We start from the raw sequence: 72,089 nt of genomic DNA on the forward strand, positions 1-72,089 counted from the left end.
TTTCGACAATTTTACATGTTTTCTGAGGTTTTGGTCGAGATGTTTTGCTGTGACGAGTTGAACAACTGAAATTCCATCAATTCCGACTTGTTCTAAAGGACGAGAATCACCCCGTTCCATCAGGACTTGCCGTTCTTGGCGGTTTTCCTTTGTTTAACCCGAATCTGGTTGTTTCATCGCTAGGAATCAGATCTTTGACCAACACGACACTAAGAATGAGTAGAAGGTCGGTTTAAGTTCCGATTCCACCGTTTTTGAATACTTTGAGAGTAAAAGAGTTGAAAGAAACTTGGAAAACCATCCTTCAACTTATTCGCGTTTATGTATAGATCTGATGTGAAAGCCTTGTTTATTCTTGTGGAAATCCCTTAGATCTGAGTTGTTCTTGGTGAAATGGGGCCAATACTTGAAGTTCATAAGAACTCCATGATGACATCACCCTAGAACACCTCAAATCCATTGATTTCACGGTTAAAAGTCGAAAATTGAAAGATAGAAAGGTGAAGGAATGCATATAGATCAAGGAAGTACAAGATTTGAGTTGTAAACTTACAAGAATCGCGAGAAATCGAGAGATAAAGGGGTTGGAACGTCTGGTCGAGCAGCAACAGTGATAACAAGTGTTTTTGGGGTGAATGGGGGGTATTTATAGGCAAGGAGGGAGGAAAGGAGGGCAAAGTGGCCTGGATCGGACGGCCCGCTCGATCGGCCAGCCCAGCCGATCGGCTGGCCTGTCCGATCGGCCGGCCCAGCCGTTCGGCTGGGCGGTCCGATCGGCCGGCCCAGCCGTTCGGCTGGGCGGTCCGATAGGCCGGCCCAGCCGTTCGGCTGGCCCGTCCGTACGGAGGCCTTTCGATCCTCGTTTTTGGTGCGTTGCGATAGTTTGGGCCACATTTTCATATATTTATATTATTATTTATTTATTTATTATAATTAATCACAAAAGGGTCGTATATACGTATCTATATATCCACTATTCGGTGCGATGGTCGAGTTACGCGTGCCTTCGAGTGCGTTCTTCGACATGATGTGCCACAATGATTATCGGGGTACTACTTGCTCGTATTGCCGTCATCGTCACGATGGCTGGAGACATGGTACTCTACCGATAGTCTTTGTTAGCGTTGTTTGTTTACGTTTTGACACCTCACGGTCATCGAGGAGGGATGATTAAGCCCTCACTCAACATCATCGTGAGTATTATGATTTATGAAAATAGCTTTGTAATAGCGATAGAATATGCGTAATTATTCGATTATACTTCAATTTAGTGATATATCTGATATAGTTACATTACGATCCGAATCTCTGGTGCTAGGCGTAACGAGTATAACGAGTAGTAACAACGCACAAAAGTGCAAGTTGTTACACAAACATATACCTAGCTAGCTCTCAGACTTAACAATACGATCCGCAATCTAGAGGAAACAAAATAAGCATGTGAAATAGGAAACAAAGTAGAGTAGATAAAAGAAGCAAGGAAAAGCATACCAATGGAACGCCGCGCGCAAGCAACCACTTGCTGTCAGCATTAGCTTCCTCTGCTATAATCTCAGAAGCCCGGAATACTGCAGATCTTCCCGTAACAAGCTGTTGCAATTTGGCGATCCGTTGGAGGTACTCGCTTTCTCTCTTCTGATGCGAAGCACACTCCTGCTCAGCCTCTTCGCTTATCTGAGTCTTCTCTCCTTCCAACTTATTTGGTAGATTTTTCAACACGGCTATGCACGGGTTTTTTAAAGATACGACGTTCTTAGTATTTAGTATACAAAATTACATTTATTTAATATGTGTAATACACATGGTTTTTAAAGATATAACTTTTTTATTATTTGATATATAAAATTTCATTTATTTAACCGTACAATATACGGGGTTCATAAATATATAACTTTTTATTATTTAATATATAAAATTATATTTATTCAACTCGTGTAATACACGAGGTTATAACCTAGTACTAACATAAAAGTAAACTGGATACTTTAAAAAATTAAAAAATAGAAATTGTATTACACATGCAACGGATTATTTTATTTTTAAATTGATTTTTTTCCTTTAAATTGGATTATTTTATAAAACTCAAATTAAACCTAAAGGTTTCCTATGTAAATTATACCTTGCTTGCGGTATGCACATATAATGTATATATGTGTGGGCATTCGGGGGGCAAAAGTGAAAGTGCATTAATCTTAACGTTATTTTACCAATTTCGTGAAAATAGCATTAAAAGAGAGGGATGGTTAATCATGCATCATGTGGTGTCGTTGATAGCCGAAAGACAAGGGGATACATGCACTAATCGGCAGTTTCTCAATTGTTGAGTGTTATGTGCCTTATATCCAAGGTTTGATGCAAAACTACTATCGAGTCGGGGGGTCTCATTGGAAGCAGGCAAGCAGTCTCTCTATTCCTACGGGGTAGAGTTAAGGTTATCTACATTTTACCTCTCTCGGACCCTATTTCAGCTTTGCTATGGGTAAGATTTACGGAGTATGATGATGATGTTTCCTATGTAAATTACTTTAATTATAGGGAGTGGGTACGAAACTTCTAATATTATACTAACTCGCCTCTCTTACACTTCATCTTCCACAACATTTTTTTCCATTAAAGCTACATCAAAGCTTTCCATGATTTCACAGCTATTCGATGGTTTATTCTAAGTCTTCATGGGTGGTTTCCTTTTATAAAGAAACTCATAACGCCCACGAAAACTTTATTTTCTTGGATTGGAATCAGTTCAACAGCGGATCACGAAATCTTTTTTTTAATTGCAAATTTTGTTGGAACGGCGTAAAATAGATTTTCGACGAAATGAAAAAGTTATCATTGAAATAAATATAAAAAAGGAGATGGCTCCAGAACCGAGACAACCCAAGCCCTTGCAGACGGATTTTATCATCAGATTTCCCCACCTCAGATGTGCTCCATTGCATCTCAAAACTTGGATAAATTCCATGTCATCTCGGACGAGATACAGATACACCGTTAAAGATAGTCTTATATAGGTACAATACTTATTATACCTGGACTCAAATACTTACCACATTGGAATTATATCCCAATACAAATACCATACTTTATATTTATCTAATAAATATATTATATATTACTTATCTAATAAATGAAACATATAATTATCTCATAATATTTTACTTATCTAATAAATAAAACATATATATTATTTATCCAATTAATAAATTCATTCAACTTTTATTTAACTATTTATTTAATTAAATAAACAACGAAATACTTAAGTAATTATTTCGTAAATAATTAATTCTCTAAACGTTTCACCAAACGTTTGAACCACATTATTATTAAATCTTGTACACTTATGAGCTATAATATTTATCTAATACATATTATTCCTTGTTTATTGTCCTAGGTGTAACTCCTTGGATCATACCTCATAAGTAACGTTAAATTAATCGTGACTTAGACATCTCATATTCCACAATGACATCTTTAGTTGTTCGTAAAACACTTGAAAGATGCATCAAAGAACTAATGTTAGTCATAAGTTGATTAAAAGAACTAGTAGTATGGAAGCATTGTTTCTTATTAGTTGTAATATTTAGTTGCAAGACCAGTGCAGTTAATCAATAGACTACTCATCCACAATTCATCGGTCTTTGCCTTGAGGCTTGACTTATTCGATCATTAGTTCTTTACCAGTTCTTGTTAATGCATATTTGTGTGGTTATTACTGTACGAATATGATATATCGAGTCTGTACTGTAGTGAATATGTGAATATGAGTGTGTTTGAAAGTATGGAACAGTCAAACGTATGAGAGACACGTTTGACTGAGAGCCAATCGATCAAATGTATCAAACGAATGAGCCATATGATTGAAACTCTCAATCGTATGGGTCATGGCCTATAAATAGAAGCGTCATGCGTTTGAACAGTGAAAGTTTAATTTGAGAGGACAAAACATACTTGTTCCGATCTAGTGCTTAACAATGTAAAGTCTTTCGGTATTGAATGCCATCTTATTTTTGGCATGTTTATCTAACGTTGCTGCCAAAATTCTTAACGAATTGAGTTAATCTATCAAAACTTCCATCTTGAACGTCATCAAACACTAATCGTTAGGTTTATCAAACCGTATCATGTACTTTTAATTAGCATCGGTCTTCGGTCTTCACTTCAACTTCTAGTTGGTTTCCAATCATTACCAGCGTGTATACCAAATTAAAAAAAAGGGTAAATTACACTTTTCGTCCTTTATGTTTGTATTGGATTTTGCAATGGATAACCTTTAACTTTAATAATTACAGTCGCAGCTCTTTATTTGTAAAACTCATTACACCTTACGTCCTTTAATACTAACCTGGTCAAAATTTTCAGTTAAATATGTCATGTGCCTTGCACATGAGGGTACGTTGGTAATTTTACTCTAAAACTAAATTAATTAAAAATATATATAAATGAATACACACATTCTCTCTCTCAACTCTCTTCTCTTTCTCTCTCACTTCCCATCTTTAGCTTTTCTCAACTACCAGTCCACCACCACCAGCCCACCGTCACCTCCCCAACCTCTGGTAACAATGAGAACCACTAGCATTAGAAACCACAAAACCCTAACCGTTAGAAACCTTAATCGTATAACCCCCCAATCCTTCCTGTATCTACTCTGCTTCTACAAATGTGTACACAGATCTGTAAAATCGCAACCATGGTAACCATTAGTGGGTTTCAAATTAAGTAGATCGTGGTTGTTGTGACAAGATTCAGAGGAAGACGATGATGGTAGAACGAGATGCCAGTTCTGATTCAATCTAGAACAATATAATCACCTCACTACAGATACAAAACACATAGATTAACCAAAATAAACCTACAATTATCGCTACCTGAATCAGAATCGCTGCGTGAAGAAGACGAACGCGAGTACAGCAGCTATACGGAATATTTCCGTTGTACGACGGTTATGAACCCGCAACTGCAACTGTGTGTGGGTTTGAGGAAGAAGAACGACAAAAGTATGGAAAACGTTATTGTTGTGTGGGCCCATTGGGGCTTTTGAATCCAATCATCCATGCATTTGTTTTTTTTTTTTTTTTTTGAAATTTTAATTAATTTAATTATAGAGTAAAATTACCAACTTACCCTCATGTGCAGACACTTGACATATTTAAGGTGGTGTTTGTTTTTTGGCCAGAAGCACTTCTGGCCACTTATGTCTGCGTCGCGCAGACGCGCGCAGACGTTTGAGTGTTGCAGCTTGTTTGTTTTCTCGCAGACCTTTCATTAAAAAAGGTCTGCGAGACCTCTTCTTGGCACAGACATTGACCCATGTCTTCTAAGGTCTGCTCACCTCTTCTCACCTTCTCCTCTTCTCCCTCCAGACACACCACCTCTACCTCCGCCGCCCACCTCCACTCCGCCACCACCTCCCACCCCTGCTCCGCCACCACCTCCAGAAATCAACAGAATCAACAGACAAAAAAGCTCGAACCGTCTGACCTGGAAATCATCAGCGGCAACCGACATCATCATCATCTCCATCACCGCCTAGCATCGTCGGACAGCCGAAGAATACCGCCGCCGTGAGCAGCGGCGGCGACGGGGTTCCTTCGCCGTTTCTCTCTCCTCACTCGTTCCCCAGTGTCTGCTGATGTGTGCCGCCACCACCAAGAGTGGTGGTGGCCGGTTGTTTTCTTCGTCGGAGCTAAAAGAGACGAGATGGTGAGGGGTGTTGCAGGTGGGTTTCGCCGGAAAGAGGGCCATCGGTCGTCGGCCGGTTCATTCACAGGTGTGGGTTATCGAGAACCCAAGAAGAAGGGGGGGTGGTTGTCGTCGGCTGGAACAATCGCCGTCGGCCGGTGTATCACCGGTCCGACATCAAGCAGGGAAAGGGGATGGGTGTTTGTGAGCATCTGATTGTGAAAATGAGGGTCTGTGTTGTTTTGTTTGTATGTAATCGAGAGAGTGAGGATGATGAAGGGCAGAGAGAGATCAAGGGAGGAGAGAGAGATCAGTGTGTGTGTGTTGTGTGTGTAAGAAGGGGTTTTGTAGAAGTAAAAAAACAAACTCTCTTCTCCTTGCAGACTGCAGACATTTGGTCCACCTCTTCTTCTGCAGATGCCTGCAGATGTGGTCCGCAGACTGCAGACCTTTTCCCACAGAAAAAACAAACAGCACCTAACTGAAAATTTTGACTAGGTTAGTACTAAAGAACGTAAGGTGTAATGAGTTTTACAAATAAAAGACTGTGACTGTAATTATTGAAGTTAGAGGTTATCCATTACAGTCCGATATAAACATAAAGACGAAAAGTGTAATTTACCCTTAAAAGAAATAACAACCTTTAAACTCTATTTACGTGATTTTTTTTTATAACTAAAATGGTTGTGAAATGATTTTCAAAAAGGAAAATACGTCACCGATCCGCGTAATAACCCAACCATCTGAACAATCACAACCGTCCATTCGAATGCCACGTCATCGATCTGCAAAACAACCCAATCATCCAATTAAAACACCTTCACCTCTCATATATAACCGATGCCCCTAACCTCTTTCAGTCACACACAATCGATCAAACACCCCCAAATTTCAAGCCCTAGAATTTTAATTTCGCTTTCACTCAAAAATTTCAATGGCACCAAAGGCAGAGAAGAAGCCCGCCGAGAAGAAGCCAGCAGAAGAGAAAGCACCGGCGGAGAAGAAGCCAAAGGCCGGAAAGAAACTGCCGAAAGAAGCCGGAGCCGCCGCCGCTGATAAGAAGAAGAAGAGATCGAAGAAGAGCGTGGAGACGTACAAGATCTATATCTTCAAGGTGTTGAAGCAGGTCCATCCTGACATCGGAATCTCCAGCAAGGCAATGGGAATCATGAATAGTTTCATTAACGATATCTTCGAGAAACTCGCTCAGGAGAGTTCCAGGCTTGCAAGGTACAACAAGAAGCCCACCATCACCTCACGGGAGATCCAGACTGCTGTGCGCCTTGTTCTTCCCGGTGAACTGGCCAAACATGCTGTTTCTGAAGGCACAAAGGCCGTCACAAAGTTTACCAGCTCTTAGGGGTTTCAAAATATTAGTTGTTTTAGGGTTCCGAGCCTTTAAATTTGTATTTGATTGAATCTGTTTGTTCAGTACAAAGTTAATGAAATATGATTTGTTTCCTGTTTCTAATAATTTTTTTAATTGATTTGGCTGTTCTTGATCTGTTGTTAATCTCAAGTCTAAAAACAAACAGGCCCCATTATATGTCAATATGTCATTAGTGTTCGGGATGGAACCAACAACAAAATTCATTATAGAAGTCAAAAGAAAGTATAGCAACATGAAATATCACCGTTCATACCGGTAGTTAACCAATTTTAACACACGAGATACTAAGACGATGTTATAACTAATATAATCGAAAGTTTAAAATTTAAATCTCCTTCATTTTAACTAACCAAAGGCCAATCACTTAGGGTGAAGGGGGTGCACACCTAATAGGTGAGTGCCCTCTCTTACGCCAAACCAATCCCCGTGTGTCACGTCAACTCCCCTCTTAAACTCCCCTAACACCCCCATTTGATGGCGCCACTCCCCTATTAGGTGAATTGGTTTTTTTTAAAAAAAAAAAAAAAAAAAAGAAAGAAAAGCTGTGATTGGTCCCCTCTCTCCTCTCTCCTCTCTCTCTCCTCCCCCCTCTTCGGCAGCCGCCCACCGTTGTATGCCCTCTCTCTCTTCACCGCTGGAGTTGGCGGTGCTTTGCCCGAGCGGGATTTGGTGTCACCGAAGGGGTTGCCCGAAGGCACCCCGTATGCCCTTAGTGGTTGTTTAACCGCCTTCATCTTAATTTTTTTTTTGGATAAATTACACTTTTCGTCCTTTATATTTGTATCGAATTGCAATGGATAAACTTTAACTTCAATAATTACAGACACAATTCTTTTTTTGTAAAACTCATTACATGTTACGTCCTTTAACACTAATTTGGTTAAAATTTTCAATTAAATCTCTTGCACATGAGGGTAAGTTCGTCATTTTAGTGTAAGAACATCTTGGCAAAAGGGGAAACAAACTGTAATCAAAATCCCCAATTTTACCAGCACAAACAATCACACAATTCAGCTTCAATTCTTACCTTTTTTAATCAAACCCAGTTAGTTAGTTGAAATCCAAATCTATCCCCCATGCTAGCAAAGAAAGACCCAAAATTCAGAATTGAAAAGCATGCCGCTGAAATTGGCTGGTTGTTCTGCTAGGCATATGATCGAACAGTTGGTGTTGGGTTCAACTGTTTGATCTGGAGAAGCAACGGATTGAAAGGGGGTGGGTGGGGTGGGGTGGACGTTGAGTGAAATATTGTTGATATAATAATTTGCATAAATATGTTTTTCCTTATAATCCATGCCCCCCCCCTCTCTCTCTAAAATATCTCTGCGACTCTCCCCCTCTCTCTCCCATCTACAACCACTGCCCACCTCCAGCTCCCTTCCCCACCACCACAATTTCCGACTCCTCTCTGTTCTAGAGAACCCCCACCACCTTATCTCATTACTTCGAAATCATGACAACCGGAAAACCGAGCCATCCACCGTAGACGGCGGATTTTCTACTCCGCCGTCACCGTCCTCCTCCTCTCCGCCGCTCTCTTCCTCCTCTGGCCATCCGATCCGTACCTGCAAGTCATCAACCTTCGTCTCGATCGCCTCAAAGTTGAGAGATGTGGTGGTGAGGGTGGCAAGATGTGGTAATTAGGGTTTAATTGGGGAAGATGGAGTGGATATGTAATTTTTTGGTTTTATTTATTAAACATTTAGATAAAAACATGAATTGATCAAAATACCCTTAATGAATAAACTTAACTGAAATTTTTAATCTGGTTAGTGTTAAAGGACGTAACGTGTAATGAGTTTTACAAAAAAAAAAAAAAAACGACCGTGCCTGTAATTATTAAAGTTAAAGGTCATCCATTGCAATCTGATACAAACATAAAGGACGAAAAGTGTAATTTACCCTAATTTTTTTTTTGAACTTTATTTAAATTTTATGATTGTGGTGAAATTGATCATTACGTCGCATCACGGCGGGTTCCCTAATATATTCGTGACGGAAAAATTGTAATTTTAAGGTATAAATTAAGATGCCTGGAATTTAGACGCGTTAATGGTCCGGAATTGGAGACCCTTTCGGATTTAAGACGCCGGAATTTCATTCATGGAATCATGTTTTTTTTAAACGGTCAATAGAATCAATCCCGAGCACTCTTAGGGCAAAGTGGACCAAACGGAGGACTCTGAGAGTAACCCGATTACACCACTAATTCCGGGGAAAACCCGGTAACCTGCCCGCGTAGGTTCAACGGTCAATCTACCGGTAAAACCCGTTTGACTAAATGATCGAATCCAAGTTTATATGGGTATTCTATCATTGACCACGAGTGCAGGACTCTACACCAAGTGAGAGTTGAACTTCCAACTCCGAAGAGAAATGCAAACATTCCACCACTTGATCTAGAGATCATTGACATGGAATCATGTATTGATGTCGTCGTTTTGATTCCCTCCTCTCTATGAATCGCCATCCCATTATTATGTAATCAATTCAGAGTTGATAAATCACATACAAATTTGCTATAACTAGAAATATCAGACATATATAAACATGTTAACAAAGTGTGTTTTTTCACATTTTAACCTGTTTTTACTTTCTAAAAGTCCACTTTTGACTTTTAAGTGTCTTAAGTGTTACAACTGAATTTCAAATATAATGCTTTATGCTTATGCCATTATACAGAAAGTTTTGTAGCAATCTTTGTATCCTAACTTACATGGCACCAATATAACTTGATATATCTTTTTTCTATCCCGATTTTAATTGTCTAAAACCAAGAATCAGATGAACCATTGTGGGTACCCTTAGTATCATTATGAAGGATTTTGTGTTGGACCATAATAATTCAACAATATTTGCAACGAAAAGAAAGTAATCTAACCAGATAGATTATAATCATAAAATAAGATCATAATATTAATCTAGTTATTCATATGTTCAATGACATGGAACTAACTTGCAAGAATCCCCTTACTTACATTCAATTTTGACGAGGTTTAACGTTTATTTTGTATTAATCATGTCATTGATAAAGTTGGCTATATCGTATCAATAGTAAAAGTACAGGTCACAAGTTTATGTTAAAAATATTCTATATATTCAATTTTAACGTTTTCTAATATTTTATCTTGTTTCCTTTTGAGGTGTGATCTCTTGATGGTGGGCTGCTTGTTACCGTTGGTAACATGTGCTGGGCCTGTGTTCGTGTTTGATGCTGGGCTGCTCCTTATATTGGGCTAAGGGTTTCATGTCTTTCTCATATATAAAAGAGGGGGCTGTCTCGGGATGATGTGCACCGACTCTCTTTTGTCTTCTCCTTCTCAAACCCTAAATCATCTTTTTGATTCCTCACACGTACATTCGTGAGGAATCCTTTGTTCTTGTTTTAATCATTTGATTCATTTAGAAAGCCTGTCAATCTGTGATGACTGGCTAGTGTTCTTGTATTGTGATTCTGAGAAGTTCATCAATAAAGTTGCATTATATTTTGTATTGGGGTTTAATCTTTGAAGTTCTGACATGGTATCAGAGCTCCAAGGTTAATTTGGTGCTCTGGTGATCTTCCGTTGCACTTTCCGTTGCTTGTTTCTCCGGAGGTTTCTATCCAAGGGTTTTAAATTAAAGGTTGATTCTTGTGGTGGTTTCTTGGCATATCTGTGGTCCGCCGTGTCCTTCCTGGATCCTTGTTGATCGTGGTTGTTGTGCCACTGTTGGATATACGAAACCCTAATTTTTAGGGTTTTCTCGTTGGATTGCTTGAAGTACTTCCTGTTGGTCCCGTTTAGGGCAAACCAACAGTTTTTTTGGTCTTCTGTCTTCTGATCAAGCTCTTGTAACCCTAAGTGAAGGTTACAAGTCTTGATCCCTTGGACTTCATCCGCACCCACTGTGAGATCTTTCCTTTTTTTCTTTGTTTAGTTTTGCATCATCCTTTATTTTTTGTGTCTAGGCATATTGATACCGGGTTTTTTGGTGAGACCGGCTTGATTTGGGATACAGAGAGGGTCCACTCTGTTGCATTTGTTTGTGTCTTTTAGCTCCCTGAATATTGTCTGCGGAGGCACCTTTTGAGTGATGAACCTCTGATCGGACCTCTGTTCAGGCTTCGCTTCATCCCTGACCTCTTGTCCCTTATTTTTGTTGTTTCTCTGGTGTGCTGTTCCGATTCGGTGTTTATCTGTTCTCACTGTGACTGTGTGACTGCTTTCCTTGTTGTTACTGCTTCTCTGTGACTGTGTGTTACTATGCCTGATACAGAAAATCAAGGGGAATCCTCTGTCACCTTGATTAGTAAATTAGATGCAAGTGACCCGTTATACCTACATGCTAGTGACTCTAGTAGTCTTACTATTGTTAATATTAAGTTGAAAGGAACTGAGAATTATGTGGTATGGTCAAATGCTATGAAACTTGCTTTAACTGCAAAAAATAAGCTAGGATTTATTAATGGTACCTGTACCAAATCAACTAAAGATGATGTTCTTGCAAGTCAATGGGATAGATGCAATTCTGTTGTTTTAACCTGGATTCTCAATTTTGTTTCTGAAGAATTTTATGTTGGTCAAGTTTATTCTAGGCTTGCTAGTGAAGTTTGGAGTGATTTAAAGGACACTTATGACAGGGTTGATGGGTCAGTTGTGTTTAGGTTATACCAAAAAATCAATTCTGTTAATCAAAATGGGGCTAGTGTTTCAGAATATTATCATAAACTCAATACTATGTGGAAACAATTTGATGCCATGGTTCAACTACCTTCCTGTAATTGTGATGCTTCTACTAAATACAATGAATTCAGCCAACTGATCAAACTTATGCAGTTCTTAATGGGATTAGATGATATTTATCAACCTGTTAGAACAAATCTGTTAACTAGGGATCCTTTACCTACTGTCAAAACTGCTTTTTCTATCATTTCTAGAGAAGAATCACACAGAGATTCAAATAAATCCTCTAAAATTCCAAATGTTGGTTTTGTTGCCAAGGCAACACAATTTAATGATAATAAAAAGCGTTTTAACAAAGGTCCAAATCCTAACTTAAAATGTACTCACTGCAATAAGGTTGGTCATGTGATTGAGAAATGTTTTGAGATTCATGGTTATCCTCCAAACTATAGAAATAAACCAAATCAAAACAATTCTCAATGGTCTAAAGCAAATGTGTCTGCTAATAGTTCTGTTGCCAATAATGATCAATCTGCTAATTCTTCCTTGAATGCTTTAACTGCTGATCAATTTTCCAAGCTGCTAGGTCTGTTAAATGAAAATAAGCTGGAAGATTCTGCCAAATCTAACATGGGCGGTGAGTGCTTTAGTGCCTTTACTCCTTTAGGGTCTTATAAAAACACCTATTGTTTTAACTCTAGCTTTTTCCATCAAAATAAACTAAAATGGATCGTTGATTCAGGGGCTAATCAACATATGGTCATGAACAATGACAACATGTTTAATCTAGTTGATGTATCTAAGTATGATATTACTATCAAACATCCAAATGGAACTGATGCTAAAGTTAAACAAATAGGGTGTTTTAAACTCTCTGAAGATGTGATCTTGAAAGATGTCTTTGTTGTCCCTGAATATTGTGTGAATCGTATCTCTGTTCACAAACTTGCTAAAGATAACAAACTTAAAGTAGTTTTTGACGAGCATAACTGTTATATTCAGGATGTTTCCTTAAAGAGAAACCTGGTGATTGGTAGGCAAATGGATGGTCTTTATTTCTGTGGTAATTCTAGTAAACCTGTGATTGCTTGCTTTAATAAAACTGAAACAATAAAGCTCTAGCATTCCAGACTTGGTCATCCAGCAGACCAAGTCCTACATGTTCTAAAACTTAAAAATGAAACAGGACAAGTTGAGCCGTGTGACACGTGTCACAAGGCCAAACAGCATAGAGTTCCCTTTCCCTTAAGTGACCATAAATCCAAAAATATCGGTGACCTTGTTCATCTTGATGTTTGGGGTCCATATAAACGACCCAGTCTTGATGGGTATAAATTTTTTCTCACCATCGTTGATGACTACTCCAGATCTGTCTGGGTCTACCTAATGAAGTCCAAAACTGAAGTGTTTGAAAATATTAAAAACTTCTATGACCTGATCCTCACTCAATTTGAAACAAAAGTCAAAATTTTCAGAAGTGATAATGGGTCCGAATTTATCAACACTCAAATGGAAAATTTTGTTAAAACACATGGCATACTTCACCAAACCTCTTGCACTTACACCCCCAACAAAACGGGATTGCTGAAAGGAAACATAGGCATCTCCTGAATGTTACAAGAGCTTTATTATTTCAATATGGTATTCCCTTAAGATTCTGGTCTGAATGTGTTCTCACTGCTGCTTATTTGATTAACAGGACACCCTCGTCTGTGTTAGGTGGTAGAACCCCTTATGAGTTGCTTTATGGCTTTGAACCTTCTCTCGATCACTTGAAAGTTTTTGGATGTCTATGTTATTTTACTGTCTTAACTAATACCGATAAACTTGAAGAAAGAGCTGAGCGATGTGTCTTTATGGAATATTCAAACTTTAAAAAAGGATACAAACTTTGGAGTTTGGATCCAAGGACATTCTCCTTCTCTCGAGATGTCAGTTTTTATGAAACCATTTTTCCTTTTAAAACCAAACTTTTTTCCTGAACTCGATCTTGACAAAAGAAATACTTTAAATCATTCCAATTTTTTTGATATCTATGAACCTTCAAGTGATACAAATCCCAATGATGAAGAGAAGGAGTCTCCTGATTCTGTACCTGAGACATAGCAACACAGTAGCTCAAATGAGCCAGTTGATGCTGCTGACACTCAGCAGTCATTTGCTTCAGGTGACATGGCTAATGCTCAGCATCATGATGAGTCTCAAAGTGAGTCTGTGAGGGTTGAGTCAAGTGGTACAAATGATGAATCAGTCCTTCCTGAGGGTAACCAACCTAGTCTTAGAAAGTCCACTAGACATGTGTCTGCCCCTAAGAGATTTAGTGACTTCATTGTTGGAAATGCTAAATATAGTTATGATAAAGTTGTTAACTATGCTAATCTATCCAGTGAAAATATGTGCTTTGCTACTAACTTAAACAAAACTGTTGAACCTGTTAACTATAAAGAAGCATGCAAAGATAAAAGGTGGATAGATGCCATGAATGATGAACTTTCTGCCTTATATAGTAATGACACTTGGGATATAGTTGATCTTCCACATGGGAAGAAACCCATTGGGAGTAAATGGGTTTACAAAGTCAAATACAAATCTAATGGTGAAATAGATAGATTTAAGGCCAGACTTGTTGCCAAAGGCTTTAGTCAGGTTGAGGGTATCGATTTTGAGGAGACCTTTTCTCCCGTTGTCAAGATGGTCACGGTCAGATGCATCATCAGTCTGTCCGTTCAAAATAACTGGCCCATATATCAACTTGACGTAAATAATGCCTTCCTTTATGGAAATCTAAGGGAGGAAGTCTATATGACCCCTCCTGATGGTCTTAATGTAAATAACAAAAACAAAGTTTGCAAGTTAAAAAGGTCCCTCTATGGCTTAAAGCAGGCCCCTCGTATGTGGAATGAAAAACTTGTCCAAGTTCTTGTTAAAATTGGTTTTGTTCAGTCTAAGTGTGACCATTCTATGTTTTTTAAATCTGATAATTCTGTGTTTATTGCCTTGTTAGTCTATGTTGATGACATTATACTAACAGGAAACAATGTTGATGAAATTAATAAAGTGAAATCCTGTTTAAAAAAGGAGTTTCAAATTAAAGACCTTGGTTTCTTAAAATACTTTCTTGGTATTGAAATCATCAAAAGCAGTGAGGGTACTTGCCTCACCCAAAGAAAATATTGTATGGATCTTTTAAATGAATATGGGATGAGCGGGTGTAAGCCAGTTAACTGTCCCATAGAGCAAAACCACATTTTGACAAAAATGAGTAAAAATGAGAAATTAAATGATGTCAGTATCACTGAATATCAAAAACTTGTGGGCAAACTTATTTATCTCTCTCACACTCGCCCTGATATTGCCTATGCCGTTCACTATTTGTCCCAATATATGCATAAACCAACAGAAGCTCATTCTCAGATAGCCTTTAGGCTGCTGAGGTATTTAAAAAATGCTCCTGGCTATGGCATTATATTTAAACAGAGCGATTCCTTCCAGTTATCAGCCTATGCTGACTCAGATTGGGCCAAGTGTGTTGACAGCAGAAGGTCTGTAACTGGGTACTGTATCTTTCTCGGAAACTCTCTAGTTTCTTGGAAAAGCAAGAAACAAAGCGTTGTCTCTCGTTCATCTGCTGAAGAAGAATATAGATCCATGTGCAGTGCCTCTTGCGAAATCTTGTGGCTGATAAATGTTCTAAGGGAACTAAGGATCAATGTTGCCTTACCAGTGACACTGAATTGTGACAACAGTGCAACCATTTCCATAGCTGCAAACCCTGTGTTTCATGACAAAACAAAACACTTTGAGGTCGACTTATTTTTCCTTCGGGAAAAAATAGCAGCAGGTATCATCAAAACATCTGGTATAAAGTCTGAATTCCAGCTTGCGGATGTGTTCACAAAAGGGTTATTACCAAGACATCATGAAGAAATGTTTAAGTCTCTTGGTCTCACAAATCTTTTTAAACATTAAAACTGAGGGGGGGGGGGGTGTTAAAAATATTCTATATATTCGGTTTAACGTTTTCTAATATTTTATCTTGTTTCCTTTTGAGGTGTGATCTCTTGATGGTGGGCTGCTTGTTACCGTTGGTCACATGTGCTGGGCCTGTGTTCGTGTTTGATGCTGGGCTGCTCCTTATATTGGGCTAAGGGTTTCATGTCTTTCTCATATATAAAAGAGGGGGCTGTCTCGGGATGATGTGCACCGACTCTCTTTTGTCTTCTCCTTCTCAAACCCTAAATCATCTTTTTTATTCCTCACACGTACATTCGTGAGGAATCCTTTGTTCTTGTTTTAATCATTTGATTCATTTAGAAAGCCTGTCAATATGTGATGACTGGCTAGTGTTTTTGTATTGTGATTCTGAGAAGTTCATCAATAAAGTTGCATTATATTTTGTATTGGGGTTTAATCTTTGAAGTTCTGACAGTTTACAAGTTCATTATGATAGTAAAGTACCAAAACATATCAAGGAACATAACATTTCAATATCAAACATTAAAACACAATTGACGATCACAAATTTGTGTTGTAAGCACTTGGAACCAAGTACAAGTCACTTTTTAGTTTTAGATTGGCTCCAAGAGTCTCACTCCTATCAATATTCTCTCTATTTACTCCATTCAGAAGCACCCAATTGAAGTGGTAGATATACATAATGGGTTCCCTTAAAATCAATTAAACTTTCGCTAAATCTTTATGGTATTTAACTCTCTGGATTATTCCAATTTTCCATATATTGATAGTAACTTTGGTATTCATAGGAATATTATATCCACCAATCTCGCACTTTTCCCTACACTGTCTAGGGGTTAATGGAGTTGGAGGATGCAACCTCAAGGTTTCATTGATCACTAGTCTTAAGTAATCAAGATCTTTAATATCCTACTTATAGACCTTTTTCTTACCCTTAAGAACCCGCCTAATCTCTCCTTGTAGTTTATACATTAACCTTGGATTTATCATTAGTTCGAGCATTGTCCATCCAATTATCACCGAAGATGTGTCCGTCACGGCTAAAAACATATCCTGCATCAATAACATGTTTATCGTTCCTGGATATTCATCTACTTTCTGTTTCCTAAAAAATAAGAGCCCTCCCCTAAAAGAATAAAAATAAAAAAACTTCATATACTCTATCTAAATAATAAGTTGAGTTAAATACCTGGTTGGTCCCTGTGGTTTGCGAAAATTGCAGACTTGGTCCCAAGGGTTCACTAATTACACACTTGGTCCCAGTGGTTGCAATTTTCGCACTCGGGTGGTCCCTAACACTAACCTAAGTTAAATTTCCAGTTAAGTATGTGCAAAATTACTTATTTACCCCTGAACAATTAAAAAAATTTAAAAAGATAGCCACACTCATCTTCCCCATCCACCTGCACCCCATTCACCACCACCATGTAACCAGCTATTTAACTCTAATAATAATAACTCACTTTCACAAATCTTGATTCAGTTTCATCATCAAACCCTAACATTGAACACTCCAAATTTCTTCCATCTTCTCCTTTCACTCGCAATTTCAATCGCCGTTGTCTCCGCTTTCTCCCCCGCCGATCACCACCTCATTGACTGCGGTACCACTGCCTCCACGGTGGTTGACCACGACCACCGGCCGTTCACCGGAGATGACGGATCCTCTTCAACCCTTTCATCAACCAAATCTTTATCATTAAAGAACTCAAACCTAGATCCCAGTTTGTCACCAATTTATCACACAGCTAGGGTTAATGCTTTTGAGGTGATTTCTGCTCCTAAAGATTTCATTGATAATTTCAAGTATGTGAGCTTTAATCATAATATGAGATATGCTTATGAGACTGTTTATAGGGTTAGTGTTGGTGGTGTTAAAGTGACACCTTTTAATAATTTTTTGTGGAGAAATTGGGTTCCTGATGATGAGTTTTTAAAATTGGGTGATGGGTCGGTCGAAAGCTATAAAAAGATTCACTTCGATTGTCGGATTAATTACCGAATAGGTTTTCACTTATGAACTTGAATTCAGAGTTGCAGGTGACACGGTGGTCGGAGTTATCGGGTGAGGGTGCAGGTGGTGAGTGTGGGTTACATGGTGGTGGCGAAGGGGGGTTTCTGGGGTGAATGGTGTTGGTGATTTGGGTGTGACGTTGAGTAGTGGCGGTGGTGGAGATTTGATGGTGGTGGAGGTGGAGATGTATGGTGGTGGTGGAGATTGATGGTGGTGGAGGTGGAGGTGGTGATAGATGGTGGTTGTTATGGTAGGAGAGAGATAGATGGGGAAGATGAGTGTGGCCATCTTTTTTAATTTTTTAAATTGTTCAGGGGTAAATAAGTAATTTTTCACATATTTAACTGAGAAATTTAACTTAGGTTAGTGTTAAGAACCACCCGAGTGCGAAAATTGCAAACACTGGGACCAAGTTTGTAATTAGTAAACCCTTAGGATCAAGTGTGTAATTTTCACAAACCACAGGACCAACCAGGTAGTAAGTTTATCAAACAAAAATGGCTATGAATATACTCCCTTCACAACAAAGCTGAAAAATCACAACCGTCCATTATCATGCCACGTCGCCGATCCGCATAACAACCCAATCATCCAATAAAAACCCATTCACGTCTACTATATAAGCGGATCCCGTAACGTCTTTCAATCACACACAATCAATCAATCCCCCCCAAATTACAAACCCTAGAATTCCAATTCCCCTCAATGGCACCAAAGGCAGAGAAGAAGCCCGCCGAGAAGAAGCCGGCAGAAGAGAAAGCACCGGCGGAGAAGAAGCCAAAGGCAGGCAAGAAACTGCCAAAAGAAGCCGGATCTGCAGCCGCTGATAAGAAGAAGAAGAGAACGAAGAAGAGCGTGGAGACGTACAAGATCTACATCTTCAAGGTGCTGAAGCAGGTTCATCCTGACATCGGAATCTCCAGCAAGGCCATGGGAATCATGAACAGTTTCATCAACGACATATTCGAGAAACTCGCTCAGGAGAGTTCGAGGCTTGCAAGGTACAACAAGAAGCCCACCATCACGTCTCGGGAGATCCAGACTGCCGTACGCCTTGTTCTTCCCGGTGAATTAGCCAAACATGCTGTTTCTGAAGGCACGAAGGCGGTCACCAAATTTACCAGCTCTTAGAGCGTTTGTTGTTTTTGAATATGTTCGTATAATCTGATGGAATCTGATAGAGATAGGGTTTCAATCTTTTGATGAACGTATAATAGTTGTTAGTTTTTGATTTTATGGTGATAAACTTTCTGAATCTGGATCCGTTTGAATCAATTTATCTGGTGCAAAGAATATTGAATATGGTTGTTATTATTTTGTTCAACTGGTGTTATATATTTTGTTTTTTGGTTCTAACAACTTATTCAATCAATTTGGCTGTTATTGATCTTGAAATGAATTATGAGTCTGTTGTTAATCTTACAAATAAGCTAGTATTTCCTTGCAAATTTGTGGTTAGATTTCATTTGATTTGTTTACAAACATGAATTTTCAATTTTGTTTAAGTGGTTGAGTTATAAGCTAAGATCAAATTAACTACCAGATGTGTAGGGAACCAAACCAAGAGTACCTAAACATACTTCTAGCGTCAAGAATTCAAATGGTTGTTTGAAGGTTAAACATTAACAGAATAAACTGCATAAAAACAAAGAATTATACAGTTTATTATTTATAGGATAGGATTGAAGCCTGCTTTAAGCTGTCAATAGAACGCAGGTGCACAGCTTTGCGACCGTATCTCAGTACCATCAAGTTGCACTTTTTTTTCCCTCTGTTCTGCCATTCATCCCTGTAATTTGGGTCTAAGCTTACTTTGATGTCATACATGTTGCATTGTCAATCAGGATGTTGGAACAGAAGATCCATACTGGTGCCCTAAAAGTTTTTGGGTTGCGTTTGACTTCCCATGTAGTTTCGTGGTAAGATTCTATCTGTTCCTTGGTTTAATTGTTGTAAATTTGAATGATTTAAACAGTTTAGCGTGTTTATTTGTGTGAAGCTACTTGTGTATCACGGTCTGTGATTTGAGTTCAAAACTGATTCTAAAGGGGATTAAGAAATGGAACTTTACAGGTTATGGTTATAATTATGATGGTCATTTTGTTAATTGGGGACTAAAGTTGTCTTTCTTTTGATGTTAAGTCATGATATTATGATCGTCACGCATATTGAAGAAAGATCATTTAGGCGATTTGTTGAATCTTGCCTCGAACAAACAAACGGTTGTTGACCATCTTCTGTCTCAGGTTTCTAAGGAACAAACTACTTTGAAGTTTTAAGCTTATTTTTTCGTCAAATATAAATGGGTCAAATGAAAATATCAGCTTTAAAGGGAATGAGCCAAATAGGTTGAAAGTTGCCCAAATATACTAACGGGTCAAAAAGGTTGAAAGTCCGCCAAAGATAATCTATCGCAAACTACCTTCTAAATCTTGCTATCGAAGATTTAAGTAATTGTTTTTTTATATCTAACACATGCATATCTATAAACTAGATGGACGTAAAAGTTTTTGTGGGTACGCATGCAGAAAGTTGAAAACAGACTCGGGAAAATTGATTTGAGAGAGCTTGCATCAGCTGAGAGCCCATATACTTTCACACTTGTTTACAAGCACATCCTCAAACAACAACCTGATTACCCAGTAAGTATGGTTTAATGTCCTACTTGATAATTTATTTTATCTGATTGAATAAGCAGTTTACTCAGTTCCGCTTGACAGCTTGAGAGATAAAAAAGGTTGAATCTTGATGAGTTTCTCTATTTATTTTATCGGTTCACCCTCTGCCACATTTCAACACCAACTATTCATTGTAAGGCCACCCGTAGTGGGGCGTTTTTTTTTTAAAAAAATTCAAAAAAAACGCCGGAAAACGCCCCGGACCCCATTACACCCGGCGTTTCCGGGCGTTTTTTTTGTTCAAATTTGTTGTTGGCGTTTTTTTTAAAACGCTCGTTTTGTTTTGTGGAATGGTTGACCCACCAATCACCATTTGTTTCCTTTTTTTTTTTTAATAATTGGAAGGGGCGTTATTGGAATAATGCCCCACTACGCCACTTTTGCTATAATGCCCAACGCTGACTAGGATGCCATGTGTCAGATAATGCCCCATGGTGGGGGCATTATTTTTGTTCACCACTACGGGTGGTCTAAGGGTTAATGTGTTGATAATGGCCTGAAGTCTGTTTGTATACATACAACCGCCTAATCATTTTATTCAAAGTTTTATAAAAATAGACAAGATCTTATCCTGATCAACAAATTCGACCCGATCCGTTTCAACCTGAATCCATTTGTCCTTTGACCCAATCCGCTTCAATATAGAAGCCACAAAATATTATTGGCAGCAATGGAAGACTTGATGTTGAAGGGAACGCGAAATGCTGATAAAGCGTTCTTCCATCAGTTAATCATTTCTTTAATAATTTTTTTTATAAGGATTTGATATAATAAATAATTTTTTTGGGTTGCGGGCACTTCTTTCTCTGTACTCAGCTAGCAGTCTGGCATCTGTGATGAGTTTAATGTTTGGCCAATGCTGGAATACTTATGGACACGTAGGATCGATATATGTTTGTGTTTCCAGCTGAATATTTTTGTTTTCTTATCTCCATTTTATAATGTTGTTATGTTCGATTTTTATAAAATTTTAGGACTGATGTTGCTGGTGGACATACGCTAAGGGTCATGTTTGAAGGTGTTGTTACCTTGCATGTACTTATAATTAGAGGAATTTGAGTATTGTTCATGTTTCATATGCTTTTGTTGAATTTTAGTCATAAATTCATATGCTTATGAACTTGATAGTTAATATCTATATCTTGTTAGAAAAATAACCACTGCTTGAAAACCACTGATTGGAAACCACTGATCAGTTTGTCTAACTACTGATGAACTTAACTACTGATCAGTTTAAGCACTGATCAGTCTAACCGCTGATCAACCACTGTCGGTTGAAGCAGTGGCAAGATGAAACAGAACTACTGATCAGAACAGTGGTTAGAAAGGTTGCAAAAATAGAAGAATAAAAGAAACAGTAAACGATTTAACCGGGCTTGTGTTTGACACAATTCCCTTAAACAGATTCGCCGTCTGTTCCCAGGGTACGCCGGTTCGAAACAGCACCGAGCGCTGCCGGACTTGAACACTTGCCTGAAAGAAAACTGGAGAATGCTGTAGAGAGAAAGAGAAGAGACTGTTGATTTCGGTGTGTCTAAACTGAACGAAAAGGTTCGGTTTTATAGCCATAAAATTGTAACTGTGTTCTCAACATCATTGCAGCATATTAAAAGACCAGACTAATGGTCATTATTGCAATTATTGTATCAGTTTTAAAACTGAAACATAATGATCATTAAAAAGAAATCATAACAGTCTAGAAACTGAAAAGAATGATCATAATTAAAAACGAGAATAACAGTTACGAGTCTGTGCAAAAACTGGCCTCACGCGGGCCCGGGTTTTCGGAGCTGCATTCGTGTCCGCAGGATGTGCGGGCACGCACGAGTTCAACCAAATTCCAGCTCCGAAACTCAAATTTTTGCACCCCCCCTGCGCACGCGCGGGTAGGACTTGTGGTAAAACATGTCATAAGACTACAATTGCTTGGAGAAGCTTTTGCCTTATAAATTGCCTTTTCTTTTGTTCCCACACCAATGTGGGACAAGGTGGTTTTACCACTTGAGACTTTCCATTCACACCAAACTTCCAACAATCCCCCACATGAATGGAGGTCGATCTCAGAAACAACATTATTCCAATTTGATTTCAGCAGTTGAGTTTTGCATACGATAGGTAGGTGTTACCCTTTGAACCTTCGCTCATGAAATGCACTTAGCCCACTAGCTCTGAGTAGAACTCGATGTCTTTGAACTCGTCTGCCGTTTGTGTGGACGACAATGCACTTCACACAAGACTCTCCCTGACAAAGTCAAGTCCTCATAGTTATGTTCGTTATGGTCATGAACATGAGCCTGGTTCTGCGAGAGCCATTAGGTATTGTGCCCCAACAACACCCTTCGAAGCGACCCCACTTCTCTCTCACATAGGTGATTCACCATGTATGGTTATCTTAGTCGAATCATTAAAAGCCATAGGCTTAGCCTCACACTTGTCACTTTTTGGAATGGACTAGGAAGTTTACTAAGCCTTGCAATAAACTCCCTTATATATATACGTAGGGTTATCTCCCACAGTGACCTTATTAATTCATACAATTAGGTTTTCCTATTGAACTCAGCTCTTGGGATCTCCAGTCTACTGAGTTAGGTTTCCATCATATGAACTTATTTTCAAGGGCTTCAGTCCCATTCCCATGGACGACTTCTGTACTAACTCTCTACTTAGGCCTTTTGTTAGCGGATCCGCAATATTATCCTTTGACCTCACGTAGTCAACAGTGATAATTCCTGTAGAGATTAGTTGTCGTATCGTATTATGTCTACGTCTGATATGTCTGTTCCTACCATTATACATTGTGCTACGAGCTCTGCCAAGTGCCGATTGGCTATCACAATGTATACAAATGGCTGTTGCCGGCTTAGGCCATCTTGGTATATCCTCAACAAATTGACGTAGCCATTCTGCCTCTTCACCTGCTTTATCTAAAGCGATGAACTCAGATTCCATCGTGGATCTAGCAATAACCGTTTGTTTTGATGATTTCCACGATATCGCTGCACCTCCAAGTGTGAATACATACCCACTTGTTGCTCTGGAATCATTCGTGTCAGATATCCAATTTGCATCACAGTGTCCTTCTATAACTGCTGGATATCTGTTATAATGCAACCCGTATTCTCGAGTGTATCTTAAGTAACGAAGCAACCGAGTGATACAGTTCCAATGCATTGAACTTGGGTTGCTTGTGTATCTACTTAGCTTGCTCACAGCAAATGCTATGTCTGGTCGAGTACAACTCATAAGATACATCAAGCTACCAATAATTCTTGAGTATTCCAACTGGTTTACGGGTTCACCTCTATTCTTGGCTAGATGTTGACTTGTGTCAAGTGGAGTTCTAGCTTCATTAGAGTCATTCGCATTGAACTTCTCAAGAATTTTGTCCACATAGTGGGATTGACTTAAAACGAGTCCATTTTGGGTTCGCGTGATTTTGACCCCCAAAATCACATCCGCCAGACCCATGTCTTTCATGTCAAATCTTGCTTTTAGCATGTTCTTTGTAGATTTTATGATTTTGTCATCGCTTCTAGCAATGAGCATATCATCTACATATAGACACAAAATGACATATCCATCAGATGTGTCCTTCACATACACACACTTGTCACATTCATTGATTTTGAACCCAGCATCAAGCATGACATGATCAAACTTTTGATGCCATTGTTTTGGAGCTTGTTTCAATCCATACAAGGATTTCACAAGTTTACACACTTTCTTTTCTTGCCCAATAGCTGTGAAGCCTTCGGGTTGCTCCATGTAGATTTCTTCCTCGAGAATCCCATTCAAGAAAGCTGTTTTCACATCCATTTGGTGAACTTCCAAATTTCTAATGGCGGCAATGGCAAGCACCAACCTGATGGATGTTATTCGCGTAACTGGCGAATATGTATCAAAGTAATCTAAACCTTCTCGTTGTTTATATCCTTTGATCACCAACCTTGCTTTGTACTTATCGATGGTTCCATCTGGTTTCATCTTCTTCTTGAAGATCCATCGATATCCTAGTGGTTTACATCCTTGAGGAAGGTCCACTAGTTCCCAGGTATGGTTCTGTAAGATAGAGTCTATCTCACTTTTGATTGCCTCCCTCCACTGAGGTCCTTCTGAGGAATGTACCGCTTGTTGGTACGTTTGAGGTTCATCTTCTATCATATAGGTAAGAAACTCAGGTCCAAAGGATTTTTCAGTCCTTTGTCGTTTACTTTTCCTGATTTCAACTTCCTCGGTCTTAGATTGTTCTCGAGGTTCATCGTTTTCAACTTCTCCCTCGGGAACAATTTCCTCAACCGGTCTAGAAGAACTCGGTTCACTTTTATCTAAGCATGGGAACACATTTTCAAACCATGATGCATCCTTAGATTCAATTATGGTGCCTTTGCATATTCCAGGATTTTTAGAATCATGCACAAGAAAACGATAAGGACCATAAGGACGGGTGTATCCTATAAATACACAATCCACCGTTTTGGGACCTATTAGTAGCCGCTTAGGTGGTGTGACCACCACCTTAGCTAGACACCCCCACACTTTCAAGGATTTATATGGTGCTTTCTTTCCCGTCCATAATTCGTATGGCGTTACATCCTTTTTCTTATTGGGTATCATGTTCAACACATAATTTGCCGATAAGATTGCTTCCCCCCACATGTTTTGGTTTACACCGGAGCTTATCATCATGGCATTCATCATTTCTTTCAAGGTACGATTTTTTCGTTCCGCTATGCCATTTGATTGAGGGGAGTAAGGAGCTGTGAGTTCGTGGATGATTCCACTTTTTGCACATACGTCAATAAAAGGTGAAACATATTCACCTCCTCGGTCGCTCCTTACAATTTTGATTTTCCGATTTAGTTGATTCTCAACTTCGGCTTTAAACAAGATAAACTTGTCAATAGCCTCGTCCTTACTCTTAAGTAAGTACACATAGCAATACCTTGTACTATCATCAATGAACGTGATGAAGTACTTGTTCCCACCACGAGTAGGAATTGCTTTTAGATCACACACATCAGTGTGGATCATCTCGAGGGGTTCGGTGAATCGTTCCACCTTTTTGAATGACGATTTCGTTTGTTTTGCTTCTAGGCAAGTTTCACATTTATTAATTGAGTCGATATCGAATGTTGGTATGCAATCAAGTTTGATTAAACGACGAATAGAATTATAATTTACGTGACCTAGTCTACCATGCCATAAATTCGAAGACTCAATCAAATAAGTAGAACTAGTAGTGTTTTCTTTCATTGCATTCACGACAATTACATTCAGTTTAAACATTCCATTGAGGGCATAGCCCTTACCAACATAAACACCATTTTTGGTCAACACGACCTTATCCGACTCAATTACCATTTTGAACCCAAACTTGTTCAACTGCCATCCCGACACAAGGTTCTTACGAATTTCGGGAACATACAGCACATTGGACAAAGTGAGTTCCTTTCCCGAAGTCATCTTCAAAACCACGTTACCCTCGCCTTTTATTTCTGCCGTGGCAGAATTTCCCATGAAAACCTTTTCTCCATTAGTCACCTCCTTGAAGGTGTTGAAAAGGCTTTTGTCAAAGCACACATGTCGAGTAGCCCCCGTATCGACCCACCAATCCTTGTTATTTTGCCCAACTATGTTCACTTCCGTGACCAAGATCGAGAGGTCCGTGACCATGGCAACAAGCTTATCGACTTCATCTACCATGTTCACTTGTTGAGCATTTTCCTTTTTCTTGGGAAGCTTGCATTCGCTAGCCTTGTGGCCTTGCTTTTGACAATTGTAACAAGTTCCAAGGAACTTCTTTTTTCCAACTCCCCCCTTAGGACCAAGGTTGGAGCGTTTCCCATGACCTTTCTTTCCGCCCTTTCCACTGTTTTTTCCCTTCGAAGATTGCCCATGTTCAACAAGATTGGCCTTCACAGTTTCAGGACCATCAACCTTTTTTAGGGCCACTTTGTTATCTTCTTCAATCCGAAGACGAACAACAAGATCTTCAATGGTCATCTCCTTTCGCTTATGCTTGAGATAGTTCTTGAAATCAACCCAACTTGGTGGCAGTTTTTCGATCATTGCAGCAACTTGGAATGTCTCGCTGAGAATCATTCCTTCCGCATGAATATCATGAAGGATAACCTGCAATTCTTGGACTTGGCTCATGACAGTTTTTGAGTCTATCATTTTAAAGTCCAAGAACTTTGACACCACGAATTTCTTAGTGCCCGCATCTTCTGTTTTGTATTTGCGATCCAAAGACTCCCACAATTCTTTGGCAGTCTTGGCTTTGCAATACACATTATACAACGTGTCCACCAAACCATTCAAGATAAAGTTGCGGCACAGGAAATCCGAATGATTCCAAGCATGCATCGCGCTCACAGTTTGAGCATCCATCTCCCCTTCCTCAACATGGGGTTTCGGTTCAGTCAAGAACCTTGCCAGATTCAGCGTGGTCAGATAAAAGAACATCTTTTGCTGCCACTGTTTGAAATTCACACCATTGAATTTCTCTGGTTTTTCAGCATGCGAAACTGCATTAGGCAGTGGTGCAACCAGACCGGTAGTGACAAAAACAGCGGAAGTCATGACCGCAGAAACAGCACTGGTCATGACAGCAGAAACAGCAGTAGTCATCGGCTGAGATTCCATTCTGAAAGAAAACTGGTAATCAGTAAATAAAATCTGTTTAAGTTTGTTAGAAAAATAACCACTGCTTGAAAACCACTGATTGGAAACCACTGATCAGTTTGTCTAACTACTGATGAACTTAACTACTGATCAGTTTAAGCACTGATCAGTCTAACCGCTGATCAACCACTGTCGGTTGAAGCAGTGGCAAGATGAAACAGAACTACTGATCAGAACAGTGGTTAGAAAGGTTGCAAAAATAGAAGAATAAAAGAAACAGTAAACGATTTAACCGGGCTTGTGTTTGACACAATTCCCTTAAACAGATTCGCCGTCTGTTCCTAGGGTACGCCGGTTCGAAACAGCACCGAGCGCTGCCGGACTTGAACACTTGCCTGAAAGAAAACTGGAGAATGCTGTAGAGAGAGACTGTTGATTTCGGTGTGTCTAAACTGAACGAAAAGGTTCGGTTTTATAGCCATAAAATTGTAACTGTGTTCTCAACATCATTGCAGCATATTAAAAGACCAGACTAATGGTCATTATTGCAATTATTGTATCAGTTTTAAAACTGAAACATAATGATCATTAAAAAGAAATCATAACAGTCTAGAAACTGAAAAGAATGATCATAATTAAAAACGAGAATAACAGTTACGAGTCTGTGCAAAAACTGGCCTCACGCGGGCCCGGGTTTTCGGAGCTGCATTCGTGTCCGCAGGATGTGCGGGCACGCACGAGTTCAACCAAATTCCAGCTCCGAAACTCAAATTTTTGCACCCCCCCCTGCGCACGCGCGGGTAGGACTTGTGGTAAAACATGTCATAAGACTACAATTGCTTGGAGAAGCTTTTGCCTTATAAATTGCCTTTTCTTTTGTTCCCACACCAATGTGGGACAAGGTGGTTTTACCACTTGAGACTTTCCATTCACACCAAACTTCCAACATATCTATAATCTATAATACTGTTTCAAGGAAACTAGACGGCTAAATTGGTAATTTAACACCAATTTTAAGATGGCATACATACCTAAAGCTCGCGCTCAAATCCCAAATTTTTAACATTATCTTTCAATCTTGCCCCTCTCACTTCATCGCCCATCACAAGCCTACCCTCACCACAATCATCAACTCTGAAGATTCTAAGCGACGTTCCAGTTTGATCTCATCATCTCCCTGATTGATTAAACCTTAAATCCGGCATATGAATATTCCTAACGTGTGTTGTTTTCTTCTCAATCGTGCATCGTGACTTTCTCAATCTTTATCAGTTACAAACATTTCCAGGTCGATAAACTTGAGTAAAAGTTTATCCATCTCTTGTGACGTGTATGATGGATGACTCGTGTCAGTGGTGAGGTTAATGATATCGTTGAATTTGTTGTATCTTTTTAATCGTAAGTCCTAACTTTTATAGGATCAATACACCACAACCTGCAGTCTGCAGGATTTGAACTCCTAACATTTTAGGGAATATGATTTGGTTAGTTTACAATGGTTAACCATAGGTGCTCGGTATGTGCCAGTTAATTTTACATTCAGATAATAAATCCAAATAAAAAAGAAAAAAAGAACATGCTAATTCAAAAACAATAAAGAGGTAACAAGTATTATATTGTCTTAGTGACCGTTCAATTATTGTGTTATTTATACACCTAACCATAACCTAACCATAAAACTCAATTATAAATGAACTCCCTTTGGCTTTTATGTTGACTTTTTTATTTTTTTTTTTTAACCGCAAATTTCTTTTATTCCAAGACCTTTCCCTCCCACAGTGTTGTTTTGTCTTTACCAATTGAACACCACCCTATTGATTGACTTTTTTTACTTTTTTTTTTTTTTTTGAACTGCAACAACTTTATTAGACAATAAAGCCCAACAAGAGGCTGGTGAAACATACAAAATGGTTACAGGCTTACAGCATAAACAAAATGTTAAAATCTAGCCAATCAATCCAGTCAACGGATCTAATCCCTCCTCTAATCGAAAGCCACATAAAGGCGTCCTCCTTCATAAAGGTTGACTTTTTTACTTATTAATCACATGTTGTTCTCAACTTTCTTGATTTAATATATGGCTATGTGAATACAGATGTTAGCAAAAATATAGTTCCTCATGAAACTAAGGGAAGGGAAATTCGTCTTGGGTTCCGGATGACTCTTTGGCAAGTGAGTATATGTTTCTATTGCAAAACTACTAACAACTAGTTGTTTACCATGCGCGCGCGTTGCGGCGCGCTAAACCAAATCGTTCTATAAGAATGACAAAACATGTCAAATAACAAAAAGTAACTCAAACTAAAACGTCACGTATTTTCGGTACCGGTTCGGCACCGGTATTCACCGATTTTTACCCTCAAATACAACCCCCGCCCAAGGGGCCACGCCGAAACTCAAGCCCACCCGGGGTGGTGACTTGAGCGTTTGTACCCAACCCACGACACAACCCCAGCCCCATACCCCATATTCTAATATTTCCTAGATTTTTTTTGAACACATAGCCGTTGGCAAACGGCTAGCACAAACGGCTACTTGTCTTGGCCAATGAGATCCCGCCATGTCATCTTGATAGCCCCGCCCAACGCTCGGGCTGAAACCCCCCGCCTAAGGGGCCACGCCGAAACCCAAGCCCACCTGGGGTGGTGACTTGGGCGTTTGTACCCAACCCACGCCACAACCCCCGCCCCGTACCCCATATTCTAATATTTCCTAGATCTTTTTTTTTAAACACATAGCCGTTGGCCAACAGCTAGCCTAAACGGCTACTTGTCATGGCCAATGAGATCCCGCAATGTCATCTTGATAGCCCCGCTCAACGCCCGGGCTGAAACCCCCGCCCAAGGGGCCACGCCGAAACCCAACCCACCCGGGGTGGTGAATTGGGCGTTTGTACCCAACCCAACCCACAACCCCCGCCCCATACCCCATACCCCATATTCTAATATTTCCTAAATTTTTTTTTTAAACACATAGCTGTTGGCAAACGGCTAGCCCAAACGGCTACTTGTCTTGGCCAATGAGATCCAACCATGTCATTTTGATAGCTCCGCCCAACGCCCGGGCTGAAACCCCCGCCCAAGGGGCCACGCCGAAACCCAAGCTCACCCGGGGTGGTGACTTGGGCGTTTGTACCCAACCCACGACACAACCCCCGCCCCATACCACATATTCTAATATTTCCTAGATTTTTTTAAACACATAGCCGTTGGCAAACGACTAGCCCAAACGGCTACTTGTCTTGGCCAATGAGATCACGCCATGTCATCTTGATAGCCCCGCCCAACGCCCGGGCTGAAACCCCCACCTAAGGGGCCACGCCGAAACCCAAGCTCACCCGAGGTGGTGACTTGGGCGTTTATACCCAACCCACGTCACAACCCCCGCCCCATACCCCATATTATTATATTTCCTAGATCACTATTGATTTAGTTTGTTTTAATTAATACATTTGTTTTAATTAATATATGTTGAAATCACTATTTATTTAATTAATATATCATTTGTTTTAATTAATATATGTTGAAATCACTATTTATTTAATTAATATATCAAATGGCAATATCGTAAATAAGTAGCACTATTCATTCACTTCTAATTTTATTAGTATATAATTCTTGGAAAATACCAAAACATCAACACCGTTTTGAAGAATGAATTGACCAAAACATCGACACCGTTTTCAAGAATGAATTGACCAAAACATCGACACCGTTTTGAAGAATGAATATAGTTATTAATTTTGTAACTTTTTATGCATAATGGTATTGTAACTTATGCTTAGGGTGTTTTCCAGAAAAAGAAATTGATTTTTTACTTTTAACCAAAAATTTTTCATCTTTTGCAATTTAAACTCATAAAATTTGATTTCTTACTTTTAACATATAACTTTTCATTATTTACAATTTAACCTCACGACTTTTTTACTTTCAACATTTGGCCCTAAATAGTTTTCATCTTTCGTAAATTTTCGTTTTACATTTCGTTCCAAATTTTCCGAGTTAACACGGCGCAACTTGCATATGTGGTTTTACGTTTCCTTCTATTGTGAGTTAATACGATGCAATGTGCGTGTGGTTTAATGTTTTTACGTGTAGTTTTTCCCGTTTGACAGGTTCGTCACAACGTGCGCGTCTTAAGTTTACTTAATTATTCTTTTTTATATTTTACATTCCGGTCTGATTTCTTTACATTAACACGCCGTAACTTTAGTGTTGGTGGTCACTAATAGTGGTGTGACATTGATGCTATTTGTCACAATTTAACGCCCCCGCTGCAATGCAGGGGGCTTAATTCTATTCTAGTTAAAATAAAATTTCAAGATTCATTTTAAATATTTATAACAATTCCAAAAGCAAGAAATTAGTCAATTTCGCTTTCGCTCAAAATGATTGTTCTCTTAATGCTGTGATTTAGAGGCGACACTTTCTACCCGGTTATTTGTTAATTAGTCAATTTATGTTGTGTTTTTATTTCAAACAACTAATAATATCAAATGAAGAGGAACAACTAAAAAGGGAACATGCCAAAGTAAAGTCAACAAAAGTGCAGTTACAATAGCTTGATAGGGTTGTTAACGGTTTGATTTGGCTGGTTTTAAGTGGTTTTGAGGAAAATTCTAGGCCAAACAACTTAACTACGACTTCGGGTGACAACAAAAGGTGGCAACTTTTTGTTATCATATTAATTAATTTTGATATTAATTTGTAACTTCTTTATGCATAATGGTATTGTACCTTATGTTTAGGGTGTTTTTCAAAAAAAGAAATTGATTTTTTACTTTTAACCCAAAAATTTACATCTTTTACATTTTAAACTCATAAAATCTGATTTCTTACTTTTAACCTAAAATTTTTCATCATTTACAATTTAACCTCACAATCTTTTTACTTTCAACTTTGACCCTATATTTTTCATCTTTTGCAAATTTTTGTTTTACTTTTCGTTCCAAATTTTCCGAGTTAACACGGTGCAACGTGCGTATGTGGTTTTACGTTTCTTTCTAAATTTTGTGAGTTAATATGACGCAATGTGCGTGTGGTTCAATGTTTTTACGTGTATTTTTTCCCGTTTGACAGGTTCGTCACAACGTGCGGGTCTTAGATTTACTTAGTTATTCTTTTCTATGTTTTACATTTCGGTCTGATTTCTTTACATTAACACGTCGTAACTTTAGTGTTGGTGGTCGCTGATAGTGGTGTGACATTGATGTTATTTGGCACAATTTAACGCCCCCGTCGCAATGCAGGGGGCTTAATTCTAGTTAAAATAAAATATCATGATTCATTTTAAATAGTTATAACAATTCCACACCAATGTGGTGTGACATTGATGCTATTTGGCATAATTTAACGCCCCCACCGCAATATGGTGTGACATTGATGCTATTTGGCATAATTAGTCAATTTCGCTTTCGCTTCAAAATGTATGTTCTCTTAATGTTGTGATTTAGAGGCGACACTTTCTACCCGGTTATTTGTTAATTGGTCAATTTATGTTGCGAGGTGGCACAATATGTGTGGAACTTTGTATCACATTGGTGCAAGATATCAAGTATTTTCGCCTTTAGAGCTAAAGACCTGTTGGATTGGCACAAACATGTTCGAGGAAGTGTAAAGTGGAGGAAATTAGTGTATGCAATCATGCAGGTGTCACTATGGGTAATTTGGCGAAGCAGAAATGATTTGGTTTTCAATGACAAACAAATAAACTGGGATCGAATGACGAATGAAATTAAGCAACTAGGTTTCTTATGGATCGGAAGCCGATCGACACTGAAAGAAATAACGTGGAAGGAGTGGTGTAACTTTGATGTATCAAGGAAATGTGTTTAGCTTGACATTTTAAATTGGTGTATGTAACTTGGTGTGGACTAACACGTTGTTGGCCCATTGATTAATAAATAACTTTTGTTGGCCGTTCAAAAAAAAAAAAAAGAAAGAAAACGACAGTGGAATAATTGGTAAAACCTCGCCTCTCATCGAAGACGAACCGGCGCCACCCGTATTCGCCCTTCACCTAGATGCCGCGGAAAATAATGGGAAAAGTGTGAGTCAAACCTAAGTCACAAGTAATACCAAGTTTTTCTCCAACCATTTCACCACTACCTCATTGGATTTAAAAATTCTTTTTAACTTATAGGCTATTGAACATAAGTACTTGGTGGATTAATGTTCTCAGGAGAGTGTCGAGACCAAGTCTTTAATGTTCTCAGGAGAGTGTCGAGACCAAATAAAGCATAAAAATATTTAACATCTCTCTGTATAACTTTTTTAAGTGGTTTATGACAATATTTTGGTTCATATACATGGAAGTTTTGAAACTCGCTGAGTCTATAAAAGTTAAAGATTGAGAGGCGGAATCTTATATTTTTCACATTTCACCACATGCCACAAAACATACTCTAAACGTTAATATCCTCAAAACAAAAAAGAGAAATTGAATTCTAATAATCCTTAGTAGGCGTCATTGGTTGTTGGCAGTCTCACTTTTTATTATTCCCACTCGCAGTTCCACATTTCAAATATTTTGCCTCCACCGAGTTTTTATCCGAATTACACACTAATGTTTTAGGGTTTTTGATCCTACGGGGATATAAGTCGATTGATGTAAATCTTACCTCAAAAATGTGCTCCAAACGACTTGATTTTTGTTAATTAGAAGTTTAAACACCCGAATTGAAGCACTGTTTCGAGGTAAGTTTTACAGCAATCAACTCGTATCTTCGTTCTGATCGAAAACCCTAAAACATCAGTTTGTAACTTGGAAAAAAACTTAAGTACTTAAGTTTTATCAACTGAGGATCGGTGGAGACAAAATATTTAGAATGTGAGACTGACAGTAGGAATATAAAAAAACTAAATCTGTCAATAACTAATAACGTTTTCTAGGAGATTTTTAGAATACAATTTTCCAAACAAAAACTATAAGCCAACGAGCTTGTGGTGGAGTGGTATGGAGAGACTTGAGTTTCCAAGAGACACAAGTTCAATTCCTGCTTCTTCCCATTAGTTTTCAGCGACACCTGGTGATGATGAGAGACTAGGCGAGTAGGCGGCGATCGATAGTTCAATCCTTGAACTGAATAGGTTTTACCTCACCGCACTGTCGTGCCTTCGGACGAGTGTTCACGGGCTTCTGCCCTAGGTGACGGTTTTCCCTAGTTCGGAGACGACTGTATCCTGATGTGATGAATTTCGCCAGTATGTAGTGAATTTCGTCGAATTTCGTCAGTAGCCCCTTTAGAGAAGAGATTTTCTAATGGCACACCCCTTGTCTATCTACACACTTTTCAATTCAATACGCATCGTATAGGCCTATACGATGCGTATTGAATTAAAGTAAAAAACATGGCAGACTGACAGGTGCAGGTTATGTCTGGCGGCGGGCTCAGGCCGCTGTTTTTCTGAATTTATTTTTTGTTGTGTTGTGTCGAATGCGAACCCGAGAAACGAAAGGGATTTCGAGCAGTTGGTCGATGATATGATTGATAAAGATCTTGACATGATTATTTCCATTTTCAAGTATTATTAAAACCATTCAAGCCAACCAGTCTACAACGTGGTTCCCAATTTGCGGAACATAATCCCAGATTATCTAAAGAAACGCTTTTATCATGTGTCATGTGGTAAACAAATACCAAGGGTGTATACAGATCTCTATTCGGTCATCTTTCCAAGCTTTTACACACGAATATGTGGTTCCCAATTTGCGAAACATAATCCCAGACTGTCTAAAGAAGCGTTTTTATCATGTGTCATATTAGATGTGTTATGGTGAGATTTTTCAAGTTTGCACAGTGGGAGAAAAGACCAGCACCTCTATCAGTATTGTCCTTTAAATTCGCATAAACATATATTCGTTTCATAACCTCCTCCTATAAATCAACCACAACTCACCCGATACGTCTTCTCTAGATCACACATGATAAAAGCGCTTCTTTAGACAATCTGGGATTATGTTCCGTTTCTTTAAGATTTACGTCTGATGTCCAAGTTTGATCACATTTGACTTCATCTGCGACAGTCCAATGACTTTCTTGAGTCACATATCCGACAATAGGGCCCACGGATCTTATGCCCACCCGAGACCGACCTCTGGATCACACATGATAAAAGCGCTTCTTTAGACAATCTGGGATTATGTTCTGTTTCTTCAATATTTACGTCTGATCTCCAAGTTTGATCACATTTGACTTCATCGGCGGCAGTCCAATGACTTTCTTGAGTCACATATCCGACAATAGGGCCCACGGATCTTATGCCCACCCGAGACCGACCTCTGGATCACACATGATAAAAGCGCTTCTTTAGACAATCTGGGATTATCTTTTGTTTCTTCAAGATTTACGACTGATGTCCAAGTTTGATCAAATTTGACTTCATCTGCGGCAGTCCAGTGACTTTCTTGGTACAATAATCCGACAAACAGTCTTGCAATTATATCTTCAATCGAGACCGCATTATTAATTATAATGAAGCAATGAAGATTGAATGTGCAAAACCGCAACCGTTTTTTACTACGGAAACAGTGGCTATGGGAAATACAAACCTGACACGAACCACAATGGACTCAGACTCATACTACCCTTGTCGTTCTGTATTTTCTCCTTTTCTAATTCTCGAAGAATCTCGTAATGTATGAGACATGATAAAAGAGGAAATCTAATGGAACACCTAATTGAGAGAAACTTCTTTGAGCTAACCGCTGGTATCTCATCCTTCTGTTGTTCAGTACTTCCGAGACGATTCAAGTTATTTCAGTTATTTCTGTTGATTCAGTACTTCAACGTATTTTAGTTGGTTTCGAATATACCCAAAGAGATCTGAACCAACCGAAATCCACTTCCGAGATGATTCAAGTGAGTCCTATGAAGCAAGTGTCGGTCTATTCAATTGAGAGGAAACATTGCATGCCTTGAACGAGTCTAGAACACTCGTAATCCTCAACCGGCTTTGAAACCGGACGGAATCTACGAAGAAACTGTTCGATTTCACGGTGAGTGGAGAAATTAGCGACGGAGAAACTGTTTGAATTTGTGGATTTCGGTTGGTTCAGAAACTTAACAAGAGAAGCAACTAAAAAAGCGGTGAACGGTATTTAACGTACACACCGCATTCGAAGATCCTTGCATTAGACACAATTTGTTGTAATTTGTGGATCAACAGAAATAAATGAAATAGTTCTCTTTAATCTATTAGAACGATCCTTGTTTTGAGAACCTGATTCTGTTGTTCAGTACCAACAGAATGCATACACAAATAGTTCTAGTGGACGAAGCAAATGAAACCGGAGCTCTTATCTTGGTTGTTCAATACTTTCGTGTGCTAAATACAATGTTCATCTTCGTTATCCTTTGCTTTTTGCAATTCAAGCAGGCACAGATGCTAAACGTACTGTTATTACATCCGAGACGATTCAAGTGAGTCCTATGAAACAAGTGTCGGTCTATTCAATTGAGAGAAATCATTGCATTACATCTCCGTTGAAAACAAGTGGTTGTAATGATGGAACCCTTGATTTGAAAAAAAAAAACATTTTTGAGAAATTTATATTTCAATAAGCATCGTATAGGCCTATACGATGCGCATTAATCGATGATTTTACTTAAATACCCCTAGTTTTCTAATAAATTCAGGGGTATTTTTGAGAAAATTCCAAGTTTAATACGAATCGAATAGGCCTATACGATTCGTATTAAGCTGATATACGATACAACATAGGCCTATACGATCGTATATGGCATTATTTCAAATTTCGTGTTATCGTGTTTCCCTCGGTTCGACGCGTATACGTCTCGTTTTTTGCCGAACTTTCGCATATTTGGTCGTTTTATTACGTATACCTTCAACATAAGTCGTTTCGGTGCCGTTCGGTTGCGTGCGATTATCTTATTCTATGATTACGTACAGTTTTGTTTGAAATCCACTTGAACTCCATAGTGTCGTATTATATGTATATGTGTGTGGAAATATCGTTAGTCGCGTACTTTGACGCATTTTTGCGTATTTTGACGTATTCTAACATATTGTTGCGTATTTAATAGTATTTTTGACGTATTTTAGCGTATTTTAGCTTATTTTAACGTATTTTAGGGTATTTTTACGTATTTTAGCGTATTTTAGAGTATTTTAGCATATTTTAACGTATTTTAACATATTTTAGGGTATTTTAACGTACTTTAATGTATTTTAGCGTATTTTAGAGTATTTTAACGTATTGTAACGTATTTTAGACAACAACAGATAATGAACAGATTGTTGTACTTCTTGTTCCTAATGTACGCCTCAATTCATCTTTTTACTTTTTTCTTCGATTCCAACAAATAGTACCGCAACCGTTTTTTACTACGGAAACAGTGGCTATGCGAAATACAAACCGCAATCGTTTGTGACTATGGGAAACACAAGTTTTCTTTTTGATCTTGATGGATGTCCGTTATCTCAATTGAGGCGTGCATTGTTTAAATCTGAATATAACTAGATGTTACGTGTAACTTCATTAAACCAAGAACAAAGCCTATTTTCAAAACACATGTGTTCATATCAGTGTTGTTTATCACCCTGTGTGAGCATTGGAAACCCGACAAACAGTCTTGACAACTGTGACAGCTTATCTATCTGTGTGTGTCCCATCCATCATGTTATAGCAATCGATATCATTAACTACCAAAAGAATGCATACACAAATAAGTTCCAAAGAGTCCTAGAACACTCGTAATCCTCAATTGGCTTTGAAACCGGGCGGAGTCTACGAAGAAACTGTTCGATTTCACGGTGAGTTTGTGGACTTGTTCTCGAAAATGAAGGAAAAGGAGTAAAAAAGATGAATTAAGGCGTGCATTGTTTAAATCTGAATCAGTTGTTAGGGTTTCGTTTCTTCATGCTCCAACTAAACCCTTGAATCCCAATGCTTCTCTAAAAATATTCATTGCACATTCAATATTCATTGTCCACTAGAACTATTTATGTATGCATTCTGTTGCACATTCAATATTCATTGTCCAACAAATTGTGTCTGTCTGAACCAACCGAAATCCACAAATTCGAACAGTTTCTTCGTAGATTCCGTCCAGTTTCAAAGCCGGTTGAGGATTACTAGTGTTCTAGACTCGTTCAAACTATGTGACATGTGTCTATTACAGTGGTCCCGTTACTATTTGTGTATGCATTATTTTGGAGAACTTATCGTGTGTTGCAATTTGGAAAGATGACCGAATAGAGATTTAAATAACAAACTGTGCAGAACTTGTTTGCGTTATCCATCAACATAAGCCCGAAGAAACCAAATTCACAACAATAAGTCCGAGTCCATTATTGTTCGTGAATGTTTTGAATCATCATAGAAGACGTGTCTGGTTCTTCTGCTAGTGGTCGGGCTTCCAATACTCACACAGGGTGATAAACAATGTTGATATCATCATAGAAGCGTTGGGATTCAAGGGTTTATGAGTAAAAGTTAACATTCAGATTCAGATTCAGAAAGCAGATGATTTTGTACTTGGTTTATTCTCTTTAATCTATTAGAACGATCCTTGTTTTGTCACGTACATGCGTTTAATTCCCAACATCCTTGTAGGGTTTAGAATGTTTGAAGGAAATGTTGGTTCAATACCACCGGTTTCTAACTTTATGCTTGCATCCACCACAGTGAATATTAACTTTGTTGGAATCTACGAAGAAACTGTTCGATTTTGTCACACCCTGGCTTTGCGGAAGCGTGGTTAATTTGGACCCGATCTATGTTGTGGTAGCTCGGATCATCATTTAACCCGGGTTGGTCATGATCATGGATCATGACATAAGGTTGTTTTGAAAGAAACAAGGGTTAAAGGGTGAAACTCTACCACACACGAATCATGAACTTGTGTAAAAGCGTTTTTACTTGTGAAATAGTATTTACAACTAGCAGATCTACGTATCTGCAAGCGGTATTTTCAAAGAACCACGTATCAAAGAAATCATGTTTTCTAAAGACGGATCTTACGTTAACTAGAATGATTTTTAGAAACCACAAGTGTGTAAACACTTGTGTAGCACAAAAGTTTCGACAAAATAACTATTTTTGTAAAATCTACAAGAAGATGTAAAGAAGTACTTTCTATAAAAACGGGGTTTTTACGAAAACGGACTAATTTATATTAAGATCCGCTAAAAATAATGAGATTTACTTCGTATTTTTGAGTAAATCACAAGTTCATGAAATCTTTGCGATTTACATATTTATTAACTAGTTGTTGTGTTGGATATTGTTTTGATCGAATAAAGAAATTGTTGAATTGATTTGTAAAAGAAAATTATACGCTTGAAAGCGTGGCCACCTCCAGTTACAGAGGAAACTCTGGCAAAATTTTTCTAAAAACCTAACACTTAGAAATATTTTCACTATAAGTGTTAGAAATACTTTTTGACATGTTTTCGAAATATAAGTTTCGCCACGACTTTATTTACAAAATATCGGAGGTGGGATTTCACAAAATAAAACTTAGTAAATATATATTTAATATATATATTTTTCATAAATCACTTGATGCGTGTTTATGATTATTTTGTGAAGATACATAAATATTATTTTTAGAATAAAAATAATATTATCAAACGTTAACGAATCCAAAATAATACGGACGCTTTCACGATAAATATATAAGTTACACCGGTAATTACTATTACCACTCGACCGTTAAAACGTAACTTACGCACTTTACGGAAATATTTATGAACGCGTATTTTTGTTAAAGTATTATTTTGGGAGAATTTTGTGAAGTAAAAATATAATATTTTTGAGAAAAATATTTATATTTTGGGAATTAGAAATAAATATATATTAAGTGAGACTTAATAATATATTTTCAAGATATACGAACACACATGTATTAAATCCCCCATCCTTGGGAAGGAAAATAATTACCAAGTATATACGGAATGTAAACACGAAATAGTTGTCTAACTATTTCCCAAAAACCTAAACCATAAAGCTAAGGCACGGCCGTCCGTCTAATAGAGTTAGTACATGTAGGTCGTTGCACAGCTGCTTGACTTGGAGTATACTTGGTAGAGACGCACCGACTGTGAGTTCATGTCCCCCTTTTCTCTTAACTGTTTTCAGTTTTCTAAACTACGGGGGTGAAATACATGTTACTTTGATTATGATTACTTTATACATGGTATGGTTAGCGTAAGGAGGGTTACTATTTAGATCATGTGAATGGGTAGGCGGAAACTTGAGGTCATTAATCCTCAGGGTAGGACCGAGGGGCAGGAGCGATAGATCTATTTGGGTGTAGCGAGCCCAGTCCCAGGCCCAGCATAACGGACCTCGGGATGACTTTGTACCCGACGCATAAATCTGCTAGGTTTGAGCCTTCCTACTTGCATTTCACACATATCAATGGCCTTGCAAACCATTGGTGATCTCTTTTTCCTTATTTGCTACATACCAGGATTTTGATAAATACAAAGGTTTATTTACTCACTTACACATGAACTCGCTCAACATTATTGTTGATTTTTCAACTTACATGTATTTCAGGGAATTAAAAGATCTGGCACGGTATGGCACGTTTTCCCGCTGCACTAGTACGAGGTCATCCGGGGTTTAGGGAATGTGACTCTTTCCTGGACAAGTCACAGTCCTTAAACCATGTTTATGTTATGTTTAAGTTTGTTGAACAATGTTTATGTTGTTAGGGTATGTTCCGTTAAAACAATGTTGTTGTTTTTGGATTTTAAAACTAAATCGAATGGATGATCTTGCATGATTTTTATTCATATAGCTTTGTTATGGTTAAGCTATGGTATTAAGAAGTCACACCAAATTAACCACGCTTCCGCAAAGCCAGGGTGTGACAGATTTCACGGTGAGTGGAAAAATTAACGACCGAGAAATTGTTTGTATTTGTGGATTTCGGTTGGTTCAGAAACTTAACAAGAGAAACAACTAAAAAAGCGGTGAACGGTATTTAACGTACACACCGCATTTGAAGAACCTTGCATTAGACACAATTTGTTGTAATTTGTGGATCAACAGAAATAACTGAAATAGTTCTCTTTAATCTATTAGAACGATCCTTGTTTTGAGAACCTGATTCTGTTGTTCAGTACAAACATAATGCATACACAAATAGTTCTAGTGGACGAAGCAAATGAAACCAGAGCTGTTCTCTTGGTTGTTCAGTACTTTCGTGCTAAATACAATGTTCATCTTCGTTATCCTTTGCTTTCTGCAATTCAAGCAGGCACAGATGCTAAACGTACCGTTATTACACCCGAGACGATTCAAGTGAGTCCTATGAAGCAAGTATCGGTCTATTCAATTGTTTTGAGAACCTGATTCTGTTGTTCAGTACCAATAGAATGCATATACAAATAGTTCTAGTGGATGAAGCAAATGAAACCGGAGCTGTTATCTTGGTTGTTCAGTACTTTCGTGCTAAATACGATGTTCATCTTCGTTATCCTTTGCTTTCTACAATTCAAGCAGGCACAGATGCTAAACGTGCTGCATCTTCGTTCGCGTGACGGAAAGCTACCGCGTGACAGGAAGCTACCTTGCAAAAATTAAAAAATTAAATCGACACCCTCAATACGCATCGTATAGGCCTATACGATGCGTATTACTTTTTGTTAGGGGACAATGGCAGCCTTTGGCAGACATAGAAGTTTGAAGCCACCTCAATACGCATCGTATAGGCCTATACGATGTGTATTGAGGGTGTTGATTTAATCCCCAAGGTGTGCCAATAATACGACCCTTTGAGAATTCGTTGAAAGTTAAAAAAAAAAAAAAAAAAAAAAAAAAAAAAAAAAAAAAAGAATTAAAATTGACTCACATTTCACCACCTCCCACAAATCCACTTTATATTTTCATTTCACTCAGCCTCCACTTCCACATTCACCCCCAAATGAGAAACCTCCACCGTCCCCGTTCTTTCCGGCCACTCCCACCCAATCCCACCACCGTCCCTCCACCGTACCCCACCACCCACCTCCATCTCAACACCGACGAAACCATAGTCTCCACTCTAACCACCATCATTCGAGGCCACCAAAGCTGGAACTCATCCTTCAACAACACATTCATCTCCAACAACTTAAAACCCCACCACATCGAAAAGGTACTCCTCAAAACCCTAGACGATCCACGTCTAGCTTTACGCTTCTTCAACTACTTAGGCCTTCACAAACACTTCCACCACTCCACGACGTCGTTTTGCATCCTCATTCACTCACTCGTCCAATCCAATTACTTATGGCCTGCATCTTCACTTATCCAAACCCTCTTACAACAAACTTCAAATCCCAATTCTGTATTTGAATATTATTACAATACGTATAAGAATTTCAACTTTTCTAGACAATTAGGGTTTGATTTGTTGGTTAATGCTTATGTTCAAAGTAAAAGATTTTTGGATTCGTTTACGGTTTTGAATTTGATGAAGGAGAGGAGTTTGATGCCTGAGGTTAGAACTGTGAGTGATGTGTTTAACGGGTTGATTCGAATTAGGCGGTTCGATCTAGTTTTGAGGTTTTTCGATGAGATGGGCATTAGGGGTAATGCGTATATATACACTGCGGTGGTTCGGTGTTTGTGCGAGTTGAAGCGGTTTGATAGAGCGAAGGAGATGGTACAGTGGTTATGGGTCGAAGGGTGTAACGGTTGTGAGGTGAATATTGTTATGTATAATGTGTTGATTCACGGGCTTTGTAAGGGTCGACGGGTGGACGATGCGATGGAGGTAATGAAAGGGTTGGGTTTAAAGGGGTTGAAAGCGGATGTGGTGACGTATTGTAGTTTAGTTATGGGTTATTGTAAGTTACAGCGGTTTGAAACCGCTAGAACGTTAGTGGATGAAATGGTGGAGATGGGATTTGTTCCGAGTGAGGCGGTGGTTTCGGGAGTCGTCGATGGGTTGAGACGAAATGGAGATGGTATTAGTGCTTACGGTTTGATACAAGATTTGGAGCGCGTCGAAGTGGTGCCGAATTTGTTTGTGTATAATGCGTTAATTAATTCGTTATGCAAAGAGGGAAATGTGGTTGAAGCGGATAATCTTTTTAGAAACATGGGTGCCAAAGGTTTAGCCCCTAATGATATTACTTACTCGATAATCATTGATTCGTTATGCAAAAGAGGTCAGCTTGATCGTGCGTGTGCTTTGCTTAGTGAAATGAATAAGTCCGGAATTCAAACGTCTGTTTATTCATACAATTCTTTAATAAACGGATACTGTAAGTCGGGTAAACTTACGATTGCAGAATCTCTTTTCGAAGACATGGTTTACGAAGGTTTGAATCCGACAGTCGTAACATATACATGTTTAATAGACGGGTATTGTAAACATAGAGATGTGTACAACGCGTTGAGGCTTTATCATGAAATGACTAGAAAAAAGATTTTTCCAAACACGTATACGTTTACTTCATTGATTTCCGGTCTTTGTATAGCAAACATGATATCACAAGCAAGTGATTTATTTCAAGAAATGGTGAATAAAAACGTTACGCCTAACGAGATAACGTACAATGTTATGATCGAGGGGTATTGTCGAGAGGGCAACATGGTAAAAGCGTTTGAGTTGCTTGACGACATGGTGGAAAAGAGTCTTAAACCCGACACGTATACTTTCAGATCTATAATTACCGGTCTTTGTTCGATTAACAAGGTTTCCGAAGCTAAAGAATTTGTAAGTAAACTTAACAAGCAAGATTATAAGCTAAACGAGATGTGTTATAGCGCTCTCTTGCAAGGTTACTGTCGGTCCGGACGGCTTGACGATGCAATTACGGCTTGCGATGAGATGGCGATGAACGAGATTGACATGGACGTCGTTTGTTATTCCGTGATTATAAACGGAACCGTCAAACAAGGCGACGTTGCTAAAATTGTTTATTTTTTGAAAGAAATGCACGATCGAGGATTGAAACCGGATACTGTATTATATACAAGCTTAATCGATGCTTTTGGAAAAGTCGGAGATCGTGAGAAGGCAATGGGGTATTGGGATATTATGATTAGTGAAAAATGCCACCCTAATGTGGTAACATACACCGTGATCATAAATTGTTTATGTAAATTCGGATTAGTAGATAAAGCCGAGATTTTATGCAAGGAAATGCTTGTTAACGGCATTATTCCAAATCACGTGACATACGGCTGCTTTCTCGACTGCCTTACTAATTTAGGGCATATTCAAAAAGCGGTAGCCCTTCACAATGTCATGATTGAAGGGTGTTTGGCAAACACCGTAACGTACAACATTTTGATCCGGGGGTTTTGCAAAATGGGTCGAATTCAAGAAGCTGTCGAGGTCTTGTTTGAGATGAATAATAACGGTATTATATCACCGGATCATGTGAGTTATTCGACTATTATCTATGAATATTGTAGAACTGGTGAGCTACAAGAAGCAATAAAGCTATGGGGTTCCATGATTGATAAGGGTTTGAAACCGGATATAGTTGCGTATAATATTATAATACATGGTTGTTGTGTCGCTGGTGAGTTGACCAGAGCTATTGACTTTCGGGATGATATGATAAAAAGAGGGATGAAGCCGAATACGGCTGTTGTCGTCTCGTAGGTCTCTATATTATTGACACAGTTAAATGTAAGATATTTGTTGTCACGTGAATTTAATATTCAGTGAGATAGATACTAAATGAGTTAGGGGTGCAAACGAGCCGAGCCGAGCCCGAGCTCGAGCTCGTTTAACATATGAAAGATCGAGCTCGAGCTCGGCTCGATTCGAGCTTTATTTCTAAAGCTCGAGCTCAGCTCGAAGGTAATTTTTCAAGCTTGAGCTCGGCTCGGGCTCGACTCGTTTAGTATTTATTAATTAATTTATATTAATTATAATTATTATTATACATATAATTAAGTTATTTTTTAAATTTATATAAATGGTAATTATTATTATATAAATATATGTTTAATATATTAATAAAAAATATATAAACAGAAAGCTCGTTTAGGCTCGCGAGCCGGCTCGAGCTTGATAACCGAAGCTCGGGCTCGGGCTCGTTTACTAAACGAGCTTGTTTTTTAGGCTCGGGCTCGAGCTCGAGCTCGTTTAAGCTCGGCTCGTTCGAGTTTTTTTTCGAGCCGAGCTCGAGTAGCTCGCGAGTAGCTCGGCTCGTTTGCACCCCTAAAATGAGTCAGTTATTGTAAGATGTCAAACTTGTTTCTGTAGGCTAACTTCTCCTGGTCGTCTGGTGACACCATCGAAAGCCAATTACCTAAGCGCTTAAGGGGCTTTTGATAACAGAGCTATCTACCGTAAGTACTTTAAATGCTGTTTTATCTTTGCTAATAGCTATTCTTTGCTAGTTTTAGTTATTTTTGCTATGTTTAGATAAAAAGTATAATCTGTATTATTTTTTTTTTTTTATTTTGTACAGGTCAGCCAGTTTTATGTGATGAGGACAGGCGGCTCCTTTTTGAGAGTCCTTTGACTAGGAAAATTCGTATATTTTCAGAAGGTACCATCTTACCCTCCAATACTTTGTATTGCCGAATTATGTTTATCTATGTTAAATACGGATATTTAATTAAAGCTTGAGTCAAATAAGGAGGATGAATAATCGATGATATCGGGTATCGGTCCCCATGCAAAATATCGGTACTGATAATATCGGCAATGTTGACATTCTGTTTGTTGTTTCAGCCTTTCAGGCTGTGATTTTGTTCCATATATTTTGTGTTTTCTGTGTTTAAAGGTTATTTTGTTTTGTTTTTAGGGTTCTGAGTGAGAGATGGTGCTGAAAAATGAAGCAACTGAGTCGGTGCTTCAAGACGAGGTGTGTGATCGTTTTTATACTTTTGTTTTTTTTTTTTTTTGTATTTTTATTGATTTTGTGTGCTGTACTTTACTCTATATATGCTTGGAGTAGAATGTCATTTTCGTCCTTGAGGTTTGGCCAATTTTGCGACTTTCGTCCAAATATTTGTTTTTTTTTTTTTTTTGCATTTGGATCCAAAAGGTTTGAAATCTTGCCATTTTCATCCGGCTCGTTAATTCTATCCATTTTTCTCCGTTAAGTCAGGGGTATTTTCGTCTTTTTTATTTAGTAAGGGTACCTTGAATAGATGTACATTATGCTAAATGCTTGTATACAAAGTGAAAAAGACCGAATTGCCCTTAAATTAAAAAAAAAACGAAAATACCCGACTTTACAGAGAAAAATGGATGGAGATAATGAGCCGGAAGAAAATTACAAGATTTCAAACCTTTTGGATTCAGATGTGAAAAACAAACCTTTGGACGAAAGTCGCAAAACTGACCAAACCTACCTCATGGACGAAAATGACATTTTATTCTTTAGATAAAAATTCTAGTGTGTATGTGTTTATTTTTCATACTTTGTAAAAAAGGAGTAGGATGTTGTGTTACGAGTGTTTGTACTGTTTGGTAGCTATGAAATTGTTGTAACCTCTATTAATTCAAAGTTTAAGTGTTTACATTTTAGGGTTTAAGGATATGTTTATCAAGGGTGGGGTTCTAGAGTGAACACTAGTGTATTTGCGAACAGATCCTGGCCATTGATCTACACACGTGTATGGCCAGGATTAGTTCACTCAGTTCGCAAGCTACACTAGTGTTCACTCTTGAACCTAATCCTGTTTATCAAACTGTCTTCTATAGAGTAAAACAGTATTTATCTGCTATTGAAGTTTATGCTTAGATAATTAAAGTTTATTATTCTTTGTCTCAGAGGTAACCATTTGTCTTGGTACGGGATGATGTGGAGGCTTTGGATTAACCGAAACGAGAAGGTGTTCAATGGCAAGGTGACTGACTACACATACAAAAGTACATAAAAGAAAGAATTGGCGTTTCTACCGGTCAAAGATCTCTCTATATGGGAGTGGAGATTTTGGTCGCAGTTTAACACCGATTCCTCTCGATAAAGGAGTTTTAGTGTTTAATTTTTGGTCTGATGTTTATGTTTTGTTCGTTTTTGTGTTCAGCTCCTTGTGCTGGTCAGTATGTACTTGTTTTCTTTTTTTTTTTTTTTTTTTTTTTTTGTATTAATGTCATCCTTGCTGTTAAAAGAAAACATTAACAGAACTGCAAAGCGGTATATTTATTTGCGATTCTTGTTGTAAGATTTGCACCAGTTTGAAACCAGAGGTGATTGATTATATTTCATAATGAGCTAGAGCTGCCGGCCTGAATTTAACTTTTTTCATAAATGTTTAACACGACGACATCTAAGCCATTATTCATCGTTCAGTGACCAACCAAATCGATTGGATATGTATAAAAGAAACTGGTGTGACTTTCGCCGATTGCATGGGTTTCCTACTAATATCTAACATGTGTATGTGTGTGTGAGATGATAGCTGTTACGTTTTTGTTTTTTGTTTTTTTTTTTTGGAAAATCTATATAAAAATATAGAAAACAGGCCAGCAAGAAGCTGAAAAACCTGAGAAATTACAACACAATGTCACGAATATTGAAATCTTTCCATCTCTCCCAATTTAAAGTTACAACTTTGGATCTATTTCTAATCCACATGAACGATAGCTATTATGTAATTATATACTCTTGTATCTATATAAATTGGAGGCTCATGAGGCTTAATCAAACTCGGTATATAAAACTCGGGCTAGAACTTCAGCTTGGCCCAATTCAAGCTTTTAGCGAGCTTATTTGAGTAGGTCATAAGCTCAGTAAGTCATCTCTTGACACCTGCAAGTCTTTTGAGAGATGTAATTAATGTTGGTTTTTCTTTTAAATTATCTTTTTAACATTTTACATTAGTTAAGTTTATCCAAGTGTGTGATCAAAAGCTACAACTATCACAAGACGTAAGCAACATGAGTTAAGTTTATCCAAGTGTGTCTTCAAAAGCTGAAAGTTTAAATCTTAGAAATCCTGCTATTATAATGTTCCCAACAATAGATCTTGTCGCCACATTTCATCTTTTGATTTCGGGCATGTTTGGCTAAGCTTTTAAAAAAAACAATTTATATCTCAATTTTACTAAAACTGAAGGTCAATAAAACAGCCAAAAAACAAGAAATATAAATTTGACAACAGAAAAGGGTGATTTTGGTCAAAATCTGATTATATTCATGTCTATCATCACAAAAATTATAATCAAACTCACTAAACATAAAAGAGATTAACACAATAATCTACCCAAAACAGAAACAAGCGATTTCATTCTCTAGGTTGAATACAATACATGTAAACACAAACTATTCTAAAACCACCACAAAACAAACAAACAAACAATTACAACAAAGTCTACATTAAACTACTTTGCTTTCTTGGGGGATTTAGCAGCCTTCGATGGAGACTTAGGCTCTTTAGCGGCAGTCTTCTTGGGCAAAAGAATCGGGTTAATATTCGGCAAAACACCACCGTGAGCGATGGTAACTCCAGCCAAAAGCTTTCCAAGCTCCTCATCATTCCTAATGGCCAACAACACATGTCTCGGGATTATTCTGTTCTTCTTGTTGTCCCTTGCCGCATTTCCAGCCAACTCCAACACCTACAAACAACAATGCAATATAAACAACAGATCTGGAGCATATATATTTGAAGTTCAGTTGGTTAGATCTGATAATAAAAAAGAATGCTTACTTCTGCTGCTAGATACTCAAGGACAGCAGCAAGGTAAACCGGTGCACCGGATCCAACACGTTGAGCATAACGTCCTTTCTTCAAAAACCGGCCGATTCTACCGACTGGGAACTGAAGACCGGCTTTGACTGAACGGGTCACCGCCTTCTTCCTTGGACCGCCGGCTTTCCTTCCTGCGGCTCCCTTCTTCACCTTTCCGGTTGACTCCATCTCTAAAAGGATTTGGTTTGGTTGTGAGTTTGTTTTGTTTTGGGTTTTGATTTGATGGCGGTGAAGGAAGTCATGGAGGTTTTGTTATATATAGTGATTGTCAAGTGGGTTGGATTGGAGTACAATCCGTGTGAAAGGCAATGGACCAATGAGAATGCAGCTTGTATTTTGAATTTGTTATTGGAATAAATGAATTATTCATCTTTTCCCGCCTAAAGGTTTTTGTTTTTTTTGAAAGTTCATCGTGAAATTTTTAGTGAACTTCATTATTTTAAAATACTAAATTGTCATTTTAGTCCCTAAGATTTGTCTTAAATTATCATTTTAGTTTAAATAATTATTTTTTCTTATCTGGGTCCCTGAGTTTTCTGTTTTATTGCCATTTTGATCACATACACTAACTCCGTCCAAAAACCTCATTTTTAACCGGTGGTATTCTATTAGTTTATCAAAATTCTTGTGATATATTATAGGGGTGTGCAAAGTCGGCTAATCGTGAGTTCGTAACTGAGGGTTCAATTAATTGAAAAGTGTTAACCATAACCATAACCAATGGTCGGTTAACCGTTGGTCGGTACAAGGGTTAACCGTCGATTGTGGATCGATTTCGTTTAATATCGGTTAATTATCCAATATATATAAAGCTTGTAAATACAAACTCATGAATATATAGCTTGCAAGATTATATAACTAACACATGCAACATGCGTGATTATTTGATATAACATGCGTGATTGGTGTTCTTTTCAATTAGCCTGGGTTCCGTCCAATTCGTTTCAATTTTCTTTTCGTTTCACTTCAAATTCGCCATTGTTCGGTTTTCATCGAATTGGGTTCAAATTCATCGTTGATTTTGAAAAGTTTCATCAAAATGTCGATCCTTGAAATCAAACCGTAGAACTGAGGATGAAGTAACATGACCAAGCTTTGATTCAGACCATAACAGAGGATGTAGGAACATGACCAAGCTTTGATCTGATTGTGAAGTTGAAGGAGAAATTGCCACGTGTCATTAATTGTAGTCTTTTATTAATATTTAGATTCAATCAACATTTTTATACCAACTAACTAGTTTAAGAACCCGCAAATTTCGCGGGTTGATAAAAGAAAATTTCTTCATTAATACCGCCGACATTAAATATTATTATTTTATACACGTTAAAACACAAATGAATATATTAGATTACAACGACAAATTGAAATACATGAATATGCAACGATCACGATTCGTTGAAAATCTCTATATAAATCACATTAGTTGTTTTATCTGTAGGTTTTCCGTTGACAGTTATTAGTATTTTGACTCCATCTCATGTTTTTGCCCTTGATAAAGCAACATATAATTCAACATACAATTGTCATAATTTGAAAAGCTTTATAACCTTGATACATTAGTTTACTTGTCTATGTTTACAAAAAGATAATAAAAAGTACATAGGCTACCACTATATTTCTTCAAGTGAATTTCTTATAATTTTAAACTATGAACGTTTGTAAGTGTACTAAGTATCACAGGGTCGGTATACTATACCTTACTTGCATTTAGTAATCTCCGTTCGGGTTATAGCATAATACAAAGTTGAGCAGCAGCTGATTTTGGCAGCCATCATGGATCAATGATACTTGTCCGTCTTCCTGAACATAGCAAAACAAACACACACCGCCAAGGCCTTAACTTTATGTTATGCTAAAAACAAACACAATAAGAAAAAACTTTGTGTAGAAATTATACATAGTTAAGTGGTAAAGTATTAGTTCTCACTAAAACACATTCTGAATAACACGTATTCAACCTAAACAGGCGCGTTATCTCAATTCTGAAATGGGTCAAATTAAAAGTTTTAGCTAAAAAAACAATGGATCAACTACTGAATAGATAACATCATCAATAACATATTACTTAAACATGTACTTTATCTCAATTCTCAAATGGGTAAAACTAAAATTTTAAGCTAAAAAGATATCGGGTCAAACATGTCAAAGGTTTCCCAAACAGTACTGAACCGGTACCGAAAATCCTAAGAAATGGGTACCGTTACCGGTAGCGAAAATATCCAGTACAGTACCAGTATTTAAAGGTAAAAACCGGTACCGAAAACACAAAATGTCGGTACCGAAAATCGAGCCAGGTTGAGAAATTTAGTACCCGGTTCCGAACCGGTACCATTTGTGTGACAACTCGAAATTTAGAACCTTTCTTGTGTCTCGATGTAACATACTTGTACGCTATGGGACTGGTTAACTTGTTAATAAATGTGAAGTTTTATGTGAAATGTGCCTTGTTTGTGTGTTTGTATGTATATACGTATGTATTATAAGCAAGCCGAGAACCCAACCCGAAAACAAAGAACCCGACTCGAGACCATGAGGTCTCGAGTGAATAGTGGCCGGTGGGCCTTTGGGCCGCAAACCATCAACCGAAACCCATTAAGGGTGCACCACTTGAAGCTAATATATATATATATGTGCATTACCCTCCTAACCACACTTGTTACTCTTGAACAACACACACTCATACTCTCACTCCTTCACTCTCTAAAAACCCTAAGAAACACATACACACCTTGGTAGCCGGCCAACACTAGGATTCGGATCAAGCTTGGAAATCGACCTTGGAGTTCACCTTTCCTATCTCTTAGCCGGTTAGTAATCCTTGTTATGTTTTGTGCTTGGATTGATTATTATGACATTATGTTGCTTGCTAAGTTTGAACATGAGAAATGATAGTTTATCTATGATAAAGATGTTGATTGATAGAAAGTAGTTACCAAATGATGATGAATCGATTAACATGTTTTCGGATATATTGCATGATGGACTATGATATCTTGTTTAAACCACTAGTTGTTGATGTTTATGAAATCGGCTTGCAATTGTCATACAATCGGATTAGTATAAAACCGGGCTTGTGGTATTATGCTAAGTGTTTTGATGCTTGTTCATAACTTGGTTGAATAAGTGTTATTGTGCTTTGAATATATGAAAAACTTGATGAATGAGTTTGAATACATGAAGAACTTGTTGAATATGATATGAATGTGCTTTGAATGTTTGAATTCTGCCTATTTGATCCGATTTTGGTTAGTGTTAGACAACAAAACATGTTTTAGTGGATAGTACAATATTTGTGTTGCATGATATTCAAATGCTATTGGATAGTACAAACTGTGCAGAAATCAGCAGATGTTGGGGAGTCGAAACCCTGATTGCGACTAGAAATCTCCATGTTGCGACATCAGTTGCGAGTCGAGAACATCAGGTTACGACTCGCAACCATGGCATGCCAAGCCGAAACCGTGGTTGCGACACAGGTTGCGACTCGCAACCATCCCTGATCAACACAAACAGCATAACCCGCAACCGTGATTGCGAGTCCGGTTACGACTCGCAACCACAAGCAGCACAACCCGAGACCGCGCAGTTGCGAGTCTTGTTGCGACTCGCAACCACACTTAATGGGCTTACGTATTTATGGGCCTACGATTAATGGGCCGGGCTTATGGGCTTTCTGTGTTAACCGTTGATGCATGATTTGGGCTTGAGTAGTTGGGTTGAACTTATGGACTGTATATGTGTTACTGTTAACTGAATATGTTAAACTTTTACACCGTGATTGCTATTTGTATGTGCACTGCTTGATTTGAATCTGATTATAAGCGGTATCCATGTTAGGACGTGATTGACTACTTGCAAATTGATTGACCCTTCTGTGTTACTACCGAGCAAACCGAGGTGAGTTCACACCCTCTACAAAGCATGGGATTCCCTGGGTTGGGAACGGGGTTAAGGAACGTGGGTTCCTCGTCCTCCTTGGGTAGGACGGTGATGGTTCAGGAATGTAATTCCTCGTCCTGGTGGACGGTTAACACGTACTAGACTAAAACTCTATCACGAAGTCCCTCCTTTTTTTATCGACTTAATCGCCGGGCCAATGGCGAGCGGGTCATTAGTTAGATAGCGCTATTTAGGTCTGACAAACCTCACACCGTGCCGCGGAGGGCGGGCGTGAACTAATGGATCTGGGGCACGTCAATGATGATAGACATTGATGATTTTCAGGGCACATAAACATGACTACAGTCAGCAGTCGATACGGTAACGAGTCTAGTGTACGCATGGGGTAGCCCCCACGGCCGAAATGCCTGATAACTAACATGGGGTAGCCCCCACGGCTGGAGTGCCGGAGTAATCGGGAATGAACAAGTCACGTTTTTAAACTATGGGGTAACCCCCACGGCAGGATGCCAGATAACGGAAACTGTTTTCGAAACAACTAAAACGAACACCCAACTGTGAACTCACTCAACTAGTTGTTGACTCGTTACTACATGCTTTGCAGGACCATAGGTACTCAGCTGGAGCTTGCATGGAGGAGAGTCGTTGTGGGACACGGATTGCTGCGTGCCATGTTCTATTTAAAAACATTTGAACTTATGTTATAACTTTACACTTATGCTTCCGCTTGCAACTTAAACTTGTTGTTTTGAAACACCAATCGTATTGGTTAAACTTTTATAACTGTTTATATGCTTGTTCAGTATGATTGGTGGCTGGATCCTGGTCAGTCACGCCTCCAAGCGGTAGTACTCCGCGGGTGGATTTTGGGGGTGTGACTGATTGGTATCAGAGCCATTGGTTATAGTGAACTTGGTTTTAATAAAGGGGAAACATTTTTGTTAAAACCAGACTATAACCGGTTTAGTGCTCAACGGTCCACAACGACGCTCCACTCCACATGCAAGGCTCGACATTCTAGGTGATATGATATGTGTATATTGCCTACTTGTTAGTTACGTATTACATTGCTCATGGTATGCTTGATTAGTGTAACTACTGTTGCTTGAACACGTGCGTGCTCGCTTTATCCTACTATCGTACTTTCGCGAACCACTCTCACTCGTATTACTCTTGTTATGAAGAATCATGTCTGGACGCGTTAACATGACACAAGCCCAGTTGACGGCTTTGATCAACGAACGAGTTGCCGCAGCGCTTGCAGCTGCAAACGCAGGAGGTATATCCTGCAGTCCGAAATTGTTCTAGGATCATTTGGATCCTACTCTCGTGAACCAACCTTTGTGTTAAACTCTGTCTTTCTTTCACCTACCTTAGGTCAATATGCTCAGGCACCGGTGTGCACATTTAAGACCTTTATGGACTGTCGACCCACTACTTTTAGCGGAACTGAAGGAGCAGTAGGTCTCCTCCACTGGTTTGAGAAACTGGAATCTGTGTTCGAAATGTGTGAATGCCCTGAAGCGCGCAGGGTAAAGTATGCTACTGGTACTCTCGAGGGTTTGGCCCTCACGTGGTGGAATGCTCAAGTGCAAATGCTGGGGTTGGTTGCTGCCAACGCCACCCCATGGGAAACTTTCAAGGAAATGGTTAAGGAGGAATACTGCAGTCGCGATGACATCCATAAGCTGGAAGATGAGTTCTACAACCTCAAGATGACGGGGTCAGAGATTGAGGCGTATACTAAGAGATCGCATGAGCTTGCCTTGTTGTGTCCTACTATGGTGGACCCTCCGTATAAGCGAATTGAACTTTATCTCAAGGGCTTGGTGCCAGAGATCCAAAGCCATGTGACTTCAGCAAACTTGACTACTATTCAGCAGGTTGTTCAGTTGGCTCACTGTCTTACTGACCAAGCGGTGGAGCAGAACAAGTTACCAAAGCGCATAGGTGCTGCAACTACTTCTGGTACCTCTAGTGGGGACAAACGGAAATGGGATGGAACTTCAAGCAAGGGTTCAACTTCTGTGCAATCTCATTCTCAGCAAAGAAGGACTGACGACCACAAGAGCCCCAGTCAGCAATCGTCTGGTGGTCAAAGTCATGGTGGGTACAAGGGGAGTCACCCCAAATGCAATCGTTGCAACCTACACCACAGTGGGCCATGCACCAGGGGCAACTGTCATCGGTGCAACAAGCCTGGTCATGTTGCAAAGGATTGCAGGAGCGCATATCCCGCCAATCAGAATCGTCAGCAACCTCAACAGAACCAGCGGCAGCAACAGGGTAACAACAAAGGATGCTTTCAGTGTGGAGCTGAAGGCCACTTCAAGAAAGATTGTCCCCAACTGAACCAGAACAACAACAACAATCAGGGGAATGGTAACAATGGGAACCACAACAACAACAATGGTGCTAGGGGACGAGTGTTCGTGATTGGTCAAGGTGAAGCAAGGAATGATCCCAACGTGGTGACGGGTAAGTTCCTTCTCGACGACTTTTATGTTACAGTCTTATTTGATTCGGGTGCCGATACTAGCTATGTGTCACTAAAAGTTAGTCAAATGCTTAAGCGTATTCCAACACCCCTGAACACCAAGCACACTGTAGAGCTAGCTAATGGTAAGAGTTTGGAGGCCTCGCACGTAGTCAAAGGTTGCCAACTTATTCTCGCTAACCAGACCTTCTCTATTGACCTTATTCCTATCGTTTTGGGTAGTTTCGACGTTGTCATTGGGATGGATTGGTTATCCCAACACCGAGCAGAGATTCTTTGCAACGAGAAGATCGTTCGTATTCCTGGTTTAGGTAGTGAACCTCTCATGATTCGTGGCGACAAGAGAAGTGCTGTTGAGAACATCATCTCTCTTCTTAAAGCCCAGAAATGCTTACGAAAGGGCCACACTGCAGTCTTGGCTCTAGTTACTGACACCACAGAGAAAGAGAAGAAGCTAGAAGATTTTCCAGTTGTACGTGACTATCCTGAGGTATTCCCTGAGGAATTACCTGGTCTTCCGCCCCATCGCCAAGTCGAGTTTCAGATTGAACTAGCTCCTGGAGCTGCGCCTATAGCACGTGCACCTTATCGTTTAGCGCCATCAGAACTGGAAGAACTCTCTACGCAACTACAAGAACTCTTGGATAAGGGTTTTATTCGTCCTAGCTCATCGCCTTGGGGAGCTCCAGTACTATTCGTGAAGAAGAAGGACGGTACCTTCCGAATGTGTATCGACTATCGTGAACTCAACAAGGTGACGGTGAAGAATTGTTATCCTCTACCACGCATTGACGACTTGTTCGACCAGTTGCAGGGGTCGAGCTACTACTCAAAGATCGATCTGAGATCGGGATACCACCAGCTGAGAGTTCGGGAAGAGGATGTCTCTAAGACCGCCTTTAGAACTCGGTATGGGCACTATGAGTTTTTGGTCATGCCGTTTGGGCTAACGAACGCACCCGCAGTCTTCATGGATTTGATGAATCGAGTGTGCAAGCCTTACCTGGACAAGTTTGTTATAGTCTTCATCGACGACATCCTGATCTATTCTAAGAGTCAGGAGGAGCACGAACAGCATCTACGACTTATTCTGGAACTCCTTCGGAAGGAACAGCTTTACGCAAAATTCTCGAAATGCGACTTCTGGCTTCGTGAAGTCCATTTCCTTGGGCATGTGGTGAACAAGGATGGGATTCACGTTGATCCATCCAAAGTGGACTCTATTAAGAACTGGCCTGCACCTCGTACACCAAAGGAGATTCGCCAATTCTTGGGATTGGCAGGTTACTACAGGAGATTCATTAAGGATTTTTCTAAGATCGCGCAGCCTCTCACCTTGCTAACGCAGAAAGGCGTTGTTTATCATTGGGGAAATGCACAAGAGTTAGCTTTTCAGCATCTAAAGGATAGACTTTGTAGTGCACCTATCCTTTCACTGCCAGAGGGCACAGACGATTTTGTGGTTTACTGTGATGCATCAATTCAAGGTCTTGGTTGTGTATTGATGCAACGAGATAAAGTCATAGCCTACGCCTCACGCCAACTCAAGGTTCATGAAAAGAACTACACTACACATGATTTGGAGCTGGGAGCTGTTGTTTTCGCACTTAAGTTATGGCGGCATTACCTGTACGGAACCAAGTGCGCAATCTACACTGACCACAGGAGCCTAGAGCACATATTCAAGCAGAAGGAACTGAATATGCGGCAACGACGATGGGTCGAATTACTGAATGACTACGAGTGCTCTATCAGGTATCACCCGGGCAAGGCCAATGTTGTGGCTGACGCCCTCAGTCGGAAGGACACTGCGCCTAAGCGCGTAAGAGCTCTACAACTCACGATCCATTCTAGTCTACCTTCGCAAATACGAGCTGCTCAGATAGAAGCACTGAAACCAGAAAACGTAAGGGCCGAAGCCCTACGCGGGTCAAGACAACACTTAGAACAGAAGGAAGACGGTGCTTACTACGTGACGGGACGTATTTGGGTCCCACTCTATGGCGACTTACGAGAACTTGTGATGGATGAAGCGCACAAATCTCGCTACTCGGTACACCCTGGTTCGGACAAGATGTACCACGATATTAAAACTACGTATTGGTGGCCTAGCATGAAGGCCCACATAGCAACCTACGTCAGCAAGTGTTTGACTTGTGCGCGAGTCAAGACGGAATATCAGAAACCCTCGGGTCTACTCCAACAACCAGAGATACCACAATGGAAATGGGAGCAAATTTCCATGGATTTCGTTACAGGCTTACCTAGATCACAGCGCGGAAACGATACTATCTGGGTGATCGTGGATCGACTTACAAAGTCCGCACACTTCTTGGCAATTAAGGAGACAGATAAATTCTCCACCCTAGCGGAAATATACCTCAAGGAAGTTGTTTCGAGGCACGGGGTGCCCACCTCTATCATCTCCGATCGAGATGCACGTTTTACTTCGGAACTGTGGCAAGCAATGCACAAATCTTTTGGCTCACGTTTAGATATGAGCACAGCGTATCACCCACAGACGGACGGGCAGTCCGAGCGCACTGTTCAGACCCTAGAAGACATGCTTCGCGCATGTGTAATCGACTTTGGCAACAGCTGGGAGAAGCATCTGCCACTCGTGGAATTCTCGTACAATAACAGCTACCACACTAGCATTAAAGCTGCTCCGTTTGAGGCATTGTACGGACGTAAATGCCGGTCACCTCTTTGTTGGGCAGAGGTGGGGGATAGTCAAATCACTGGTCCAGAACATGTGGTAGACACTACTGAGCGGATCGCTCAAATACGACAACGCATGGCGGCCGCTCGTGACCGTCAGAAGGCCTACGCCGATAAGGGCAGGAAACCACTTGAGCTCCAGGTTGGGGAGCGGGTATTACTCAAAGTTTCACCCTGGAAGGGTGTGGTTCGTTTTGGTAAACGAGGCAAACTCAACCCACGATACGTTGGACCTTTCGAGATCATTGAGAAAATAGGCAAGGTGGCCTACAGACTGAACTTACCAGCAGAACTCGGTGCAGTTCACAACGTTTTCCATGTGTCGAATCTGAAGAAGTGTCTGTCAGATGAGACCCACGTAGTTCCTCTGAAGGAACTCACGATCGACGAACAGTTGAAATTCGTCGAAGAACCAGTCGAAATCACGTGGGTTCGATTGGAGTACAATCCGTGTGAAAGGCAATGGACCAATGAGAATGCAGCTTGCATTTTGAATTTATTATTGGAATAAATGAATTATTCATCTTTTCCCGCCTAAAGGTTTTTGTTTTTTTTGAAAGTTCATCGTGAAATTTTTAGTGAACTTCATTATTTTAAAATACTAAATTGTCATTTTAGTCCCTAAGATTTGTCTTAAATTATCATTTTAGTTTAAATAATTTTTTTTTTCTTATCTGGGTCCCTGAGTTTTCTGTTTTATTGCCATTTTGATCACATACACTAACTCCGTCCAAAAACCTCATTTTTAACCGGTGGTATTCTATTAGTTTATCAAAATTCTTGTGATATATTATAGGGGTGTGCAAAGTCGGCTAATCGTGAGTTCGTAACTGAGGGTTCAATTAATTGAAAAGTGTTAACCATAACCATAACCAATGGTCGGTTAACCGTTGGTCGGTACAAGGGTTAACCGTCGATTGTGGATCGATTTCGTTTAATATCGGTTAATTATCCAATATATATAAAGCTTGTAAATACAAACTCATGAATATATAGCTTGCAAGATTATATAACTAACACATGCATATATAATTCATAAAATAAAGAAAAGTTCACAGTGTCTAATGGAAGCATAGATACAAATACAAAGTTGCTAAATTTTTAAATGCAATAAAGTGACTAAAGTTATAGTTCAACAAAGTTCTTAATCAAAAACACAAAAAGGTGTAGTTGATTATATATATATATATATATATATATATATATATATATATATATATATAGAGAGAGAGAGAGAGAGAGAGAGATAGATAGATAGAAAGTGTAAAATACAATAGCCCTTAACGTGTGACCAATACGCGACAAAAAGACAACATGCGTGATTATTTGATATAACATGCGTGATTGGTGTTCTTTTCAATTAGCCTGGGTTCCGTCCAATTCGTTTCAATTTTCTTTTCGTTTCACTTCAAATTCGCCATTGTTCGGTTTTCATCGAATTGGGTTCAAATTCATCGTTGATTTTGAAAAGTTTCATCAAAATGTCGATCCTTGAAATCAAACCGTAGAACTGAGGATGAAGTAACATGACCAAGCTTTGATTCAGACCATAACAGAGGATGTAGGAACATGACCAAGCTTTGATCTGATTGTGAAGTTGAAGGAGAAATTGCCACGTGTCATTAATTGTAGTCTTTTATTAATATTTAGATTCAATCAACATTTTTATACCAACTAACTAGTTTAAGAACCCGCAAATTTCGCGGGTTGATAAAAGAAAATTTCTTCATTAATACCGCCGACATTAAATATTATTATTTTATACACGTTAAAACACAAATGAATATATTAGATTACAACGACAAATTGAAATACATGAATATGCAACGATCACGATTCGTTGAAAATCTCTATATAAATCACATTAGTTGTTTTATCTGTAGGTTTTCCGTTGACAGTTATTAGTATTTTGACTCCATCTCATGTTTTTGCCCTTGATAAAGCAACATATAATTCAACATACAATTGTCATAATTTGAAAAGCTTTATAACCTTGATACATTAGTTTACTTGTCTATGTTTACAAAAAGATAATAAAAAGTACATAGGCTACCACTATATTTCTTCAAGTGAATTTCTTATAATTTTAAACTATGAACGTTTGTAAGTGTACTAAGTATCACAGGGTCGGTATACTATACCTTACTTGCATTTAGTAATCTCCGTTCGGGTTATAGCATAATACAAAGTTGAGCAGCAGCTGATTTTGGCAGCCATCATGGATCAATGATACTTGTCCGTCTTCCTGAACATAGCAAAACAAACACACACCGCCAAGGCCTTAACTTTATGTTATGCTAAAAACAAACACAATAAGAAAAAACTTTGTGTAGAAATTATACATAGTTAAGTGGTAAAGTATTAGTTCTCACTAAAACACATTCTGAATAACACGTATTCAACCTAAACAGGCGCGTTATCTCAATTCTGAAATGGGTCAAATTAAAAGTTTTAGCTAAAAAAACAATGGATCAACTACTGAATAGATAACATCATCAATAACATATTACTTAAACATGTACTTTATCTCAATTCTCAAATGGGTAAAACTAAAATTTTAAGCTAAAAAGATATCGGGTCAAACATGTCAAAGGTTTCCCAAACAGTACTGAACCGGTACCGAAAATCCTAAGAAATGGGTACCGTTACCGGTAGCGAAAATATCCAGTACAGTACCAGTATTTAAAGGTAAAAACCGGTACCGAAAACACAAAATGTCGGTACCGAAAATCGAGCCAGGTTGAGAAATTTAGTACCCGGTTCCGAACCGGTACCATTTGTGTGACAACTCGAAATTTAGAACCTTTCTTGTGTCTCGATGTAACATACTTGTACGCTATGGGACTGGTTAACTTGTTAATAAATGTGAAGTTTTATGTGAAATGTGCCTTGTTTGTGTGTTTGTATGTATATACGTATGTATTATAAGCAAGCCGAGAACCCAACCCGAAAACAAAGAACCCGACTCGAGACCATGAGGTCTCGAGTGAATAGTGGCCGGTGGGCCTTTGGGCCGCAAACCATCAACCGAAACCCATTAAGGGTGCACCGCTTGAAGCTAATATATATATATATGTGCATTACCCTCCTAACCACACTTGTTACTCTTGAACAACACACACTCATACTCTCACTCCTTCACTCTCTAAAAACCCTAAGAAACACATACACACCTTGGTAGCCGGCCAACACTAGGATTCGGATCAAGCTTGGAAATCGACCTTGGAGTTCACCTTTCCTATCTCTTAGCCGGTTAGTAATCCTTGTTATGTTTTGTGCTTGGATTGATTATTATGACATTATGTTGCTTGCTAAGTTTGAACATGAGAAATGATAGTTTATCTATGATAAAGATGTTGATTGATAGAAAGTAGTTACCAAATGATGATGAATCGATTAACATGTTTTCAGATATATTGCATGATGGACTATGATATCTTGTTTAAACCACTAGTTGTTGATGTTTATGAAATCGGCTTGCAATTGTCATACAATCGGATTAGTATAAAACCGGGCTTGTGGTATTATGCTAAGTGTTTTGATGCTTGTTCATAACTTGGTTGAATAAGTGTTATTGTGCTTTGAATATATGAAAAACTTGATGAATGAGTTTGAATACATGAAGAACTTGTTGAATATGATATGAATGTGCTTTGAATGTTTGAATTCTGCCTATTTGATCCGATTTTGGTTAGTGTTAGACAACAAAACATGTTTTAGTGGATAGTACAATATTTGTGTTGCATGATATTCAAATGCTATTGGATAGTACAAACTGTGCAGAAATCAGCAGATGTTGGGGAGTCGAAACCCTGATTGCGACTAGAAATCTCCATGTTGCGACATCAGTTGCGAGTCGAGAACATCAGGTTACGACTCGCAACCATGGCATGCCAAGCCGAAACCGTGGTTGCGACACAGGTTGCGACTCGCAACCATCCCTGATCAACACAAACAGCATAACCCGCAACCGTGATTGCGAGTCCGGTTACGACTCGCAACCAAAAGCAGCACAACCCGAGACCGCGCAGTTGCGAGTCTTGTTGCGACTCGCAACCACACTTAATGGGCTTACGTATTTATGGGCCTACGATTAATGGGCCGGGCTTATGGGCTTTCTGTGTTAACCGTTGATGCATGATTTGGGCTTGAGTAGTTGGGTTGAACTTATGGACTGTATATGTGTTACTGTTAACTGAATATGTTAAACTTTTACACCGTGATTGCTACTTGTATGTGCACTGCTTGATTTGAATCTGATTATAAGCGGTATCCATGTTAGGACGTGATTGACTACTTGCAAATTGATTTACCCTTCTGTGTTACTACCGAGCAAACCGAGGTGAGTTCACACCCTCTACAAAGCATGGGATTCCCTGGGTTGGGAACGGGGTTAAGGAACGTGGGTTCCTCGTCCTCCTTGGGTAGGACGGTGATGGTTCAGGAATGTAATTCCTCGTCCTGGTGGACGGTTAACACGTACTAGACTAAAACTCTATCACGAAGTCCCTCCTTTTTGTATCGACTTAATCGCCGGGCCAATGGCGAGCGGGTCATTAGTTAGATAGCGCTATTTAGGTCTGACAAACCTCACACCGTGCCGCAGAGGGCGGGCGTGAACTAATGGATCTGGGGCACGTCAATGATGATAGACATTGATGATTTTCAGGGCACATAAACATGACTACAGTCAGCAGTCGATACGGTAACGAGTCTAGTGTACGCATGGGGTAGCCCCCACGGCCGAAATGCCTGATAACTAACATGGGGTAGCCCCCACGGCTGGAGTGCCGGAGTAATCGGGAATGAACAAGTCACGTTTTTAAACTATGGGGTAACCCCCACGGCAGGATGCCAGATAAAGGAAACTGTTTTCGAAACAACTAAAACGAACACCCAACTGTGAACTCACTCAACTAGTTGTTGACTCGTTACTACATGCTTTGCAGGACCATAGGTACTCAGCTGGAGCTTGCATGGAGGAGAGTCGTTGTGGGACACGGATTGCTGCGTGCCATGTTCTATTTAAAAACATTTGAACTTATGTTATAACTTTACACTTATGCTTCCGCTTGCAACTTAAACTTGTTGTTTTGAAACACCAATCGTATTGGTTAAACTTTTATAACTGTTTATATGCTTGTTCAGTATGATTGGTGGCTGGATCCTGGTCAGTCACGCCTCCAAGCGGTAGTACTCCGCGGGTGGATTTTGGGGGTGTGACAATTTGCTCATTCCTTGATTCGTTGTTCAATTTGATGATTTTTTGGTTGGTTGTCTCACCGGTACCAAGGTTGTGGGCTAGCCGCCACCAAAAGAAAATCCATGCCCCTTTACTAACCTGCAAATCAACAATACTTGTCAAGATTAGAATATGCCAAGGGAAATAACAACGTTTAAACTATATCCAAACAAATAGTCTATAGTGTATGAAAATTTTAAATTGAAACTCAAAAACAAAGCGTATATAATTGTAGTTGTTGTGATTCAACATAATCCTACAGATTTGAAACATATCATTCTTAATCTATATGTAGACCATAATTGACAGTAAAAAGTTAATGAACACATACCAACAGGTTCTGTGGTATTGGAGTAAGGAATGAAAATTTTACACCATTAGACCCTTCAATTGCAACAATTAAACCATCATAATGAATAAGAATTAAAGGATCCAGTTTTGAGATCATTCAGTCATGTGCCTTTGCCCATTCTTTGACATGTACAGAATCGATCAAAATTAGCATATAGATAGTTCTTTGCATCAGTTATAGCTAGTAAAAAATAAGAATAAAAACCCTGCCACGAAAACAAACATCAATCTAATTCATCCAAAGCAACAATTTTGACTACATTTGACAAAAAATGTGAATACTACCTTAACAATGATTTTTAACCTTTACCTCAACTGATTAAAAATACGAAAATTAACATATATTCTAACGAATAACCGATAGTTCAACTTTCAGTTTTGGAAATAGTTCTGTTCAGTTTCGGCATATCTCAGTATCTAACCTCCACCCCAAAAAACCCCGAACCAAACTTAGCGCAAAAAAAAAAAACTAAATAAGCACAAAAAATAAGAGACAATTATGAAGGAAAACATAACAATTGATCATTTTTTTCAAATTACTGATCTTTGTTTGACATTCATTTTCCATTCTTAAGAACATTTTTTAATTGGGACATGTGAAGTGCATTTGTTTGCCCTTTAGAAAAGTCAGCGTGAACAAATGGTCTGATTAATGAATATTTTATTGATAGAACAATAAAACCGGTAGATATATAAGAGGCATGCTCACATAACTAAAACATGATGCATATTGAAAAAGCCTTTAGGTTTGCCGCATAAGAGTAGATAGCAAATATAAGAACAAAGAACAGTTTAATCATACTAATAACACTTATTCATCAACATATAAGAACAAAAATAAGAATGTAGGCACCCTAAATTTAAATCCGACTACCTCAGCCTTCATTTACTGGCCCATCTTATCCCAAGATGTTTATTGGTTGACCCATTAACCAACCAGCCTAGCCAATCTATTTTACCACCTATAGAAAAGATTAACCGACCTCACACAATCAAGTTCCAAATACGCTGACTTAGTCAAAGCTTAAAACTTAATTTATACCGTTCAATTAGTGATTTTAAAACCATCATTCCTTAGAATCAAACAATATGATATATGAAGAAGAATGCTCAAACCTGAATAAACAAAGCCAAATGTGGATGCATCTTTTCAAGGGCTTAGATCCAGGAATTTGGAGCAAATGTGATGTAGCATAGCGGTAAAGACCGATCACCAGAATGAAGTGAAAAAAAAAACTAAAGGACAACATGTTATAAGTAGCAATATAATAGCAAAATCTTCATTATGTTTTGTGTCCATCTCAAGTTCATTGACACCCAGCCTAAACAGGTCGCCTACATTAGCAACAAAAGAGTTTGTAATTTTTTTAGAATCAAAGAAACCACGAGCATCCATAATGCGAAGCTTTGAACTGAATGGGTTAGAAAACTATCTAAACAAACTATCGACAACAAACACACACACACACACATATATATATATATAAAGATACGAAAGGTGCGTCTAAATGCCATCTGGTTTATAAGAATAGCATGCTGGAGCTAAATTACCTCAAAATTAGGAAACATAATTAGAGCAACATCTTCAAGCAATTTCACAATTTACTAACTCTAAAATCCAATCTACACATGGTGAATGTAACCAAAATTTACCCTAAAAAATCACAATACAGTACATGTTTCAAACCATATCATATAAACCTAATTCCAATCAAATCAATAACATATACATATGAATAACAAAAAAATAAGCCAATAATAAACTATTAAATAATCCAAAAAACCAATAGAACATTTACCTGAGCAAAAATCGTAACTTGAAAACTAACAGAGATCTGCTACCATTAAAGAAAAATCTTTGAAAATTGAAATAATTAGAAGCCAAATGGTATATAGAATCCAATCAGTGGAATCATCAAGGGAATTCGGTTCATAGCATGGTTTGTAGAAGTTTGAAGGTCTAAAAATCTCACATATCATAATTAGGGTTTTGTAGAAACGTAAGATTATAAGATTAAAACTTAACATACCAAATATGATATAAAGGAAAGGTTGAGGAGAGAGATGGTCGTGCGAAGAAACTTACGTGAGAAGGAAAATAGAGAAAAAGAGATTGTCGCCCAAAGATTAATTCTCTTGCTAAAGAGGATGTCCACATAATCAAAATGGTTGACTAAGAATATGCCATGTGGCTAAAGATGTATTCTTTTAGTATAGTAGATAGATTATACAACTACAGACCTGCAGGTTATCTTAGAGGATTGACAATGGTTTGGTTTCCTTGTATATTTGTAAATGTATTACTTATATTATAAGGAATCACTTGGATTCATCAAGATTCAAGTGTTCAAGGATGATGTCATCATGGTGTTCTTGAAGAACTTCATGTTTCGGCTTCAATCCACCAAGAATCACTTGGATCTAGCCGATTTCCACATAAACAAACAAGGATCTTTCAAAGATTTAAACATATACACGGTGAAAAGGATTGAAAGATGGATTTTACAACTTTCTTTCGACTCTTTTACACTCAATGCCTTCAAAACCGATAGAAACGAAGTTGTGCCGACTTACAAATCACTCCGGTGGTTGCATGGCTCAAGATTCGGACTCTATCCATGAGGTTAACCGATTTCGGGTTAAACGTTAAACTCTGTTCCGAACAGTTCACCGCCCGGATTTGGGTGGTTCCTATCCGATCAAGAGAAACAAGTAAGAACGAGGGTTCTATGGTTCGACTCGTTGTCAAAGCACCTCGATATAACGACAAACAATTAGAATAGTCAAGTGTTAGACGAACAGGCTGATCAGGTCAGGATGCTGACCGATCGGACTGTTGTCCGAACGGACAGCCAGCCGATCGGACAGTTAGCCGATCGACTGACCAGCCGATCGGCTAACACATGGCCCCACACTTAATCAATTTATTTTGAGGACTAGTATTGAACGAACTGTTGTTCAATCGGACTATCGTCCGATCGGATTACTCTTCGGATCATGAGATTCTATACTTCAACACTTAATCGATTTTTCAACATGTTCGACGCACTAGGAGTGCCACCCGATCGAACAGCCGTCCGACCAGGTGACACCCTGCTGAGAACTTGTTTTGCTGAAGTACCTAGCCGATCGGGTTATCGGCCGATCGAACGACCGTCCGATCGACCGACCTAAAGGGAAAGATCCTTCAAGGTTTTCAAATGTTACAACGAAAACTTCAAAAGTCAAACCGTTATACACAAACACATCCTTCTCAAAGGAAGAAACAATCCACTCGAACAGCCCTCCGATCGGCCTACCGACCGGACAGCTGTCTGAACGGACTGCCAACCGAACGGTCAGCCGTCCGATCGGACTACCATCCGATCGACCAACTATCCAACCCTCCAACACTTGTTTTCCGTTTTACGCGTTGCTTATCGTTATGCTATCAAACTATTCAGGCTAACCCTACTCTCAAGCGCTCCCTTCAATCCATCAATCGTTGTGAGTATACTCGATCCCTTTTGCTATCAGCACTTTTGGGTGTTACATACGTTACTTATACGAAATCACATCGAACACACTGCGCAACATTTTAAACGCTAACCTTTACCGCATGTATTACGTGACTAAATGAATGCTTGTTGTTATGTTTACACGTTAAATGATGTCTACCTGCCTTAACGACGATAATACTATAGTTTGGACTCAGCACCCGTTCACACGGGGTTGTTAAGGACAATTACTTGCATGGATTACGGTGGTAATCATGTATTGCGAACTGCCTCGGGCATTCAACCCGCAGTCAGTGGTATCGATAGATCCATGTCGATAATTAACATGCTTCGTTTTCCTCTGTGTACGTGCTGGTTATGCGTAAACTATTTTGAACTCAATTATGATATTATCAAACTTGTATGCTCACCTTTTCATTTTATGTATTGACTTTATTTTAACGTATGTGACAGGTGTTTAAAATGCTTATCTGCTAGGAAGGCGAAGCTAGAATAAAAGTCTAGAGCATAGTTGTCTGTAGATCTTGCAGCTTGAGTCTCTAGACATAGATAAACAATATTTATATTTAAAACTGAGTTGTCGGAACATAATATTTGCCGGGATCTTATCTGTAATAATTTGTTTGCTATTTGAGGTACGGTATGGGACGTATTATATAAATTGAATAGTAATGATAATTGTTATGGAAACTTCTGGACAATCTGTTTCGCTCAGTGCCATGCCCCGATGATTCCGCCATCGGTTGGGGTGTGACAAGATTTTAAGCAACAAATTGGTACGGTGTAAACCGGAACGGGTACATGGACGGGATGGTAAATAAATACCATCTCACAATGAATAAATGGCCAAATAGACTAAACGGGTCAAAAGGTGATGATATCACCGTATGACATTAGTGATTAATGTTGTTGTCGAGTTTTTATGCTCACAGGAACGAATAGCGCTTGAGACGCTGTTGTTATTAATTAGCAACTTATATGATGAGGTATTAAAACGGGTCAATACTTTGACCCGATCCAGGTATGTGTAAATAGGATTTTAACTAAAATGTGCTATTTTGGTCAAATATGTTATTTAAAGTCCTTCGTCGTAAAAGGGAGGGACTAAAGTTGACCAAAACACCCTTGATCGATAAATCGGGAAAACGACTCTTAAGGGTTGTATGGAAGTAAGTATTACGATCAAGTAAGTCTTTGATAAGTGTAAAGGTTATAGGCATAAGCCTTTTTGGGTCAAACGTTTCAAAATGGTCTTTGCCGTGAATTGAATATCCGAATGGTAAAATTTGGAATAAGTATTTTACATTATTAAAACCACCACAGTTATAGTTGTGGTGGAAGATAAATAGATATCTTTATGTGGACATAGGATGTGTGAAAAGAATGAGCGAGATTTAAACTTAAAGATTTAAATCCTCTAAGTGGGTCATAACGAATTATGCGCATAGCTTGGGTATTGGTCGCGTAATTCATAAAAGTTATGAATCCGAGCAAAATTATTTTGAGTTAAATACGTTGGTGTATGCTTTATGATAATTTAGAAACAAGTTTGTGGTTTTAAACATGAACGAGTCAAATATGTTGAAACTGAATATAAAGCCGAGTGCTTAAAAGTTTAGAATTTGTTAGTTTGGATGTTGGATTTAAACTCCATATGATGGAGAATTTAATTACGATCACGTAGGAAGAAATGGGTCGTGAAACGGATAAGAAATGAGAAAGTTATGCACGTTTAAGTCAAAAATAGGTTTGCTGGAAATGTGCAGCACCAGCTAAATAACATTTTGTCGAAACAGGGGTGTTGCGTCACGCAACGAGAAAGGGGAATCATCGTCGCTCAACGCGGCGGCTGTCGTGCCCCGCGAAGAAAATCATGCAAACCTGTCACGGCACGCGACAGCCTGAAAAGCTGGCAAAGTTGTTTTAAATTTTTCATTTTGAGTTACGGACTTGATTAAACACCTATAAACTAAGTATGACTAACTCATTTCATGGTTTATGAAATGTAGGTATATTTTGAGGTGTCGGATGACGATCAAGCTAAACAAAAGAAAACACGAACAAGATACAAGCTTCTGCATTACGTTTCGTTGTCACGTTTTAAACAACGAATACAAGTATAATATGTTGTAATGCTTTAAATTACAAAATGTTTTAAGAAACCTGAATTTTAAATGTATGTGTAAGTGTGAATACACAATTATAGTTGAAATTTATATGTAAATAGTATAAACGAACTAAGGATCTTACACTCGATCCCGCCTGTGGGCTTTTATCTGAAAACTTGAACAACTTGTATTTTGTATATTCAGACACTTTTAATGTTATGAGTATTTTTACTCTTATTACTTCCGCTGCATTATTTTTAAATTGTGATACTGTTATCCAATCGTCACGACCTGTCCGGTCCCACCGGAAATCGGGTGTGACAAAAACCCATTTCAGATAACCACAAATCACTTGCAAAATCAGAGCCCCAAACAACATTCACAATCATCAACACAAAAAAACAAGGATATTCTTTGATTTCACCAACTTTGATCATCAAAACTTTAACTACCCACAAAACAAATCGGTTTATCTTAGGAAAACTTACTAGAATGTTCGCAGAAATACCCCCCGCACCGTTGGTTCAGTCCTCGACGGAGAAGACACTATTCCTCCGGTCAAAAACGTTTCAGATCTACCGGAGGTGTGAGATCCGACGACAGAGATTACAACCATTTTAGTTATACAAAATATTACTTAAATAGAGTTGCAACTTTTATTTATTTATTATTTTTTTACTTTGACCTTTATAAATTTGTGATAAAAAAATGCTTGCATATTTGTGATTTCGTAGGTTTTTTCATAAACCATGAAATGAGTTAGGTATATTTTACACTACTTATGTAAAAACCTCTGTTCACTATTCCGTAGGTTTTTTCTCTCTAGGGTTTCTGCCGGCGGTTGGTCAGACAGTGTATAACAGCCGGTGATTGATCGTCGGAACATCTTCCGTATGATCATAACGAGATTGTTAGCACAGCTCTGATTCCCTCCGGTGTCTCCCTTGCGTTGTCCCTCCTTCTCTTTCGTTTGGTCTGTTTTTGCTCGATCATGGGAGAGTCCAGCCTCGGTCTGTCAAAATTCTTCGTCTCTAATCTCCCGGACCGGTGTAGTTCGGTGGCGGTGGGTGAGTTTTTTAGTGTGTTCGGCAACGTAGCCAGAGTCTACGTGGCCAGAAAGAGGGATAAGAATGGTAATAACTTTGGTTTCGTTACGTTCAAAGGGGTGAAGGATACTAAAGATCTGGAAGGCAGGCTGAAAGGCATTAAAATGGGGAGTTTTAAGCTCCAGGTTAACTTAGCCAGATTTGCGGCGGAGAACTCCGGAGCTTCTGCTTCCCCGGCAGTCGGGACGGGTTTGCCTATTCGTTCTGGTAGTGGTGCATGGGGTCAGGGCAATGTGGATAGCTTGAGGGACGGTAGGTCATATTCCGATGTTTTGGGAAAAAACAAGGGTAAGGTCTCATCATCGTCTGTTAGAGATGGTGGGATTGATGGGGTTCCGGTAGTAAGGTCTGTTGTGGTTCCGGACAGGATATCCGCGTTCAAGGAGTTAACCGGGTTGGCAGTTATTGGTAGAACGGTAAACTTGGAAACTCTCGTGGATTTTGATAAGCTATTGAGGATAGCAAAAGTCATCTTCACCAGGATCCAGTACCTAGGAGGTCTGTTCGTTATGGTGTCGTTTCCGGATGAACCAGAGATGAAACGATTCTTGGATAGTCGTAATGTGTGGGGTCCTTGGTTTGATAAGTTGGAACCATGGGCGGGGCAGTCGCTGCCATCGGAAAGGGTAGCTTGGCTGAAGCTGTTCGGTATACCGCTTAATCTTCTGGATGCTGATGTGTTCATGCAGGTCGGTGAGCTGTTTGGTAAGGTCCTCTTTGTCCCAAAAGACACTGATGCTGACCTGGATTTATCCGTTGTTAAGATCGGTGTGTTAGTGGGCGAAGCTAAACGGTGCAATGAATCCGTGTCGCTGAAATGGAAGAACAAGGTTTTTAGAATTTGGGTGGAGGAGGAGCTCGAGGACTGGGTCCCTGATTGTGTGGACGTGGAGTCGATCGACAGGTCCGAGTCGGAGTCTCCGTTGGCGTCCTCTCCGGTGGCTGATCCGGTCTCCTCAGGGGGTGTGGAAGTTGATGAGACCCAGAAGTTGGAGGGTCAAGTAGAAGGTGTTAAGTCTTCCGATGTTGATGGTGTCCTAAACGAGGTTATGTCTCATCCGCTTGTGCACGAGGATAATAATGATCAGCAGCTTTTTGGGGATTCGGGGGTGGGCCGCCTTATGTCTGCCTTTAATTCCCATGACAGGTCCGATTCGGTGGGTCCCCGTGTTTCTAATGTGGGGGATGGGCCTTTTTATTTTGGGCTTGATAGGGCTGAGGGTATTTCGAAGTTAAGGGCCCAAAGGAAATCGTCTATGGGCTCTAAGCATAGGAAAGGTCAGGCCCAGGGTGGATGTTCACGTTCTCCTAAGGATATTCGACCCTCCAAGAGATTTAGGCGAGACTGGGAAAAGCAGGACGAGGGGTTTGGCTTTGTAGGGTTCACCGATTATGCCACGAGTGGTGATGATAGTAGCGGGCAGGATCGAATCAGGGACGTTGCGGGGCTTGACCTCAATGCAGAGGCTGTTCCAGTGGAGCCAGATGGAGCTAGGGTGGAAGTTTCCGGTGTGGGTGGTGTTCCGCTCGGGACGGGTGGGATTTCTGGGTCCGCTGAGTCTACAAGGGTGGATGAGGAAGTCGTGGATACCGTGGCCATCGGGGATCTGCTCGGTGTTAAGCTGGATAAGTTTTCCGGTATGATCAAGGAGGCAATCGTCAACTCAGGTATCAAATCGGTTAAGCAATGAATTGCCTCTCTATTAATGTCAGGGGGTTAGGGGGTATTCACAAACCTGGTTGGATTTGTTCTATTATTCGGGATATGGGTATTAATTTTCTTGCTATCCAAGAGTCTAAGCAGACGGGGGTTGATAGATCTGTTATGGAAAAGTTTTGGGGAAATCATAATTTTGGCATGGAGTCGGTGGATGCTACTGGTCTCTCGGGGGGCCTTATATGTTTGTGGGACGAGAATGTGTTTCGGATGGATTCGGTCGTTAAGAACAGGCATTTTATTCATGTTAGGGGCTCTATCGCAGGCTGCAATTCTGCAGTAAACTAT

The 72,089-nt window shown here is 39.1% G+C and overlaps 4 protein-coding genes and 1 long non-coding RNA gene across 5 annotated transcripts; 4 read left to right on the plus strand and 1 right to left on the minus strand.

The window, feature by feature from the left end:
- The first annotated feature begins 6,533 nt into the window (after positions 1-6,533).
- LOC110873160 (histone H2B-like) lies at positions 6,534-7,153 on the plus strand. Its single transcript, XM_022122088.2, has one exon. The coding sequence runs from the start codon at positions 6,617-6,619 to the stop codon at positions 7,040-7,042; it is 426 nt and encodes a 141-aa protein (XP_021977780.1). The 5' UTR covers positions 6,534-6,616; the 3' UTR covers positions 7,043-7,153.
- An 11,213-nt stretch (positions 7,154-18,366) lies between these two features.
- Positions 18,367-19,049, plus strand: LOC110873159 (histone H2B-like). Its single transcript, XM_022122087.2, has one exon. The coding sequence runs from the start codon at positions 18,431-18,433 to the stop codon at positions 18,854-18,856; it is 426 nt and encodes a 141-aa protein (XP_021977779.1). The 5' UTR covers positions 18,367-18,430; the 3' UTR covers positions 18,857-19,049.
- A 1,191-nt stretch (positions 19,050-20,240) lies between these two features.
- LOC110871242 lies at positions 20,241-21,535 on the plus strand. Its single transcript, XR_002553580.2, has 2 exons — positions 20,241-21,281; positions 21,378-21,535. It is a non-coding gene; the product is annotated as an uncharacterized LOC110871242 (long non-coding RNA).
- Positions 21,536-41,878: 20,343 nt separating this feature from the next.
- Positions 41,879-47,171, plus strand: LOC110873158 (putative pentatricopeptide repeat-containing protein At5g59900). Its single transcript, XM_022122086.2, has 5 exons — positions 41,879-44,632; positions 45,215-45,300; positions 45,423-45,503; positions 45,762-45,821; positions 46,737-47,171. The coding sequence occupies exon 1, from the start codon at positions 41,927-41,929 to the stop codon at positions 44,603-44,605; it is 2,679 nt and encodes an 892-aa protein (XP_021977778.1). The 5' UTR covers positions 41,879-41,926; the 3' UTR covers positions 44,606-44,632; positions 45,215-45,300; positions 45,423-45,503; positions 45,762-45,821; positions 46,737-47,171.
- A 996-nt stretch (positions 47,172-48,167) lies between these two features.
- On the minus strand, positions 48,168-48,896 carry LOC110873157 (histone H2A). The gene is made up of 2 exons (XM_022122085.2): positions 48,618-48,896; positions 48,168-48,525 (listed from the first exon to the last, which is right to left on the minus strand). The coding sequence occupies exons 1-2, from the start codon at positions 48,825-48,827 to the stop codon at positions 48,289-48,291; spliced, it is 447 nt and encodes a 148-aa protein (XP_021977777.1). The 5' UTR covers positions 48,828-48,896; the 3' UTR covers positions 48,168-48,288.
- Positions 48,897-72,089: the final 23,193 nt, after the last annotated feature.

Source organism: Helianthus annuus, chromosome 8 (assembly GCF_002127325.2).
Source record: "Helianthus annuus cultivar XRQ/B chromosome 8, HanXRQr2.0-SUNRISE, whole genome shotgun sequence".
NCBI classification, from domain to species: domain Eukaryota; kingdom Viridiplantae; phylum Streptophyta; class Magnoliopsida; order Asterales; family Asteraceae; genus Helianthus; species Helianthus annuus.

Excerpts from the sequence above, each read along its gene's own strand:
- LOC110873160 (XM_022122088.2), top strand. The coding sequence starts at position 6,617 with ATGGCACCAAAGGCAGAGAAGAAGCCCGCCGAGAAGAAGCCAGCAGAA.
- LOC110873159 (XM_022122087.2), top strand. The coding sequence starts at position 18,431 with ATGGCACCAAAGGCAGAGAAGAAGCCCGCCGAGAAGAAGCCGGCAGAA.
- LOC110873158 (XM_022122086.2), top strand. The coding sequence starts at position 41,927 with ATGAGAAACCTCCACCGTCCCCGTTCTTTCCGGCCACTCCCACCCAAT.
- LOC110873157 (XM_022122085.2), bottom strand. The coding sequence starts at position 48,827 with ATGGAGTCAACCGGAAAGGTGAAGAAGGGAGCCGCAGGAAGGAAAGCC. Across the intron at positions 48,526-48,617 it reads TTGAGTATCTAGCAGCAGAA|GTGTTGGAGTTGGCTGGAAA; the intron begins GTAAGCATTCTT and ends TGTTGTTTGTAG.